This window comes from Leucoraja erinacea, chromosome 11 (assembly GCF_028641065.1).
Source record: "Leucoraja erinacea ecotype New England chromosome 11, Leri_hhj_1, whole genome shotgun sequence".
NCBI classification, from domain to species: Eukaryota; Metazoa; Chordata; class Chondrichthyes; order Rajiformes; family Rajidae; genus Leucoraja; species Leucoraja erinaceus.
Genome location: NC_073387.1, coordinates 14133288 through 14200140, shown reverse-complemented (window position 1 = coordinate 14200140; position 66853 = coordinate 14133288). Strand labels below are relative to the sequence as shown.

Here is a 66853-nt window from a genome sequence, read left to right as displayed (position 1 = left end):
GGGGGCAGATTATTATCACAATGTGGTTAGGTTAGGTAAGGGGGAGGTACAGTGAGACCTGGGTGTCCTTGTACACCGGTCACTGAAAGTTGGCGTGCAGGTACAGCAGGCAGTGAAGAAAGCTAATGAAATGTTGGTCTTCATAACAAGAGGATTTCAGTATAGGAGTAGAGAGGTTCTTCTGCAGTTGTATAGGGCTCTGGTAAGCCCACATCTGGAGTATTGCGTACAGTTTTGGTCTAATTTGAGGAAGGACATCCTTGTGATTGAGGCAGTGCAGCGTAGGTTCACGAGATTGATCCCTGGGATGGCGGGACTGTCATATGAGGAAAGATTGAAAAGACTAGGCTTGCATTCACTGAAGTTTAGAAGGATGAGGGGGATCTTATAGAAACATATTAAATTATAAAAAGGACTGGACAAGCTAGCGGCAGGAAAAATGTTCCCAATGTTGAGCGAGTCCAGAACCAGGGGCCACAGTCTTATGCCCCTGTCCCACTTAGGAAACCTGAACAGAAACCTCTGGAGACCTTGCGCCCCACCCAAGGTCGAAAGTGGTTTCCGCGTAGTCGAGCTGCTTCTATGTTCCGGCGATTGTTTAAAAAAATTCAAAACCGGCCTCGACTAAAAATAGGTTGTCATTTTAAAAAGCGGTCATTTTTTAGTCGAAGCCGGTTGCAATGCTAATTGAAGGTGGTTACCAGAGGTTGCAGGTAGTGGAAGGAAAGACCTCCCTGGTGGAATAAAACTGGGTGAAAAAAAAGGTTAATATTAACATAAGCATGTGACCTCTGTCACTCCTGTGTGTGCTCAATCATGGTTGCAGAGTTCTTTTAGCATAGAAAAGTTTTTTTTTCTTACAAAAGCCTCCCAGGTTTTTTTTAAATCATTCTGAACCATGAGAGCAGGGAAGGAACAAGTTAAGTGGATGTTACTAAAAGTACATCTACTGCTGTCAGCAGCAGCCCTTTTGCTTCATCAGCCTTTCAAGAAAGGCAGAAGGGAAAGCACAAGGGTGAAGAGGAAGCAGATGATGAGGTGTCAGTGGGTGAAGCCCTTCTTGCAAAGAAGATTGATGCTTGGACAGTATGATAACCTGATGAATGTGCTGCAAGAGGAGGATTTGTCTGCATTTTAAAACATTTTTAAGTTGTCTAGCTCATTAAACAGCTCAGGTGTGATTCGTAGAAAGTTTTTAAATGCAGACAAATCCTCCTCTTGCAGCACATCCACTCTACTCAGCGGGTCTCCGGTGCCGTCCCCGGTCACATCCCCAGTCACTTCACAGGTGAAAGGAGGAGACGCGGATTTGTACCACACTGGCGCCGGATGGGTCAGCAGGCCACCCCTTAGGTACGGTGATTTTGTGTAACCATCTATACTTCCCCATATGCGTTATTAGCGTTTCAGCTACTGTATTGTTTAGGCACCATGTATCCACGTCTCTATGCTTTATTTTGTTTCTACAAGGAAGGATGTAGATTGGTTAATTCTTACTAACCAATTGTAGTGCTTGTCAGTAGAAGTTCCACCTACTATGTGGTTTATATTATCAGGCGTTTGCTTACGTAATTTAGTCTGAATAGCTGCTAGTTACTATAACACCTTGCAGACGAGTGCTGTAAGAGTACTTTAATATATATATGTTGTACCTTGAGGTGTGCACGACTCGACTCATTACAGGGACCACCTGGATTTGTTTTCAAAAGAACCGGCACAGACTTAATGCATTAAGTGGCTTCATTCTATGTCTAGCTCAGTTTAGAGATACAGCATGGAAACAGGCCTATCGGCCCACCCAGTCCGTGCCGACCAGCCATCACCGTATACTGGTTCTATTTTATCCCAGTTTCGGATTGTTTACACTATGGACAATTTAGAGAAGCCAATTAACCTACAAATCTGCACATCTTTTGAATGTGGGAGGAAACATACCTATGGTATTCACCATAACTATCTGACAGAGTCTCTTTGATTTTCTCATCCACGCTTCTACCACCCTTTTACTACCTGGGCTTCAATCGAGTCTATTACGTTTTACTTTATGAAACAAATCTTTTTCCCTCAAAATCATATGGAATCACATTGCCCTGAATGATAAATTAAGAATTTTACTAATGAGTCCAATGTAACTGTTTCAAAATGTACAAAACAATTAAATAGTTTTGAATTATAATCATTGGTGAATGTGGATCGATCTTGAGGCCATAACCTCAAGTCAGGTGTGTAAGTTATGAAGAGGTGCCAAGACCATTTTTAAATATATAAATTATTCTCTAGAGTCATTAGAGTCATGGATGGCCTGAGAATGAAATGGCAACCTGTCTGGCTGTTTTTTGCATAAAACGAAACCGCAAAATGTTGCTATACATGAAGTTTGAAGTGTTCTTCTTCATTATATTTTATTTGCAGATGGAAAGTATTGGAAATCTAAATGAATTTTAACCTTTATTGCAAAGGGATTATAATGTAAATAGAGGGACGTCAAACTGCAAGTATGAAGGACAATGGTGAGACCACATCTGGACTATTGCGTAGAGTTTTGGTCTCCTATTTGAGGAGGGATATACTTGCTTTGGATGCAGTTCAGAGAGATGTCACCAGGTAGATTCCTGGGGTAGAGAGATTGAAGAAGGATTGGGGGCATGATTAGCGCCCCATTGGCGCATGGAGTCGCATGCTCGTGGGACATGAAGAAGGATTGGGGCAGATTAGGTCTACATATTGGATGTAAGGAGAATGAGATGAGATTTTACTGAAATATATCAGATTCAAGGGATGATTGACAGTAGATGCTGAAAGGATTTCGACTCGTGGGGGAAACTAGAACTTGAAGATGTTGTTTTTAAGTACTGGGTTGCATATTTAAGATAGAGATTAAGAAGTTTCCTACATCAAATGGTAAATCATTTTGGTAAACCCCAAAAATCATTGAATATATTCAAGTTCAAGATAGTAAGTTTTTTTTGAAAGCTGGAGTTGAGGGGTGACCTTGTGAAAACATATGACTTTATGAGAGACAGAGTAGACAGTCAGAACCTTTCTACCAAAAAGGAGATATAAATCTAGAGGGCATAACTTTAAGATAAAAGGGGCAAAGTTTCATGGAGATGTACGAGACAAGGTTTTTACACCAAGGTGGTTATTGCCTGGATCGCTGCCAGGGGTGGTGATTGAGGCAGATATGATAGTGAGATTTAAGATAGGCACATGGATATGCATGGATTGGAGGGATGTGAATCATTTGCAGGCAGAAAATATTAGTTTATCTGACATCATGTTTGGCACAGAGATTGAGGGTTGCAGGGCCTATTCCTGTGCTGTAGTTGAAGGTTATGTCAGACAGAAGAATGGAGTGAAGATCTTGATCAGACAAGTCATGTATTGAAACATCATTTGCTTTGTTGGCAGACAAGTCGAGCTAAAATTCTGCTACACAGAGACAAGGGCCAAGTTTAACGTTTCTTTGCAACCAGCGCAGCACCAACTGCGATCTTCAGAGCCGATACTTCCTGAAGGTAATGTTAAGGGAACACATTATCTCACCCATGCTTGGCTACAGTAAAAATTAAATATTCTCGTGTGCATTTACAAAAGCAATTAAAATGGAATTTCAATTTCTATCCTTTATATTTGTAATTGCTTTAAATATATATTGTTCTTTTTTGAGGAGTGCCGGTGCTAAAAGAAATGGAGAAGATGTTTTAAATTATTCCCATTGTTTATTGAAGTGTCAAAATAGAAATCATATCAGGTAACAGATGGAAACGTTTCAGATGAATCACTAAAGTAGATGCACTGTTTGATGAATTATGTGCTAATCCCTGTTATTTAAAAAAAATGGGAGGTTGTTATCATGCTTTAGGAATGTTTTGATTATTTATCCTTCATGTTTGTGCTTACCAAATATTGAACCATTCAAGTTCTCTTCATTCATGGCAAACCGCTCACCAACCAGAAAATAAGATTTGTTCAGGGATAAATATAAGGCATCTTTCAAAGATGAATTCCACCCATTTATCCAGCAGTATCTCTCTAACTACGCACTTGTTTTCATAATGCAATGCAATATTTTACAGCTTTACAGCAGATAATTCCAAAAAAATATTTTATTACTTCTGTAATGTCTACCTTCTTTCCTTTGCAGTTGCTCTATGGTTATAAATAAAATTGTTGTCTGTGAAATTCATGACTCAGTCATTCACAGAACAGAAACGGCAAACTACTTTGACTTAGTAGACCAGCGTTGACCAAAGATAACTGGTTACTCATCATTGACAGAACCATTTAAATATTTCTTAATACTAACTTTGTTTTTATCTATTCAATAACATAGAACACAGAACAGTGCAGCACAGGAACAGGTGCTTCGGCCCAAAATGTGCTAAACATCATGCAAAAATAACCTCATTTGTTTGCACGTGATCCATGTACCTCCATTCCCTGCCTATCCAAACACCTATCTACAGGCTTATTAAATGCCTGCAGAAAGAGTGCAGCACTTAATATCCTATTAGATTTCAACATGGAACAAATCTGTTTGATATCGCGAAGATATCTAAAAAATAACGCCGGACAATCTGAAATGCTTAGGAGTCGTTAAATATTTTGAAAGTGTTGATTTTCCAACAAAAATAAACATATACATTAAAGTATTAAGGGCCTGTCCCACGAGCATGCGACTGCATGCGGCAAGCGCGACCAAACCAGAAGCAGGGGCCGCGCGGAGGTCGAGTGAGTGACATGAAGTTCGAACGAAGTCCGCAGGAAGTTCGCTCATGACGTACGGCGTCGAGGTGGTGCGTATGGTGTCGTGGCGGCTGCGGGCCGGCAGGCCGTTGCCATGCGGAATTTTTGAAAATGGACAGTTTTACGGAGCCCCCCGCGATGTCGGGACCAGCTCCGCACAACTCCATATGGCTCCGGCGATTGAAGTGGGATCGGCCCCGCGAGGCCGTACGTCTCAAGCGACCACGTTAGGTCGCGCTTGCCGCATGGAGTCGCATGCTCGTGGGACAGGCCCTTTAGGTCGTGCTTGTCGCATGGAGTCGCATGCTCGTGGGACAGGCCCCTTATGCTTTAGCTTCCATTCATAATGGAGCATATATCTTTGATTGAATTTCATTGTTCCACTTTGGTACGTATGACAATTAAACACGCTTGATCTTTACTTATTCTCCTTTCCAGAAATCATTGACCCCTGAATAGAAATGATTTTTCTAGGTTCTTCTATGGATTTTCAATCAATAGAGGTCAGTCATTATGAGTTTCAACAATAAATGTTGAAAATATAATTGACTGATGAGAATGCTGATCCCAGTTTATGCCTATGCAGCTGTATACCTGGCCTCCCATCTGCCTCATTGGAGACCTTTGAACGATCTTTAATGGTCCTTATCGTACTTATCTTGCACTAAATTGTACTCTTTGCCTGTACGCTGTGAATGGCTTGATTGTCATCATTAGACTTTAGACTTTATAGGTAAAGTGTAGATACAGGCCCTTAAGGCATTAGCACTATCCTACACACAAGGGACAATTTACAATTTTACCAAAACCGATTAACCTACAAACCTATACGTCTTTGGAGTGTGCAAGGAAACTGGAGAACTCAGGGAAAACGCATGCAGTCACACAAACTCTGAACACACAGCACCCGTAGTCAAGATCGAACCTGGGTCTCTGGCGCTGTAAGACAGCAAATGTATCGCTTTCATGTATCGTCTTTTCATTGACTGGATAGCACACAAACCAAAAGCTCTTCACTGTACATCGGTACATATGACAATAATAAACTAAACTACCATGTGACAGAAGTTACTTAATCATGACAGAACTGGTGAACAGTTCATTTTTATTCTCCCTAGTTTTAGAGGTCAATCATTTTCCTTGAGAACACCATATTCTGCATAAACTACTGATTAGTGTGGAACCTTTCTGGTTAGCATAATTAAGATAATCATTTTTGTAATCATCTGAACATTCAGGGGAGTCCCACGAGATGTATTTCAATAATAACAGCAAGGAAAAGATTGAAAAAAGAGTTACACAGTTGAATGGAAAAGGAATGTGATTCTTACTGGTCTAACATGTTTTAACATATTCAATATTCTGTTTTCTGTTTATTTCTGCCTATATGTTAGATATATTGTAATTGTTTTCCTGAAGCAGTAGAAATTAGTCACATTGGGGCACATGTACCCAGCCTCAATCACTGGATGTCTAGACACTTAAAAGCTTCCAATGCTTGCCCACGAGGGACATATATATTTTTTCCCCACCATTCACGTGTAATGCATGATACAAAGTGTGCAAAATAGCATTAAAACAGAAGAGCCTGAGTTATACTTTTGATGACAGACTTTTAACCCTTGAAATTAGTTGCATTGGTTAGCAATTATTTCAGCATTATGTAAAAACAGGAGACAGTTCTCTATTTTCCAGTGTGCTCCACATTTGGCATCAATATGTACTGCAAAACTTTGCCTGTACTGTCTGTTGGTATTTATAGTATCTTCACAGACAAATCGTATAGATACTGCATCATAATTAGTAAGGTATAGGGCTAACAGTCAGAAGTCTGGATCTTTAATTCAGCAAGGATCGCATTGCAGCTGGGGAATATGGATTGAAGAAATTAAATAAATATGAATTAAAGGATAAACTATTCACAGGTAATATGGAATAGACAATAATTGTTGTTTATATAGAGCCAATATTGTTTTGTGAAGATTTGTTCATTGCATTACTGCAATTATAAGGGGTCTAGATGAGTTTCACCGTGTGTATTGTGCACAATATTGGCTACTTCACATAAAAAAAATTATACTAGCTATAGCAGGAGTGCAGTAAAAAATTATTAAACTGGTTCCTTGAATGGCAGTCTATCACATTAGGAGAGATTAAGGAGGCAAGGTTTCGTCTCTGGAGTTTAAAAATTTCAGAGGTGACGTTATTGGGAAAATTACAGAATTCTTAAAAGTACTCCATTTTGGATAGGGGTAGGATGTTTCCCCTTACTGAGCAGTTGAGAACTATGTTATGGATCAAAGAAGAACATAGAATAATGGAGCATAGAAACAGGCCCTTCAGCCCACCAATCCAGCACCAACTATTCTTATTATTCAATGCCTCTTCATGTTGGTCTAAATACCTATTAAATGTTGCCATTGTATCTGTTTCAACTACCTCCCCTGGCACGGTTTTCCAGGTACTCTCCATATAAAGGGACGTGTCTCATGAATCTCCTTTAAACTTACCTCCTCTCACCTGGAATCTGTGCCCATAATATTTGAGATTTCTACCCTGAGAAAATTACTGACTATGGGCTGCCAGAGGAAGGTCTCGAATTAAAGAGGATGGCCTGACCCACTGAATTCTTGCAGCAGAAAAAAGTTTGTTTTTTATTGTACCAGATTTCAGCATCTGCAGTCTTTTGTGCCTCCTTTTAAAAAAATACATCTTCCCCAATGTCTTCTCACTATGGAAATGAGGGTGAAGGGCATTGGGAGGATTTCCTGGTGCTCTCTAACATTTGCAACACCAAGGTTCTGAGGTAGGATTTCACTTGCACCTCTTTTTTTATTTCGAAAATAAACTTTATTCGGAATAAAAGATATTCAGCAAGGGCCATTGTCTTGGGCAAGACAGTGGCACAGCACAGCCACTGAACTATTGCCCGCCATAGCACCAGAGCAATGTTGCTTCACAACACTAGGGACCCGGGTTCAATCATGACAACCGGTGCTCTCTGTGCAGAGTTTGAACATTCTCCTTGTGACTATGTGGGTTTTCTCCAGGTGCTCTGGTTTCTTCCCACATTCCAAAGAAATGCAGATTTGTAGGTGATATCCCTTCCCTTGTTTGCCTAGCGGGTATCCTTCCTAGACTTTGCCCCTCAATGACCAGCAGTAGAAGGAACCTCGACTATGGTGTTCTGCCTTCAGTGCATTCCTCAGCACAAATTCACGCAGTCTCGAATGGGATAGTCAACAACATTCTGTAGTGGACACCATGCTGTACTGGGATACCAACAAGTTGTGGGCAGGCTAAAGAGCATCTTTCACTGGGTTGATGGTCTTCCAGCAGCATCCGATGTCTGTCTCCCTATGTGTCCTGGAAACAGCCCGAGACTCAGAGAGTCTTCTATTGTACATCTGTTCATGATGAACCATGACAAGGACCATTGTATCATTCGTCAGATCCTCTTTGCAAATCCACACTCTGCAAAGAGATGGGCAACACACTCTTCCCCATAGGAGTCACCCAGAGGGCAGAGGGCATCAGTAAAAAGAGGTTGATGATCGAGGAATGAAATCAGATGCTTCAGGTCGGACTGATTTTAGTAGGGGGTAGAAAACTTGAAAAGATAGGTGGGGACCCGACAAAGCTCGGCAAGTGATAGGTGGATAGACACAAAAAATGCAGGATGCAGGATCTCTGGAGAAAAGGAATATGTGATGTTTTGGGTCGAGACCCTTCTTCAGACTGATAGTCAGGGTAGAGTGAGAGAGAGGGTGTTGCAAAACTCTGGTTGGAGAGGAGAAGGAATCACAGAGAGAGGGGAGCATTGAGAGAGGTGAATACAGGTGAAGGGGATCAGCTGAGTGCAAAGATCCTATATAGGATGTTTGGCAGAGAGCGCTCTTCTCCCAGTTGTCGCTGGCCTGGTAGACAAAAGTGCTGAGGAAACTCAGCGGGTGCAGCAGCATCTATGGAGCGAATGAAATGGGCAACGTTCAAACTGGCCTGGCACTTGCAGTGGCGACGTCGCCAAGCTAGTGGGCGCTGTCTCTCGCCGCGGCCGCTCACATCCGCTGCGGCTGCGACGGGCTCCATTTATCGATCGGAGGGCAAAGCCGACGGGAAAATAGCGAGCGGAAGCCTCCTGCCCTCGACCGACAACAGGATCACCGGCTTGTTGCTCCCCCAACCCCCGCGCCATGGCGGACAACAACAACCGATATCAGGCGGTGAGTGGCGGCTCGGTCAAACGGTTCCCGGGGAGGAGCTGGGTCTGTGTCCCCGGGCGGTTGAGGGACGACGCCGGTGCGATTGCCCAGCAACGCCGAGGCTTCGCGTCCTCCACTGGGCCTCGTCCTCCTTTAACATCGAGGGGAGCTGAAGATTTAGGCAGCGAGGACTGACGGCAGCCTTGGCATCGGATTTAACAGCCAGCTGCCAATAGCTATTGTACACGAATAGGAGTCAAAACTGAATCCATTCGTTAAATTATGCCTTACAAACGAAGCTGGGGGTGGACGATCTGTTGTAAAACGATGTTGTGGGAAGTGGCAGCCACACCATTTGTTTTTGGCATAACATCAGTATTCGGCTTTCTTAAATCACCGTCCGAAGGCGGCTTTAAATGTTGGATGGAGGGATTGTGAGGCTCGGTCTGTCTTAACCAAACGTGAGCCCCATTTAAATTGACAGCGCTGAATCGAGATTTGGAGGAGTTCAGCACGGATGGAAAATGTGTCAACGTCAGAGTGTGATGCAAAGAATTAGAAAAGTGACTGGAATTGCAAATATTTTAGCACACGTTCCATTTTGCATTTGACAGTGGCCTACAGTAAGATATCGTAAATTGAGTGGTTGGCACTCTTAGGTAGCATTTCTGCCTTAAAGGCTTATTTTAAGTATTAATTTAAAGATGAATAACTAAAGGGGTATTTTGTTCTCATTTTAGCAAAGTGCACGATCCAAAATAATATTAATACCAGTCGTTTTTGGTAAAATGGTAAATACTCATCTGAGTCTGTGATGTACAGGTTATCTAGCTGATTGGATTAGCTTTTTGAGAGGACCGATGTTATGTCATAGCTGCACCATTTTTCCTTGAAACCAATGGATCCATAAGATATATTAGGGAAATTTGTACCAATAACATATGCCTGCCAGATAACACAGAACAATAAAACTCATCCTAAACATAATGGTATATGGTCCTTTGTGTCTGATGAAACTTGTTACTTAATTTGTTGGTGTCTGTCATAAATATTTTGGTGAATTGCTTTGGGATGTTTTATTTTGTAAATATGTCTTTCAGTTTGGAGATTTCCCTAACAATGAAAATTTTCTCTAAAATCAAACAGATGACATTCTTTATTTTGTAATTAGCTTTATTAATTTATGTGGTGGAATTTTATTTTAATAAACTTTTCTTGTCAACATTTTTTGAATATGGTATAAATTGGAGGGCAGATTTGATTAAATTCTGCTAAATATATGCAACCTATCATCATTTGGAGGTTCAATACGAAGGTATTTCGTTTATTTTGGCTCCTGTCCAACAGTTACAGCTGGTTAAATTGTCACAACTATAGATAGTGATGACATTGGAAAATGAGTTGCACTTTAAAGATGTTAGATTTTAAATTTGTACTTTAAAATTAATCATGCTTAACATTTTTAGGCGCCTGAGAAGAATATCAGGCATGTTTAGCAATGTAACATTTGATGCATGTACAGGATACATTTTTCTGAGATGGGGGAAGGGAAATAATAGTCACATGGTCCACTCGGGCAGCTGACTGTGCAGCTTTATTGCAAACTTGTGACTTGTTGCGTTCCTTTTTTTGGAGAGTTTCTTTTGAAGGCAAGTGGACATGGGCGTGATCCAGGAGAAAAGAGAATAACTTTTTTGTTAAAATCTGCAAATCTATGAATTGAAATGAGGAGTACGGATTGGGATGGAGCAAAACCTTTGTATTTGGAGTTATGCACTTGCATCATAATAGACATCTAAATGGATGTTTTTTTTTGTAGCCCTATTTTTATTCCCATGCACAATATTTCAGGAAAGTATATTGCACTGATTTGTCTCCTGAAACATTCACTCCATTAGTGGTTGGCAACTCTACATATTTTGATAGATAATGTACTGTAAGATTAGTTCCTAAGTAGTAAGAGTATCTCTTGGGAACACAGCATTTTCTGTTTGCTGCTTGTCCATGGTGTGTAGAATATATCTGTACAAGTAGGTAAAATTGCAGGTTTAGTTGCTGGTGTACATTTGAGATTACTCTTCTCCATCTCAAGACTCAAGATGTTTTATTGTCATATGTCCCAAGCAGAACAATGACATTCTTACTTGCAGCAGCACAGCAGAATATGTAAACACAGTATTCTGTAAACAATATAATAAGTGAAACGAAGTTCAGTGTGTGTGTGTGTGTGTTTATACATAAACAACAATAATGCAAAAGGACAAAACCAATGCCTCCAATTCTATGTAGTTCAGAGCTTATTTAGTGGTTGTAGCGTTTAATAACCTGATGGCTGTAGGGAAGAAGCTGTTCCTGAATCTGGATGTTCGAGATAGCAGATATCTCTGCAGATGAATAATTATTGGCCACATAATGATAATTGAGGTGTAGGTTTATTATTATCATGTGTACCTAGGTAAAGTGAAAAACTTTGATTTACGTGCTATCCAAACAGATCAAATATACAATGCATAAATACAATCGTCAAACTTGAGTACAATAGATAGAACAAAGGGGAAGAAAGAGAGTGCATTATTTAGTTCTCAGCATGGCCATGCATTTGTTCCATAAACTCTAATATCCTCAGTGGGGTTGAGGTGACTTGGAAAGTACCCTAGCTTATGGATGGACTGTTCAGAAGAAGTATCATGAGATCAGCAGATTGGTCTTCTCGCCTGTCCGTCACCACGAATGTAATGCCCGGAAGGAAGGTGTAGAAGGAAGGACTGGAATGGGCCAATTCTTTGATTATGTTTGGCTGCTTTTCTGAGGCAGCATGAAGTGTAGATAGAGTCAATGGTGAGAAGTCTGATTTGGAGCCGGCAGGTGCGTTGGTGTGGTGCCGTAAGCAAAAGTGGTGGCAGCTCCAGAGTGGAGTCTATACCTACCCTAAAACCCCACACACTTCCTCTCCCTTTTCTAAATTCCAAAAACAGTACCCTGCCCCCCTAGGACCACCCACCTTACTCCCCCTTTACCCTTCCCCATTCCTCCCCACTTCAGTTTTGTTCCGATCCCCTCCATATTACAAAACTTACCCCTCCACAATCACCACCACACACCTCTCCTCCCACACACTCTGCCCCCTTCCAGTCGAGGACCTCTCCCGGAGGTGGGGCTGACCTCACAAGCCTGTGGAGTCGGGGGAAGCCGCCTTTTGGAGCCGGGAGGTGCGGTGTGGTGCCGTGGCCGGTGGCAGCTGAGTGGAGTCCCTCCCACCCCACACTCCTCTCCCCCTCTTTCCAACACACACCCCTGCCCCCCCAACCACCCACACCCCCCCTTTACCCTTCCCCATTCCTCCCCACTTCACCCCACCCCTCCATACCACCAACACCCCCCCAACCCCCCCCAACACACACCTCTCCTCCCACACCTCTCCTCCCACACCCCCTCCGAGCCGGGAGGTGCGGTGTGGTGCCGTGGCCGGTGGTAGCTGAGTGGAGTCCCACCCCCACACCCCCCCTCCTTCCCCACACACACCCCCCCCCCAACCCCCCACCCCCCCCCCCCCCCCCCTCTCACCCACATCCTCTCCCACACCCCCCCCCCTCCCACACACACCCCCCCCTCCCCACACACCCCCTCTCTCACACCTCACCCTCCCCCACACCTCCTTCCCTAACCCCCCCCCCCTCCCCCCACACCACATTTTCTAGAACTTGGATTCTCCCCCCAGAAACATCTTCACCATGGTGGATTTGATATGATAAGAACTGTGCTACATGGGGCAAGCCTTTTTTTTTAAACCTCTGATTGAATAAGCATAACCTGTGGACAGTTGTCTTTCTTGGAGCAATTGCCATGTAGTAAGTATCTGATTGCCTGTGGGCATTCCTCTTAATAAATAAGGAAGATTTCTTTGAAGAAGCTTAAAGTGCCTAGCAACAGTTTTATTTCCACGTTATTCTCCATGTGAAATTGTATATTGACCATTTTTGGTTTGTCAGATTTATTTTCTTGTATGCCAAATAATCTCTGAAAATTGCACTGGTATTACAAGCAGAATACAGTCCTGATGAGTAATCTGTCTGTAGGCGTCAATTCTAATGAGTATTTGACTGGATGTATGCTGAGTAACACAGTGGCACAGCACTTAGCATTGTTCTCACAGCTTCAGAGGCGTTGGATCGAGCCTGATCTCAGGTGCTGCCTCTGCACAGCGTGCATGTTGTGATCATGTGGGATGCTCAAGGGTGCTCTGATTTCCTTCACAACCCCTGAGCTATGCTTTGTAATTGAATAGTTTGTTTTTAAAGTTTTCTATTTTAGAGGTATGTTGTTAAAGAGTGAGTTTTAACTTGTATCTACTATTTTGTCTGTGTAGTTGCAGAATGAGGAAGAACCTTTGGAAGTGTCAGAATCTGGGGCTGAGGCTGCTCCTCCACCATATAGCAGCATTGCAGTAGAGAGTGCAGGTATGTAGAAATGTGTAGGAACTGGATGGAACATACTTGGATCAAAATGGGTATGTAATAGCTCACCAGTTTTTAAAGAATGATGTTCTAAAGTTTGGAAAATATTTCACTATCATAAAATGGGATGACTCTTTACTTTAAACTTTACTATTTTCTCTTGTTCACTTAATCCAAGAGGTATGCACTTATTTTGTAGTGTACCTCCAGGAAACAATGTAATGTTTTAAGTTATTGCTGTGTACTGTGCCATACTGTGTCAGTTTCTGGCTCCATATATTTTTCATAACGACAGATTGCTCCCGTCTTATCTCTATAATGCCACACCAAAACTCTAAAACATAGTTCAGCATCTACAACATTCATTGGTTCAGATTTTCTGTTGCTAATTTTCCTGACCAGCAGCCAACGAACATGATTAGAACAATTCTTGATGAGAACATGATAAGTATAAAGGTAAAGGCTTGAGAAATTCAGAAAATGTTGTGAACATTCAGCAGGGTAGACAGCATCTCTGAAAAGAGATGGCTACCTGAAATGCTCGCAGCAGTGTAGAATTATTGGGATATTGTTTTAATATGGTGAAGGCCATTCTTTGTATCTCTATAAAACGGTTTCGAACCAGCATGATTTTGGGTGTGACTGTCATGTCTTCCATCAGCCAAAGTAATGATATTTTTAATTAGTTTACTCTGGAATGTTGGAATTTTAAAGGGAAATAGAAAATGATGATTTAAAAAAAAAAAACCAATTGTAATATAGATATCTTTCATCAATAGCAGCAACAACAGTTTTCATTTATAACCCATCCTTAACCCAGTCGTGTGTTCCAAGACTCCTATCCTGAATCTTCACTGGGAACAAAATTTGGTCAAAAGGATGAGTTTCAAGGAACAATTAGACCAAGTGCAGACTGTTCCCCCAACGTGTAGTTGCGGGGGAGGAGGGAGGGCTGGAGGGGGTCGCATGTGGCGTCACACAAACTAACTACCACACGCTAACTACCCCCTTTTATATAATAATATTATTAATTTGCTCCTTTTATCACCCTATCCACTGACGCATAGCCCCCTAACTCGCAGGCGCGTATAGAGAGGGAGGGAGGGGGCGGGAAGAGATTGAAGGCAGAGAGAGAATGGGAAGGGGCAGAGACAGAAGGGCAAGAGACGGAGGGAGAGGGGGGGGGGGGAGGGGAGGGAGGAGAGGGAGGGTGGGTGAGGGGGGGGGTGGGGTGGAGTGGAGGGGTGAGAGATGGAAGGAGAGAGAGAGTGGGGAGGAGGGGAGGGGGAGAGAGGGGGGGAGAGGGGGGGGGAGAGGGGGGGGGGGGAGGGGAGGAGGGGGGAGAGAGAGGGGGGGGGGGAGGGAGGGGATGGGGGAGAGAGAGAGGGGGGGAGAGAGACAACGAGAGCGAAATGCAACCGTGCGTCACGCGTTCAGAATGTTCTGGAAATGAAGCGTCCGCGTCTCATGCACGATGCAGCTCTATGGAATTCAGGGGAGGACACGCACACACACACACCCCGATCTGCGCTGTCAATGAAAACTACAAATTCACTTTTAAAAAAACTATCTTTGAAATTAAAAGTTAGTGTTAAGAATTAGTGATGTTAAGTGAGGAATAATTCAATTCCATTCAATGAAAAACAATGGAATCAACAACTGCCCGGCTGGGTGGGGCCAGGAAACACTTGGGCCAGGTGCCAAGGCATTGTGAAGTCAGCAGCTGTGCAACCCTAATAACTTTTTTTTAATGCCAGTTTGGTGATAAATTTTAATAAATATCTCTGGAAATAATTTATAGAGGATTTGGATTTTTGTAATCATACGGAAATTTTCTACCAGAAGATGTAAAGATTTCACTGTTATTGTAACGTCAGCAGCTGGGCAGCGGTCAGATTAAAAAAAGGTCAGATAGGTCAACAATTTTAATTAAAAAGTCAGGAAAATAATGTACCAACGGTACAGAGGAGTGGATTTCTAAACTCACAAGGAAAGTCTCGACTGAAATATGTAAAATTTTCACGTTTCGGCGTCTGGTTTTCGAGAAGATATGTTTCACATGCAAAATGACACACACACATACGTATGCACACACACACACACACAATAGATACTAGATTTAAGAAAATAATAAGGTGGAGAAAGAGAGATTTAGGGAAGTCATTATCAGAAAAGGAAAATGGGAATGATGTGGGATTATTAAAAATAGGTGAATCATATTCTGTGTGGTTTTGGCGTATTGAAGGCCTGTCGTCATGCTGTAACCCTCAACAACTAATTATAATTCTCTACAGATGCTGCCTAACCTGCTGAGTGTTTGAAGCGTTTCATTTTTATTTCAGATTTCCAGCAGCTGTTGGTTTTATTTTGATTGTCAAAGGACGATAAATTGGTTTATCTAAATTAAATAACATTGTTATTTTCCATAACCAATTGATTCCAGGTATTTGGTCATCTTTGCAATCACTTGTTCCCAGGTTGGCAAGTTACAATATTTTGTTTTAATTCTACGTGGACATTATTTAATAGATGCTTCTTCCTTGAAAAATCTTAAGATGCGATTGATATTGGGGGAAAAAGCAATTATTAATTATTAAATAGAGATGAATCCCTCCTACCATAGATGAGGCCCTCACCTCTTCTATACGGTGTGACTCTACTTTCACTCTCCATCCCCCCCACTCGTAACAAGGGCAGAGTCCCCCTTGTCCTCACCTTCCACCCTACCAGCCGTCACGTGACCCCACCACTTGCCACATCTTCCCATCTTCTCCCCTGTCTGCTTTCTGCAGAGACTGCTCCCTCTGTAACTCCCTGGTCAATTTGTCCGTTCCCACCCGAACCAACCCCTCTCCGGGCACCTTCCCTTGCAACCGTAGGAAATGCTACACTTGTAGTTGTACCTCCCCCCTTGACTCCATTCAAGGACCCAAGCAGTCTTTCCAGGTGCAGCAGAGGTTCACCTGCACCTACTCCACCTCATGTATTGCATCCGCTGCTCTACATCGATGAGACCAAGCGTAGGCTTGGCGATCCCTTCGCCGAACACCTCTGCTCGGTTCGCAGTAACCAACCTGATCTGCCGTTGGCTCAGCACTTCAACTTTCCCTCCCATTCTGAATCCGACCTTTCTGTCCTCGGCCTCCTCCATGGCCAGAGTGAGGACTACCGTAAATTGGAGGAGCAGCACCTCATATTTCAGTATGAACATTGACTTCTCTAATTTCAGGTACTTTCTCCTCCCCTTTTCAGCTCTTCCTCAGCCCACCTCTTCCTTCTTCCCACCCCCCCCTACCCTCACATCATCCTGAAGAAGGGTTTTGACTCGAAACGTTGCCTATTTCCTTCGCTCCATAGATGCTACCTCACCCGCTGAGTTTATCCAGCATTTTAGTCTATCTATAATATTCCAACTCTCTGCTGTCTCTTGAAGATTGAACAATATTTATTAACATTAAATTTTGATTCAAAATTAATTGCCCTGCAATACACACACACGCAATTTGAAGTGGGATTGCAGTTGATGAAATATTTAGAAATACCTCCTGATTTATATCTTCCTCACATTTGCTGCAGTAAGAAACAAACAAAATAAGTTGCACAGCATTATTCCCGTAAGTATTCTGTGGTTAATAATGCTGAGAAGATGTAGTGAATTTGAAAAAGAGCATTATTAGGTTCAGAACCACTATCCTGTATAATGGCAAAATGTTAGTAGTTTACAGCAATTTACTTTTCTGAACTGAGAAATTTCAGTTTTTTAATTTTTATTGCTTTCTTGAAGTCACTTGCTATTGCTGGGATTTGGATCAATCTGTAACTGCAGCACTCTATAATTTAGTCGTGGCAATTCACCACAAGCTGACACAGCAGATGTCAGCAGTCTATATTCATGAGCAGGGCGTTGCAAGCTAATCCTGGGTTCATTAACCATCCATATAGGATGCATATACTTTGCAGCATGAGCCAATGAATACAACGAGTAGTTGAATTATTGTGGATTTCTGTCTCCACTTCTTCCCAAGCCTGAGATGCCAAAACCACTTTGTGTTATTCTGGTTTAGGCGCAGCATTGAATTTGGGTCAAATCAAATATCTGAGCAATGCATTTATTTACCATGCTAGAAAAATACAGATTTTTTTGTTTTGCATAGCAAATTAATGGGAGGAACAGTGACTGATTTCAATCTGTGTTGCTCATATGCATCCATTACAACTTGGAATGCATCTCTGTGCAATTATTGCATTGTGGTCTCTCTGAATTAAGCAATGTTAGTCCAATTTATCCATTGCCTCAAGTATTTTTGTAATTACCCTAACTTTAAAAAAATTGGAATCTGGTTTTGAACCCTAATAGGAAATGGGCATCATTACATGTCACCTCATGTAAGCATGCTATCCATTATGTAGCACTGAAATCAATAACACTATACAGTTTAATTTATTTGTTTACAGGTGGTTTTCTCCCAGACCTTATTCGTTCAGAATATTACTGGGCACCTTGATGACAATTCTTTGGTAGTGAGTGCGCTGCTTATGACACACAAGTAATCCAACAGCTTCTTCTTTCACATTATAGGATTGAATTTAAATTAATTTAAATTTAGTGCAAAAATAATCTAAAAGAAAAAAACATAGTATGGGTATGTAAAATATGCTATGAACTGCAACAATTGTTTGAACAAAATGGGTTCCCAATGTTTTTAATGGAAATGAATGCGTTTGCATAATGAAGGGAGAGCAATAACGCTGCACATTTTACTCTTGGATCTTGGATTGTGCTGATTACAAAATACGGCCTGATGAATTATTCATAATTGTTCATTGCATTAAAAAAATGGATAGGGGAGGTGTCTTTTACACAATTAAAATATATTGTGCATAAAAAGATAAAGCATAAGTATTTTCAAAAAAAATTACTGTAATGTTAATTTGTATGGGACAGGCAAGTATCCTGAGACTTTTATTGAGTAACATGCTTAGAATGGGAATGCTCATTGGAATCTACTAAAGCACAAAGAGAGTAGCAAAGTCCGTACTTTGTATTCATTGCCTTTTCATCTACGCGTCTTGTCACATTAATATCTTAAAGGCCTGTAGTGTGTATGCGAATGAGATGATTCCATCTGAAGGTAAACTTAACAGCGATCAAAAGCTTTTGGTTATTATGTTTTACACTGTGACGAACTTTAGATATTTGGGATTGCAATTTCATGCCAGTTAGTCAGCAGTATAATGAAGAGTATTTTAAATGTTCAATGGTTATGGAGCACCATAAAGAGCAAACAAGATGTTCAGGGTAAGCTCTGGACTATTGTGCATTCTAGGTATAATTCAGCGTTTTGGTGCTCACAAGCAGGGTTACAGTATTATATCCCTGTTAATTCAAAAATATGAATGCAATCTAGTAATAAGGTAGGTTTTATTGTAAAATTAGTTTTATTGTACTTGGAAGGAGCAGGTGATTCCTGGTGTCCAAGATCAGTCCAGAACCAGGGGTCACAGTTTAAGAATAAGGGCTAGGCCAGTTAGGAGTGAAATGAGGAAAAGCTTCTTCTCCCAGAGAGTTTTAAATTTGTGGAATTGTTTGCTACAGAAGGCAGTGGGGGCCAATTCACTGGATGTTTTCAAGAGGGTTAGATGTAGCTCTTGGGGTTAACGGAATCAAGCGTTATGGGAAAAAGCAGGAACGGGGTACTGAATTTGGTTGATCAGCCATGATCATATTGAATGGCGGTGCTGGCTCGAAGGGTCAAATGGCCTTCTCCTGCACCTGTTTTCTATGTTTCTATCTTGTCTGTATATTGAAGTTTTATTGAATTAATTTGATTTGCCAATAGCTCAATTATTGTATCACTGAATTGCTAGGCTGATAAAAGGTAAACAAGATGGACATCTTTAGGTGCCTAGAAATTACTAACTTGAAAATATAATGTGCTTTGTCTCATTTTCCATATGTGAAAGATCTCGTTACATCTAGCTAGAATAGTGCCAAAGTGACTCTCAGTGTGAGATATGCAAACACTGCAATACAGAACTGTGATGACTTATGTTCTTGATTGATTCCAACACAGTACAATATTTAAGGACTTGATCTTTTCTCAGATGGTGAATTTAATTATTAATGCTTGCCTTACACGAAGGCTACAAATAAGGTATCATTTTTCAGGGTCTTGCCTTTGATCTTTATCAATGGAGGATAATTTTGTACAGTAGGTCAGGTTGATAAAGGGCTTTGTTTTGCAGTGGTTGAATGAAGGGCTGTGCTGTTCTTCAATGAATAAGCTGATAATGACTTTGAGAGCCACCTCCAAACGCGTAGTAACTATCACTGAGTAATAGTAACAACCACTGATGTACTGAGTAACTATTACTGAGGTTGAGGTGACCTTGATTCTGGGGTGGGGATAATTAGTTCCACATCAGTGGGAAGCTATTTGAGAATGAGATGCAGAGAAACGGTGTTTAAAAAAAAATAAAAAAATAAACAATAAATAGATTGCTGCAAATTTATTTAAGTGTGCACAAGAGAGCAGTGATCCACCTTTTCCTTTGTATTTCTGAGACTTGGACTACGGAAATAGGGAACCTCAAAGTCCCGAAGAGACATCACCAATGCTGCTTCTGCAAAAGCCTACACTTCCGGTGACAGGATAAGCAAACCGACACTGCTTTCACAAGTACTGAAGCTTTAATTGCACTGTACCACTGGGAGGCCAGATTGTTTGCATACCCAATCTGTACTCGTGAAACAAGCATGAATTTCTTTTCAGTAACTATCAAAAACTGATAGCTGGGCAGATGAAGAAAAAGATTCAAGGATATACTCAAAGCTTCTTGAAGAAATGGTTCGGGGGAATTTTTGGCCCAAGACCACTCAAAATGCAGAAACAGCACAGGGCGGTACTGGGAACCCCTAGTCGATACATCTAAGGCAGGGGTCTTCAAACTATGGCCCACGGGCCACATTCGGCCCACCATGAGATTTTTTCCGGCCCGCGGCAAGCCCTTAACACGTTCCGTGCGACGGGCTATTTAACGGTTTCTGTGGTAGCGCAGTTTTAGAGATACAGCACGGAAACAGGCCCTTCGGTCCATCGAAGCGATGCCCGTATGCACTAGCTCTGTCCTACACACACTCGGAACAAATTCAATTAACCTGCAAACATGGAGTGTGGGAGGACACCAGAGCACCCGGAAAAAACCCCACTCAGGTACAAACTCCGTACAGAGAGCAACTGTAGTTAGGATGGAACCCGGGTCTCTGGCGCTACGAGGCAGTGACTCTACCGCTGCACCACCGTGCCACTGCTCCTGTGTTGCAAAGGCAAGTTGTGCGGGGTGGTAGCGTGGGGTGGGGAGTGGAGCGAGGGGGAGGGGATGATGGGGCGGCTAGTTGGCAGCAGGGTCGGTGTGTAGCAGTCTTCCCCCGTGAGGGTGACCCGTGAACACCTCCCGCTCTGGGACGCCACTCTGACCTTGACCCTTTCACCGGGTCTCCGCCAACGTGTGCCGGCGCGGCCAGGGGGCCTCTCTCTCTCTCTTGTATGATGTGGTGGTAAATTAATCTTGCCTTGACTCTCAATCCTTAGGCTAGAGAAGGCGGTAAATATCTGACTGACAATCCATTTTGAATGCTCTGACAACATCCAAATTGTTGTATCATGGTAAAAAAAACGGCAAAACATTTATTTACCAGGTTGTGTTGCGTTATTGTCAACATGTGTCACAATGCACAATTCCTCCAAACGACCTCCACACAGAATGCTTTTGGAAAACAAAATGAGTTGATGTATCACAACATTTATAACACCCAGTGTTGTTCAAAAAATAGTTAAAAGGTTCAGGGGTTGGGTGGTGCTTTTGGTACATTTTGTGCATATTTCAAGAGTATTGTTAATTGTCATATATATCAGGAATGGAACAATTAAATTATTGCTGCAGCTTTATAGACACATAAATAAAACAACACAACAAATACATTTACAGTTATCGATAATGCAATAAATTATCAGTGTTACTGTAGCATCAATCTGCTGAGCCCAGGACAGGGCTTCAGGAAATGAATAATGACTCTCTCCACTGCCATCCCACCAATGAAGACAGGTTGATGGATCCTTAGTTTTCCCTTCCAAGAGTCAAAAATCAGCTCATTGGTCTTGCTGATGGTAAGAGCAAGATTAGGTCACGGGAAAAAAAAACACATTTACTAAAGAAAGAGGACATCTCAGATGTCCTAGAATGGAAAGCTTCAACTTGGGGGCAGAGAAGGAGAATTTAAGTGGTGGATAGTGCCTTTGCAAGAGACAGTGTAGGAAGAGGTGAAATCCAGGTAAAAGAGAGCGAGGTGTCAGAGTCCACGTGAATTTGAGGGTAGGGTGGAAGTTAGTGGAAAAAATAATGGAATCAACAAGTTCTGCACGAGTTCATAAGGAAGTCTCAATGCAGTTGTCGAATAAAGAGCAAGATTAATTATCAGTCTCCGCTAATTAAGATTATCAATCTCCTTCCTGTACTCTGACCCGTACAGTGCCCTCCATAATGTTTGGGCCAAAGACTCATCATTTATTTATTTGCCTCTGTACTCCACAATTTGAGATTTGTAATAGAAAAAACCATGTGGTTAAAGTGCACATTGTCAGATTTTAATAAAGGCCATTTTTATACATTTTGGTTTCACCATGCAGAAATTACAGCATTGTTTATATGTAGTCTCCCCATTTCAGGGCATCATAATGTTTGGGACACAGCAATGTCATGTAAATTAAAGTAGTCATGTTTAGTATTTTGTTGCATATCCTTTGCATGCTATGACTGCTTGAAGTCAGCGATTCATGGACATCACCAGTTGCTGGGTGTCTTCTCTGGTGATTCTCTGCCAGGCCTATATTGCAGTCACCTTTAGCTTATGCTTGTTTTGGGGCTTAATCCCCTTCAGTTTTCTCTTCAGCAGATAAAAGGCATGCTCAATTGGGTTCAGATCGGGTGATTGACTTGGCCACTCAAGAATTGACAATTTTTTAGCTTTGAGAAACTCCTTTGATGCTTTAGCAGTATGTTTGGGAGCATTTGTTTGAACTTGAGCAGATAGGATGTGTCTATACACTTCAGAATTCATTATGCTACTACCATCAGCAGTTGCATCATCAATGAAGCTAAGTGAGTCAGTACCTTCAGCAGCCATACATGCCCAGGCCATAACAACCCCACCACTGTGTTTCACAGATGAGGTGGTATGCTTTGGATCTTGGGCAGTTCCGTCTCTTCTCCATACTTTGCTCTTACCATCACTCTGATATACGGTAAGTTAATCTTCGTCTCATCTGTCCACAAGACCCTTTTCCAGAACTGTGGTTGCTCTTTTAAGTACTTCTTGGCAAACTGTAACCGGGCCATCCTATTTTTGCGGCTAACCAGTGGTTTCATCGTGCAGTGTAGACTCTGTATTTCTGTTCATTAAGTCTTCCGCGGACAGTGGTCATTGACAAATCCACACCTGACGGCTGAAGAGGGTGTATGATCTTTCGGACAGGTGTTTGGGGATTTTGCTTTATTATAGAGAGTATTCTTTTGTCATCAGCTGCGGAGGTCTTCCTTTGCCTGCCAGTCCCTTTGCGATTAGTAAGGTCACCAGTGATCTCTTTCTTCTTAATGATGTCTCTAACAGTTTGATTCTTGTTTCTCAGTCGCATAATAGCTTCTTTGACTTTCATTTGCACAACTTTGGTCGTCATGTTGATAAACAGCCATAAAAGTTTCCAAAGGTGATAGAAAAACTGGAGGAAAGACTGGAGGAAAGACTAGGTGCTGCGAGCTCTGTTATACCTGCATTAAGGGGGCATTTACACCTGATAGGCAATTACAAACACCTGTAAAACCATGTGTCCCAAACATTATGGTGCCTTGAAATAGGGGGACTATGTATAAACACAGCTGTAATTTCTACATGGTGAAGCCAATAATGGATAGAAAATTGGTTGACAGACAGGAAACAAAGAGTAGGGATTAACGGGTCCCTTTGAGAAAGGCAGGCAGTGACGAGTGGGGTACATAAGGCTCGGTGCTGGGACCTCAGCTATTTACAATATACATTAACGATCTATATGAAGTGGTTACAAGTGACATTAGCAAATTTGTAGATGACACAAAGCTGGGTGGCAGTGTGAATTGTGAAGAGTATGCTATGAGGATGCAAGGTGACTTGGACAGGTTGGGTGAGTGGGCAGATGCATGGCAGATGCAGTTTAATGTGGATAAATGTGAGGTTATGCACTTTGGTGGCAAAAACAGGAATGCAGATTATTATCTAAATGGTGTCAAGTTGGGAAAAGGGGAAGTACAATGTGATCTGGGGGTCTTTGTTCATCAGTCACTGAAAGTAAGCATGCAGGTACAGCAGGCAGTGAAGAAAGCGAATGGCATGTTGGCCTTCATAACAAGAGGAATTGAGTATAGGAGCAAAGAAGTCCTTCTGCAGTTGTACAGAAATACTCTAATACACCTAGAGTATTGTGTGCAGTTTTGGTCTCCAAATTTGAGGAAGGACATTCTTGCTATTGAGGGAGTGCAGCGTAGGTTCACCAGGTTAATTCCTGGGATGGCGGGACTGTCATATGTTGATAGAATGGAGCTGCTGGGCTTGTATACTCTGGAATTTAGGATGAGTGGGAATCTTATTGAAACATATAAGGTTGTTAACGCTAGAGGCAGGAAATATGTTCCCGATGTTGGGGGAATCCAGAACCAGGGGCCACAGTTTAAGAATAAGGGGTATGTCATTTAGAACGGAGATGAGGAAAAACATTTTCACACAGAGAGTTATGAGTCTGTGGAATTATCTGCCTCAGAAGGCGGTGGAGGCAGGTTCTCTAGATGCTTTCAAGATAGAGTTAGGTAGAGCTCTTAAACAGCCTCCTCTTGAACATCAAAAAAACTAAGGAGCTGATCGTGGACTTTAGGAGGGCACATCATCCGAGGATGTACACACCATTGAGGATAAATGGGGATACTGTGGATAGGGTGAGCTGTTTTAAATATCTGGGAGTGGACATCCCACGCCGCAGCACTCGTGAGTAAGGCAAGGCAGCGCCTTTACCACCTCAGGCAATTGAGGAAATTCAGAGTGTCTCCGAGGATCCTCCAGTGCTTCTACTCTGCGGCTGTGGAAAGCATCTTGTCCGGAAATATTACCATCTGGTTTGGGAATTGCTCTGCCCAGGACAAGAAGGCTCTGTAGAGAGTAGTGCATTCGGCCAAACGCACTATGGGAACTTCACTCACCCCCCTGCAGGAACTATACATCCGGAGGTGCAACTCCAGAGCCAATAAAATCATGGGAGACCCCTTCCACCCCTGCAACGGACTGTTCCAGCTGCTACGGTCAGGCAAACGCCTCCGTTGCCATGCTGTGAGAACAGAGAGGTTGAGAAGGAGTTTCTTCCCAGAGGCCATTCGGACTGTAAACTCCTATCTCACCAGGGACTAACTTTACTGAACCTTTTTCCTTCCGCCCACAATATTTAACATGTAAAAGAATATGTGATTCTGTTTGTAGTTTGTTTGGTTGGTTGTTTGTTTGTCTTTTTGCACAAAGTCCGCGAGCATTGCCACTTTTCATTTCACTGCACATCTCGTATGTGTATGTGACGAATAAACGTGACTTGACGACTAAAGATAGCGGTGTCAGGGGATATGGGGAGAAGGCAGGAACGGGGTACTGATTGTGGATGATCAGCCATGATCGCATTGAATGGCGGTGCAGGCTTGAACTGCCAAATGACCTACTCCTGCACCTATTGTCTATTGTCTAAAATGTATAAAAATATCCTCTAATGAAATCTGACAATGTGCACTTTAGCCACATGGTTTTTTTTTATTTTACACATCTTAAATTGTGGAGTACAGAGGCAAATAAGTAAATGATGGGTCTTTGTCCCAAACATTATGGAGGGCACTGTGTTTATCCATTTTATTCATTCCTCAGTAGAGTGCAAAACTTCTAGTTGATCCAAGGATTCAGCTGAGAGAACACTGAGATGCACTTAGTGTGAACAAGTTTCCTTATGGTCGTGAACCTCTGTGACCTATTTGTTCAGAGCTTTTGCCGAATCCTTGAACGTCACACAGCTTACCAATGCCAAGCTGTCGCAAAGCCTCTGAATCTCGTGACCAGCTGCAATCGTCATCTCTGGAGCTTCACTCTTCAGTCCCTGCATTCATGCAGGAAGAAAGAGTGCAGCCAGGTTATTCAATTTTTTTTTCTCCCGAAAGGACGAGGGATGGAGTGATGGGTGCCTCTGATGGAGTAGCAGTATTTTGCCCTCTGGTACTGTAGACTACATGTTAGTGCTAGTTTGGAAGTGACTATTTGCTATATATCTATGCACATTGAGTGCTGAAATTCTGTGCCTGAGCAGGTGCGTCTTGCTAGATCATGGGTGCTGTACCTGTTCCCTCTCTTTCAGCCCTCCCACAGGAGATTGAAGGGGAAGCGAGCTAAGATGGCAAAGGTTGAATGATGGAGGAGGTTGGGATGAAAGAATGATAGAGTACGAAGGGGACCCTGTATAGAGTATGTGTAGAATATGGCTCTGGCACGCATGTGCATGCACATATCTGTGCAGTACAGCCTATCTTCAATGACTTGCCATTGGATCAAGACCATGTATTAGATAGTGTGCAATGGCCATCACACATTAAGATGCCCATATGTGAAATATTTTTCCTTTCTACGAATGAGTAGAAGCAAGACCTCTTTAGCCATACATGGCCGCTGAAGATGATAACGATTATGGGACTTGGTTGATGCCCAATGGCAAACATTTGCCAATGTACGCTGAATTTGACTTTTTAAGAGGCTCCAATGCCTGTTACCAAGGTAAACCCTTGATCCAGCTTGTAGCTTGATGACCCCAAAGCTCAGTTTTCTGTTTGGCCCTGGTTCTGGTCTGCTTTGTATAATCAAATCATGGAGCTAACTTTGGATCTCTCATAGATTTTCATTGCAGTTAATATCTGTTTTAAGAGACTTTGACAAAGTACATGATAATTTTCTATGGAAACCTTAGATTTCCATTTCATTTAAATAAATTTCAAAAGTATGCTTTTTTATGGTGAATATCACCATCTCCCAATGCCATTGAAAGCCAATGTTTCTAAAGTTTGGTGGCTGTTGCTTGGAGGACATAAAATTGAAAAATTATGGCAAGCATGATCTGCGTTCTTGTTTGGTATAATTGTAAGTATACCTTAGCCTCTTTCACGCCAAATGAATCTGTGTCCATTGCCTTCAAATATCCTGTCGCCATACAGTAGGACAAATGCCACGTGAACCAATAATCTTTTATTTTTAGATCTTTAAAAATGTCAAGTCCTCCTGATTGATATTTTTAAAGCAGTGAAGACTACAGGGTCTCATGAATTAGAAAATAACCTATAAGTTTTTGCAGTAATTTGTTTTCTTATTTCACAGTCCTTGAGGCCCTCTTAAGGAGGAAACACCATGGTGCAGGATTGCAGTCATAAAATGTACTCTGTAAAGCCAAGTGCCCAAAGTAAAAAATATTTTGGCACCTGTCAGTTTAAATGCTTTTAATGGCACCATGGAAGGCAAGCTGAGTTTATCGCTGGTCTTGCTGTTATTTCACAGTGGTCAAAAGTATGGATAGCTTACGTTTCATCACATTGTTAACAATAACTTAGAATAAAATGTTTGTTCCAGCCCAGCAGTGGCACGTACCCTTTAAAACGTGTATCATGCGGCAATATTATAAAGTTACACATTAGGCTAGATTTATGAGGGGATATAGCGATATGTAATTAAATTTGAGAAATGTCTGGCAATATCACAATGGTGGGGCATTGAAGAATCTTGGATCGCAATTGCTGGCTACATTGGGCCTTTCGCAGGGATCTGGAGCTCTCCATGCAGATCGGCTTGCAAAGTTCCTATAATATTAAAAAGACAAAATATTGTTCTTAGACTGCATTGCTTTATTTATGTTTTTAATATTTTTTATTTTCTCTAGCCTTCTTTGATTACAAAGAGGATTCTGCATTTCCAAAGCCCCCGTCCTACAGTGTAGCAACTACCCTCCCTTCGTATGATGAGGCTGAACGAACGAAAGTTGAAGCAACCTTGCCTCTGGTGTCTGGAAGGGTGAGTACCTAATGTGCACAAGTATCTCACTAATTAATTACCATTTATGAAATATAAGTAGGTTGGCTTAATGCATTATCTATCCACTAATGTTTTTCTCCAAAAAATAAAAACTGCTAACCTGTAACGTTATCCTGACTTTAACAAGGTACATTAAAGTGATGCGCCCTTTCTGTGAATGTGCCTTTTACAATTATCTTATGACAACTCAACCCAAATTTAATTGACAGCACAACTTCAATTTGAATGATATCAAGTAATTCTGGGAAAATAATAAAATGTTCATCTGCATTTTATATTTTTGTTTACACTTATCAGGAAATCAGACGTTTTATTCCATTGCAATAACAAGTGTTCAGATATTTATTAATTACATGCAAAGCTGAAGGAGCCATTAGCTATACTTTCTCCAACTCTTGCACAGTCATTGTCATACAACACAGAAACAGGCCCTTCAGCCCAACTTGGCCTTGCTGACCAAGATGCTCCATTTGGCACACATCTCCCTATACTTTTCCTATCCATGTACCAAATGTTTCAAACGCCTTCTTTACCATCCTATCTATCGGTGATACCACTTTCAGGGAACTATTCCTGTACTTCTAGATCCCACTGATCTATAACACACCCTAGGGCCCTGTCATTCACTTTGAAGAAGCTGCCCTGATTTGACCCTCCAAAATGCAACACCTCCCACGATCTGCAATGAACTCCATTGGCTATTCTTCAGCTCACTTGCTAAGGTGATCAAGATCTTGCTGTAATTTTTGATTACCATTTTCATCATCAATGATACCACCTACCTTTGTGCCATCTGCAAACTTACTAATTATGCCTTGCCCATTCTTATTCAAATCATTGATATAAACCCCCTACAGCAGTGGGCCCGTCACCAATCCCTGAGACACACTATTAGTCACAGGCCTCCAGTCTGAAAAACAACCATGAAGGTGATGGTGCTAATTCTGTTTCTAGGCAGCTAGCTCCCCCTGGATGCCATGTGATCTAACCTCAGGCACATGTTAGATCTTACTTTCATCTTCATTTGTGAACAACCTAAATCTGTCCCTGCCTTTTACAAACTGAATTCCCCTTGGATGTTCTTGTTTTGTTTGCAGCTTCTGGAATTTGACTGTTGCAGGAGGCACAGCATTACTGCTGCAATAAGGATTGTTCAGTAGTGAAAACACAGAACACCTTTGTGGAAATATGAACTAATTGTTATCTTTATTGTATCTTTACTGTATTGTTATCTTTACATAAAATAATTGACAGATTTCATTATTTATCATTTGAGTTTTTAATTGCAATACATGATACAGTTAAGAGTAATCTTTCCTAAAAGTACACAGAACACAATCTCCCATACTGTATCGACTGATTAAAGTTTAGTTTGTTTTTTTACCATGGAACACTTCACAATCTTCACAAAATACCTTATAACTTGAATTAGTTTTTTGAGAGGACTCGGGTCAAATGATGACCATAAATTTTAGTAACCATTTTACCTTGACTCTAGACTTTCATAGAAACATAGAAAACAGGTGCAGGAGTAGGCCATTCGGCCCTTTGAGCCTGCACCGCCATTCAATATGATCATGGCTGATCATCCAACTCAGTATCCGGTACCTGCCTTCTCTCCATACCCCCTGATCCCTTTAGCCACCAGGGCCACATCTAACTCCCTCTTAAATATAGCCAATGAACTGGCCTCAACTACCTTCTGTGGCAGAGAATTCCACTCTGTGTGAAAAATGTTTTTCTCATCTCGGTCCTAAATGACTTCCCCCTTATCCTTAAACTGTGACCCCTTGTTCCCGATACTTGGGGAAGTTATTGGGAACAATCTTCCTACATCTAGCCTGTCTTAACCCCTTAAGAATTTTGTAAGTTTCTATAAGATCCCCCCCTCAATCTTCTAAATTCTAGCGAGTACAAGTCGAGTCTATCCTGTCTTTCTTCATATGAAAGTCCTGACATCCCAGGAATCAGTCTGGTGAACCTTCTCTGTATTCCCTCTATGGCAAGAATGTCTTTCCTCAGATTTGGAGACCAAAACTGTACGCAATACTCCAGGTGTGGTCTCACCAAGACCCTGTACAACTGCAGTAGAACCTCCCTGCTCCTATACTCAAATCCTTTTGCTATGAATGCTAACATACCATTCGCTTTCTTCACTGCCTGCTGCACCTGCATGCCTACTTTCAATGACTGGTGTACCATGACACCCAGGTCTCGTTGCATCTCCCCTTTTCCTAATTGGCCACCATTCAGATAATAGTCTACTTTCCTGTTTTTGCCAACAAAGTGGATAACCTCACATTTATCCACATTATACTGCATCTGCCATGCATTTGCCCACTCACCCAGCCTATCCAAGACCTTGCAGCCTCCTAGCATCCTCCTCACAGATAATCATTATTATATATTGTAAATGTTAGACTAACTGGTCTGTAATTCCCCGTTTTTCTCTCTCCCTCCCTTTTTAAAAAGTGGGGTTACATTAGCTACCCTCCAATCCTCAGGAACTACTCCAGAATCTAAAGAGTTTTGAAAAATTATCACTAATGCATCCACTATTTCTGGGGCTACTTCCTTAAGTACTCTGGGATGCAGCCTATCTGGCCCTGGGGATTTAATCCATCCATTCAATTTACCTAACACTACTTCCCGGCTAACCTGGATTTCACTCGGTTCCTCCATCTCATTTGACCCCCAGTTCCCTGCTATTTCCAGCAGATTATTTAAGTCTTCCTTAGTGAAGACAGAACCAAGGTAGTTATTCAATTGGTCTGCCATGTCCTTGTTCCCCATGACCAATTCACCTGTTTCTGACTGCAAGGGACCTACATTTGTTTTAACTAATCTTTTTCTCTACACATATCTATAAAAACTTTTGCAATCAGTTTTTATGTTCCCTGCCAGTTTTCTTTCATAATCTATTTTCCCTTTCCCAATTAAGCCCTTTGTCCTCCTCTGCTGGACTGAATTTCTCCCAGTCCTCTGGTAGGCTGCTTTTTCTGGCTAATTTGTACGCTTCATCTTTTGTTTTGATACTATCCCTGATTTCCCTTGTTATCCACGGATGATCTACCTCACCTGATTTATTCTTTTGCCAAACTGGGATAAACAATTGTTGTAGTTCATCCTTGCAGTCTTTAAATGCATTCCATTGCATATCCACCGTCAACCCTTTCACTCACACATTGAATTCCATGAATTAGTTATGGCTATTTTGAAAAGAGGTAGTGAATCATTTCACCAAAAGTCGGCCTCATTACATTTTTATTGATCCATTGATGATTGATTTCGTATTGACTTTACTTCCATGACTTGAATCATCGTCTTGTTCTTTTAAGTTGAATTTCAATTTCCCTAGCATTGTAACTCTCTTTGAATACAATATGAACTCCCCAGGGCTACTATGTGTCTCGGCAGTAAATATGGCGGTGTTTCTTGAGCTTATATTGGGCTTTGTATCGTGTAGAAAGCCAAAAATTGAGATAACAGAATGGGACAGGGAGAAAGTAAAGTAGCCTTTATTGTCATTCAGACCTTGCGGTCTGAACGAAATTGTGTTGCCTTGCAGTCCTACATACAGTAAAAAATGACAAAAACACACAATAAACACAAATTAACATCCACCACAATGAGTTGACCAGGCACCTCCTCACTGTGATGGAAGGCAAAAGTCTTAAGTCTTTGTCTCTTCCCTTCTTATTCTCCCTCTGCACCGAGGCGATCCAGGCTTCGGATGTTGTGACCCCGCTGGGTGATGGTAAGTAATGTCAGTCCCGCGGCTGAATCAAAGCTCCGCGAACGGGCTGGTTTAACTCCGCAGCCCGGGGTGGTCGAAGCCGCCGAAGTATTAACTTGACAGGAAACAAAGCTCTGCTACCTTTGTGTAACAAACAGAGTAGTGCAGAGTATTCACCCAGTCTTCATTTAGGTTCACCAATGCAGTGTACACCATGTCATGAGCACCACATGCAGTCCACTAAATTGGAAGAAGCACCAATAAAAGGGCAGGGGTTGTTTTCCCTGTCGTTGCATTGAAAAATGTCACTAGAAATGTAAGTGGAGATGGAAGAGAGAACCTGGAAATTACCGAGGGAATAATCCATTTGGAATGCTGAAGTGAAAAGGGAAGACATGTTTGCTGGAAAATTGCAGAAGATCATGTTTTGGATGTGGAAGCCACTGGGTGGACAGTGAGGATAAGGAGAACCTTATTCTTGCTCAATTGCGAGGAGAGTGAAATGAGAGCAGAATCATGGAAAATGAAGTTGATGCAAATAAGAGCTGTCTCCATTATAACAGAATGGAAGTAAAGCAAAGTAAAGGTGGGAGAATGAAATGGAGTTCTTACAAGTAGCAAAAGATTTCAGTACTGACCTCTGTGGAACCCTTTTTTGTAACAGTTTGCCAATTACAATACCTGCCAAATAATATACCTACTGGCTAAGTCAATTTAAAATCCAATTTGCATTTCTCTCTTGTATCCCTTATGCCTTTTACTTTCTTACCACATTGCTATGTGGAACCTTATCAAAAGCCTTGCTTTTGCTTAATCATGTTTAACTCCTTAGGCTAAATCATTTCTTGCTATAGTAAAGTTGGCTTTACCCTAGTTGAGAACCTTATACACCTACTTTGATTTTGTCCTTTTTTTCCAGAACTCTGTTAAATATAATTGAATTATGCTCACTACCAATGAAATCCAATTCCACTAAAATGCTCCCAACCTGTCCAGCTCTATTCCCTAAATTAAATTCATAAATATACTCACTGCTGTTGTGCTTGCCACATACTGACTTAAAAAAACTCCCCTGCATACAGTTTAGAAATTATTTTACCTCTGAAATCTCTGACGGAATTAATCGTTAACATTAGGGTAATTGAAATCTCCCTCAATTAATTCCCTCATGCTTTTTAGTTTAGTTTTAGTTTAGAGATACAGCGCTGAAACAGGCCCTTCGGCCCACTGAATCTGCACTAACCAGCGAACCCCACGCATTAACACTATCCTACACACAAAAATGACAATTTACATTTATACCAAGCCTATTAACCTACAAACCTGTACGTCTTTGAAGTGTGGGAGGAAACCAAAGATCTCGGAGAAAACTCACGCAGGTCATGGAGAGAATGTACGAACTTCATACAGATAGCTACGTAGTCGCGATCAACCCCGGATCACCTGCGCTGTCAGGCAGCAACTCTACCGCTGTGCCCTTGTTATAAGTGACGTCTTTCCCCCTGACAGTTTAATGATCCAATTTCAATTATGTGATTGTACCATTTTGCATATTCTTTATTTCAATCCATATATTCTCATGTCCTAATCTTCATATTTTATTCTTTCTTGTAGCTCTGATTGCTTTGTTAGCTAATATCGCCACACTTTCATTCTTGTTTTAATCTCTCATTCCATTTCCCCTGAAAACCCGGTCTCGCCGATGTACAGAAGTCTCTCCATTCCCTCCCCCTTCCCAGTTCTCCCACCAGTCTTACTGTCTCCGACTCCATTTTATCTTTGTCCCGCCCACTCCCCTGACATCAGTGAAGAAGGGTCTCGACCCGAAACATCACCCATTCCTTCTCTCCAGAGATGCTGCCTGTCCCGCTGAGTTACTCCAGCATTTTGTTCTTTCATTTTTGTTTTATGTTTGATTCTCTGGCATTCAAAATCTATCCTTAATTTTCTGCATTTTGCTATGGCTTTATGGTACAATATTATTGTGGTGCAGAAAATGGTTCTGAGTCATTGCGAGATCTGTATTAACTCATTTCATGGCCTGGGGAATCAAAAGTGGGTTCCCACGAGCTAATGTTACCCAGAACCAATTTTAAAAAGATCCATTAGCAAATTTAGCATTGGATCTGAAAATACTTGGAAAGATTAGCCAAAGGAAATTAATCTCTAGAGGTTTCTTAGGTAGAAACGGCAGCATTCAACAACTTGACATCCACTGCTCTCTATATTTTAAAAGTTGGAATCATTTTTTAGGTTTTGTTTATCCTCCAAGTTTTAAATTTTACGCTATTCATTTGCGAGATTTTGTTTGTCTATTTGAGTAGTTAAAGGTTATGTGACCAGTATTAAAGAAAAAATGTCTGTGGCATACCAGAAAAAGGTATTCTTAGATTCGAATGAAGATGGATGGTAAAACTGGTGAAAATAATTGTTTGAGTATTGAACATACTGAGTATTTCTAGAATGTTCTGTTTATATGGAATATAATTGATCGCTTCCTGTGAGTGTTACCTTTACAGAATAACTGCATCACTTGCGTGGAGGTCCAAGATGAATGATTTTAAACTGTTTTCAGAAATGTTGGCAGTCTCCATGATGAATTTACTGAATACATGCATATTCCATACTTCCTTTGGACAGAGAAGGAGGCCATTTCTCCAGTTACGTTTACCAGCTCACAGGGCAATCCAATTCCCCCACTAATTTTCACCACAACCTATTCTTCCCTATTCCCATCTTGCATATACCAGAATCAATTTGCAGTGACCAATTAACCTACTAATCTGTACATCTTTTACACATGGGAGGAAATCGGGGCCTCAGGTCGCTGGAGCTGTGAAGATTTTCAAGTAGCTTTAAGTACCTTTAGAAAGGAGATGAGGAGGGATTTCTTTAGTCAGAAGGTGGTGAAGTGGAATTCATTGCCACACATTGATTAGTAAGGGTGTCAAGCGTTAAGGGCAGAGGGCAGGAGAATGGGTTTGAGAGGGAAAGATATATCAGCCATGATTTAATGGTGAAGTAAGACTTAATGAGCTGAATGGCCGATAAGTAGCTTGATTGGATGGGGAATAACTTACATCGTTAAAGACAGCAGATGCTACCTCACACATCTAATAAACAAGGTTCAATCCTGATCTGCAATGCTGCCTGTGGAGTTTGCATATTCTTCCAGTGGCTGCAAAGGTTCTTGTTATGTGCTTGTTTTTTTCCCATGTGTTGCTGGAAATGGGCATCTGCCCGAAAGAGTATAGAAAGCAAGTGGTTAGAAAGTTATACCAGGTAAAATTAAGAAATTTCGACATTATTATGTGGACCGGCAACAGAAAATGCCGGTCCACTTAACAGTTCAGACAGCATCTCTGGAAAGAGCAACAGATTAACATTTGGGGTCTGAGAAGCTTTGACAGACTTCCAGCATCTGCAATTTGTTGACGTTCATTTATTCTATTATTATTTGCATGTTTCCATCCTCCGAAAAGAGGACGACAAACCTAAAATGTATTTCTCTTTGCCCAAACAGGATGATGATTTTTCAGGACGGGATGACTATGATGATGCTGATCAACTGAGGATAGGGAATGATGGCATATTCATGCTGACATTCTTCAGTAAGGATTATTTATACTAAAATAAACACGTCTGAGAATGACATAACTAACTTGCCAACAGTGAAGTTGTCCACATAAATTTGAGGAAGGATATTCTTGCTATTGAGGGAGTGCAGCGTAGGTTAATTCCCGGGATGGCGGGACTATCATATGCTGAGAGAATGGAGCAGCTGGGCTTGTACGTCTGGAGTTTAGAAGGATGAGAGGGAATCTCATTGAAACATATAAGATTGTAAAGGGCTTGGACACACTAGAGGCAGGAAACATGTTCCCGATGTTGGGGGAGTCCAGAACCAGGGGCCACACAAACTAATTTTTAGTCAAGTCAGTGTATTCTTCCCCTTTTTTAATCTGAGCAGTTAGTTCTGTCCTCTTCTCCTGTCAACATGTCCTTCCTCATTTCAGAGGTGTAATTAGGATGAATACTATTAAAACTCTGATCTTGCATGTGTGTGTGTGTGTGTATAATCACATCTTCTTGAAAAAACGATGCACTAACGGTAAAGTTTTTACATATTCCGATAGAGATTTATCCCGTAGCGTCCAAAATCGCCTTATCTGAAAAATTCATGCATTATTTCTCGAGTTATTAATGAAAATGTTCGAAGATCTGACAAAGCAATTGATTTTAAATGGTTTGTCCAGTAAAAATCATTTCTCACAGCTTCTAACACACTTCGATACAAAGTTGCAAGACAGGAACTCTGGCAGGAACACTGAACTTTTCAGCTCAATGCCATCTCACAGCAAGTGCACATTTGCAACAATGTTACCATCCTAGCTCCTGGCATGACAGGAGGGGGAGGATCAATTGGTATTGCAATTGGGAAGTTGCTATTTGGATGTTTTTTTCAACTCCAGTGCTGGGGGAGGCTCACGAGCTATGATCTTTGCTGAGGAGTGCTCAAATCTTACCTTTGGCAACGGGTTGAGTTGGAGGACCACGTCTCCCGTGGGGGCTACGGGTAGGGGACGGGTGCGTTGAGAGAGCAGACCCAATGGGTCTGCAATTGGTCTATTATATCAATAATAGTCTGGATTACCTGCATTGCCTTGGATGCAAAGACATCTGAATGATACTTCACAGCAGATCAAGTAGGCCCACAGTCTCAAATTCTTAACAGCAGTCAGTGCCGATCATTGTGTATTATTTCCCTTAAATTATGGACAGAATTAGAATCTATTTTCTAAAAGATAAAATGGCTTCAATGAAATTCCTGCTCCAATATAAAATGGATGCATAAAGATTAAAAGAAATGCCACTGTCACTTACTCTGTTTCCTGCTTGTGTCGAATTGAAGCAGACTCGCGGTCAGAACTACTTAATGTTGATGAAATGGACTTCAAGGCTTTTAAATGTCTATGTTCCAGAACATGGTTAATTAACCTTGGGAGGAAAGGTTATCAGGTGCAGTCTGTGAAGGACAGAAGTTACAAATAGTAAAATCAAATGTTATAATGTTTTTCCTTCTTCATTGTATCCTAGTGGCATTTCTCTTCAACTGGATTGGGTTTTTCTTATCATTTTGTTTGACGACTTCAGCTGCTGGCAGGTATGGGGCCATCTCTGGTTTTGGCCTCTCTCTGATTAAGTGGATCCTCATTGTTCGGGTAGGTGAAATGTTTCTCATTGTGATTTCCAATGTTATAAAATGTATAATAAAATCACAGTGAGGTTTCCTTTAAATTACACAATCCAAATAGCTCTCTTAAATATCACAAATTTTAGAACCTGTGTTTTTGTAACCAGTATTCCATGGTGTTCTGTACATATTTGCACAGTGTTTCGGCATACACAGTAGGATTGACATTTCCAATTTTAATAGAAACATTTCAGTAATTGCACAAGGAAATGCCTATCTCTTTGAAAGAGATGCACTCATGATAAAGGTGAGACCATTGCAATCAAAGTTTGCATGTTGTAAAATTTAAGTTTCAGTTCTTGAACATTTTAAAGACTGAAGCTTTGTGTGCGGCCTCAAAAGCCCTTAGAATATAGAACAATACAATGCAGGAAAAAGGCCTGTTATGCCACTTTAAATTAACCCCATCTCCCAGCATGTGGTCCATATCCCTCTATCCCTTGCCTGTACAAATGCTTGGCTAAATATTGCTTAAATGTTGCTATTGTATCTGCCTCTACCACTTGGATAGAAAATTGGCTTCATGGAAGGAAGCAGAGGATGATGGTGGAAGTTGCTTCTTGGGCAGGAGGCCTGTGACTAGTGGTGTACCGTGAGGTTTGGTGCTGGCCCAATTACAGTTTGTCATCTATATCAGTGATTTGGATGAGAATGTACATGGCAAGATTAACAAGTTTGCACATGACACAAATGGGTGATATTGCAGATGGTTACCAAAAATTGTATCAGGATCTTGATTGGTTGGCCAGGTGGGCTGAGGAATGGTTGATGGAATTTAATACAGAGAAATGTCAGGTGTTGCATTTTAGAAAGTCTAACATCATAGAGCAGATGAATCTAGGAGTGCAGGTACATAGTTCCTTGAGCCTGGCTTCACAGGTAGAAGGGGTGGTCAAAATGGTTTCTGGCACACTGGCCTTCAGCATTGAGTATAGAAGTTAGGAGGTCATGCTGCAGTTGTATAACTCGTTGGTGAGGCCACATTTAGAATGCTGGAGAAGTAGTTGAGACGGGGACTATCACAAAGTTTCAGAAGCAATTAGATAGGTACATGGATAGGACAGGTTTAGAAGGATATGGGACAAATGCAGGCAAGTGGGACGAGTATATATGGGACATGTTGATCGGTGTGGGCAAGTTGGAACCCATTTCCATACTGACTCTATGACACTTCCCCTGGCAGCACTTCCGCAGGCACCCATCAGTCTCTCTCTCTAGTATCTGCCATTTTCACTCTGGAGAAAAAGACTCTGACTCTATCTATGCATCATAACTTTATATACTTTTATCAGGTCTCCAGTCTCAAACATTTAAGAGAAAACAATCCAAGTTTGTTCAACCTCTTATTGCTAATCCAAACAACATCCTTATGAACCCCATTAAAGTCTCCACATTCTTCCTGTAATGTGACATCCAGAACTGCAAATAATAGTCCAAATATGGTCTAACCAATATTTTATACGGCTACAATATGACTAACCCAACTGATAAAGGCAAGCACAGGCAGATTACTTAAGGATTTTAATCCTGAGAACTGTCCATTCATTTGGTTTTTCATGAACCAAAACCTATGAGTTTAGTGAGGGTCGATGAACATTTAGTCATTATCTCCTCCTTTGTGGTTGAATTGGTACAAATTCAGAATATTCTTTATCCAATGGCTTTAAAAGTATCAATGCTTACATTGCTTCATAAGGTATTTTACATGTCAATAGAGATTTGCCATGTCAATCTCCAAGTCTGAGTCTGAAGAGGGGTCTCAACTTGAAATGTCATAATAGACAATAGGTGCAGGAGTAGGCCATTCGGCCCTTCGAGCCAGCACCGCCATTCAATGTGATCATGGCTGATCATCCCCAATCAGTACCCCATTCCTGCCTTCGCACCATATCCCCTGACTGCTATTTTAAGAGCCCTATCTAACTCTCTCTTGAAAGCATCCATAGAACCCGCCTCCCACGCCCTCTGAGGCAGAAAATTCCACAGACCCACCACTCCGTTAGAAAAAGTGTTTCCTCGTCTCCATTCTAAATGGCTTACTCCTTATTCCCAAACTGTGGCTCCCGGTTCTGGACTCCCCCAATATCGGGAACATGTTTTCTGCCTCTAGTGTGTCCAAACCCCTAACAATCTTATATGTTTCAATGAGATCCCCTCTTATCCTTCTAAACAAGCCCAGCTGCTCCATTCTCTCAGCATATGACAGTTCCGCCATCCCGGGAATTAACCTTGTAAACCTACGCTGCACTCCCTTGCAAAACCTACAAATTAGGGGCTGCACTCCCTCTGAATAGCAAGAAGCATCTGTCCACATATATTTTGTGTTTTTATTTTTTGTTAAATGACCAGCAGTTAATTGTTGCACATTGTTTTTTTAAATCTGGACATTTATTTATTATTTATTATTCTTTATTCCAATTAAAACAGCATGACTAGAAATTTTAGTGTCCCATTCCTTAGCTTGCAAATCTGAGTAAAATTCAACTCATTTCAAAGCGCATTTAGCTGGTTTACGATTATTTAAATGGTAAATGTAGGGTGATTTTCAGAAGCACGTGGACGCAAAATTTCTGGGGTACAAACGTCACTTCCGGTACATGTTATTTTGCACTTTGTTAAAAACTTAAAACCCACCTGTGTGTAAATAACGCCAGTCGGGGTGAGGCAAGTACGCGTTTCCACTGCATCAAAAATAACATGCACCGGAAGTGACGTTTTTACGTGCCCAGTCAAATTTTGCGTCCACGTGGGTGACGATCTATGATCCAGTGACCTTTAGTGAAATCACCCTATACTATACAGTATCTCTTAGTCATATATACAACCCTATAATCACCCTTCCCTATAATACAATCAGTATAACAAATATCCCACTCACAATCACCAATCCCACTCACAATCACCAATCCTCATCCCAATATCCTTTTATAAAAGTGTTTTTGTACATCTTTTTAAACTGAATTATGTTTGTGCTAAGTTTTATCTCCTGTTCCAGACCATTCCACAAATTCACCCCACAGATTGCTATGCACATACATTTAAGAGTTGTTCTGACATTGAGTTTTTTTTTTAAATTATGCTTCCCTCTCAAAGTATACCCACCCTGTCTTTCCATAAACAATTTTTGTATATTTCCTGAAGTAAATTATTTATTGCTTTGAACATGATTTGTGCATTCTTAAATAGAACCAGATTGGTTAACTTCAGTGTATACTTTCAATTACTGATGCAATTTAAAGTTGCTTCACTGGCCGTTTCCTTTATGAATAGTTGCACATATTTTCCCTTGTATCTTACAAGTAAGAAGCTGAAGCTCTACAATTTGTTCCTTATCTGATGAAGCATCTTCAAGGGTTGCATGATCTCAAAATAGCACTCAATGCATTTTATTTCTGTCCAAGTAATTCTGTAAGTGTATTAGTAATGCTTAAATGGAGCCCTTAAAGTTATGTTGATGTATTGAAATAAAATCACTAGTATTCTGGCATAATGCAAACTCTTTAACAGTAATAATAAAATTAACGTTCAGATCTTTTAAAGCAATCGTGTTCTCTAGTAGCACTAGGTAGAACAGTTGATTTACCGATGGTCCTTATTACATTCTACCACACTTGTCTTTCTGATCCACCAAGTGCCAAACAGATTTCTGTGCTTGGGTTATTCAGAATTTCCCCTGCTTGTTCTCTCTTCCAAGCTCTTGAGAGGCTTTGGTATCCCTTTAGTCTTTGAAATAGATGACAATCCTGGTTAATGCTAAGGAAATTCGCAAAGCACATTGGAATGCAGTTATTATTGCCTTATAGAAAATAAATATGATTCGAGAAGATATTGGATTTCTATAGAGGAATGAGCTTATGTGCATTGAATTACCTCTCATTGGTCCTATTGAAGAAAATGAGGTTGCTATTTGAACCCCCCCCCCCCAATTATTACTGACTTGTTGATATGAAATTAGCAGAACTATAATTAAAGATATGTTTCCATATTCTGTTACATCTGTGGATAATAAGTAAAAATAAACTTTACTTTCAGTTCTCCACTTACTTTCCTGGATATTTTGATGGCCAATACTGGCTCTGGTGGGTTTTCCTGGTGCTGGGTAAGTGTCTGATTTCCCATTTTATTTTTAAAAATATATAACTTTTGAAAGTTTTTAAATCGAGGAGTTGCAAGTTTTGAATGATATTGCAATTCGATTAGCATTTTAAAGCGTTTTCATCTGCATTAAGAATTGCCGCAGTGCATTTCAAATCCCTTTGTCTTAAAAGCAATAATTCTCACTATAGCAGCTTTCATTTGATTAACCACTCCAATCTTTTGTACAGATCAAAGAAAGGGGGAATGGGTCAAAGTTAAGGGTTTGATTGGAAGGGGGCACTAGATGATGAAACTGGGTTGAGTAAGGAATGTAGATGGGTTGAGTAAGGAATTCCGTCATGCCATCATGCGCCAGCTGAAGGCAATGGTATGAGTGGTGCAGTGTATGAAGCAGATGCATCCAGAATTACTGTAACTGGCATGCAGGAAAGTTGTGAATGTTAAGCATATTTCACTGGGTTATAGAATATTGAGGAGACAAAAAAGACTAGGAGCATGGGAAAGCAGCACATGGGATGAATACTCAGAATGAGGAGGCAATGTTACTGCTATTAATTTATTATTGTTTTGTGCGTTACCGAAGTAAAAAGTCCACACATTAATACAATCAAACCAGGCAGAATACAGTGTTACAGCTACAGAAAAAGTGCAGATAAAAGCAAGCGTGGAAGGGCCACAATGAGGTAGATTGAGAAATTAGGATAAACCCAGAGCACAATTTCCCAATCACTCTTAGAAATCATGTGGTTAATTGTGATGGGATGTGTGTGAAATACTGTATATCTGTAGAATAATTACTGAACACTTGTGGAAGGAACTAAACTAATTCCAGAATTATCTGCATGGCTATGTGCAATGATATAAGCAGGTTTTGAGGATGTGGATCAATAACAGAGAATGAACACTTTAAGGTTACAAAGAAACCTAAGTTTATTAAAGTAAAATGCAGTAACATGATTAGTGGAATATTAAATAAATCAGAAGTCAAGCCCTTCTGCTCATGTGATCTTAAACTAAATATATTAAAGTGTAGTGAAATACAGTAAAAGGTTTAGTAAAGGATTAAGTAAGTCACAAGTCTCGCTCCATTCCGCTCAGCGGGTCTTCACTGACACGAGTAGGGGCTGGTGGCAACAAGTCTCATACGTTTCTTCTGCACATTGAGGACTGCTTAAAAGCACCCTGGCCTAGAGAATTTGAGGTCTCTGACATTGTTCTAGATCATAGTCCAAGTAGCAGTCCAATGAGATGAAGTAAATTAGCATATGTCTCCTTTCAATGTGTCTGGTTTCTGTGCTCGAGCAATTATCCTATTGATAATTGTATAGCAGGATTTGTAACAACAGCTAGGAAAGCTTTTGATTGCTTCAGGTTGTTTCAGTTTTCAATATATTGGAGCCAGAGATCTGTTCCCATAAGTGGCATTGATAAACAATGATGTGCACATTAGACACTGATCATAACAGTTTGATGTCGGTGTTGAGCTGAGCATTACTTACGTTAAGATTTTATGTCTACAGTATTATTCTCTAATTTTAAATAACGATTTGCATTTATTAACACCATCAGAAAAGATCTGGAGATTGATTGCACGACAGAAATCTTTGTTGAATCTGTGTATCTTAATATTGTACAGTCGTTGAAATGAATCCATTTGTTGTTCTTAAAAGAGACTGAATTTCTTTGTTTCTGTAATGAACGGAGAACAAATGGTACAAATGTATGATGCCTCATTTGATACTACTGTCTATTTAAAAAAAAAAAAAATCACTGCGATAATTCTGTCGAATTACAGTCGTTCCAGATTGGGCTTGACATTTTTAAATCACTTTTTTTAGGGAAGGGGAGGGGGGGGGGGGGGAAAGCAAATATGCTACCCCAGTAGACTTTCACCTAAGATGCTGAAGAGGCAGCATTTCTGGAGAGAAGGAGTGAGTGACGTTTCGGGTCAAGACCTTTCTTCGGACTGAAGAAATCTTGTGCCGTCTGAAGAATTTTGTGCAGTCTTGTGCAGTCGACCCGAAACGTCACCCATTCCTTCCCTCCCGAGATGCTGCCTGACACACTGAGTTACTCCAGCATTTTGTGTCCATATCTTCGGTTTAAACCAGCATCTTCGCAAGCACAGTTTACTATTTATAATTGTTTAGTATGTCATTGAAGATTTGGGGAGAATTTTGTTCCTTTGAACTTTGCCTCAATTGTTTGTCAGAAGTTTGGTTTTAAAAGAAAATTTCTGATTGGTCCGATGGATGAGCAACTTTATTTGGAACATTTCTAGTCCATCTTATGTCTCTAATCTCTGGTGAATTAATTAAAGGAAGTTGTATTAGCTGTTAGTTTCAGATTACATCCTTCAATGGCAAAGGGTTGTGGTTAATGTTTGAGTTGAATTCAGAGACCAATATCTTCCTTATGTTTATTATTCATCGACTATTGTTGGAAGACCACCTATACGGATAATGGGCCAGGTTGGGATTTTAGTCAACTGTAATATTCTCTTTCCTTTGCATCTGCATTTCAAATAATGTTAGCCACACTGAGGGACCATGGAATATACAAAAGCTTAGCTTAAGGAAGAATGGAAATTGGGTCGAGAGGGGAATAAAAATAAATGCAATTATTCTTAGTGATTTATACTTTTAATATATTCCAGTCTTTTTTTATACATTGAGAACATAGCCAATGATTTACTTTTCTGAAGCATAGTCTCTCTGATACTGACATCAATATCAAATTTTTAAAAAGTATGTTCCAAACAAAATTTCAAGATCTACTAAAATACATTATGTTGTGCATGATTCTGAGTGTGAATTGTAAGAAGAGAAGGAAATTGGAAAATAATGAAAGCAACTGAGTTGAACTTTCCGGCATTGAGCAATCTAATGCATATGTTGCTGCTGCTAATCTTTGCAAGAGATGAGTGGAAAGGTGCAGTTGAATGCATGTGACCAAAGGGTTAAGATATGTCAATCATTGAGTATATTGAAGACTGGCATAAATCCTTGTGCCGAAGGGAAACAAAGGACCAAGTCAAGAGTGTTTAATTGTCATATATACTGGCAATTGAACAATGAAATTAGAATCATACAGCTTGGAAATAAGCCTTTCAGCCCAACTTGCCCATGGCGATCAAGTTGTCCCATTTACACTAGTCCCACCAGCTCACATTTGGTCCATATCCCATTAAATGTTTCTAATCCATGTATCTGTCGAAATGCCTTTTAAATGTTTTAATGTCTTACTTTAAATATGCCATCTCTGTGTAGCACAGTGTCAGCCTATATTTATGTCTTTAAAATCTTTTGGTCTGGGGTTCGATGTTGCAATCTTCTCTCTTGGGGCTACACAGCGACCACTTTATGGATGGTAGAAGGTATTTAAATGTTTTACCTGCTGATGATTGTTTTTACTTGAACATCACTCTTTTTTTCAGGATTTTACTGGTCTCATTGACTTTATTTTTATTTCTGGTTATCAAAAAATATTTTTCCTGAGTTTTTATGTTGGCTCACTCGCTAAATGAAATAAATGCAGCTTGAATCATTCTTATTATTATTTTCTTGAACTTTTCAAAATGTATTTCTCTTGAGTGTTGCGACCACAATTGCAGATGGTTTTCTAAGTGAGTTTATAAACTATAACTAAGCCTCAGTATTTCCTCTGGTGAATTATGCTCCACTGTTCTGCCTTTGTCTTAGTATCTCCCACTCACTGAATGTTGTAAAAACTCCCTTTTATGCCATTTCTGTTACTTCCTTACGCTTGATGTCTCATTCTTGTTTCGGTGCCCAATGCGGTTGTATTTCTCCATGATGAAACTAGCTTTCCATAAGCCTGCCCTTTTGTACAGCAGATCCAATTTACAGTTGTCTTCTCAACCCCTACTGAAACCACCATATTCAGATTCTATCATTAATTTTATCCTCCTACCCAGTTTGCTCTTCTGGTAAAAGTTTATCATTTAATCCACTGTACTGAAAATTGAATCTCTGTATTCGCAATAAATTAGCTAACATTCATTTTCCTTTGTAGCACCTGGCTCTATCTTGTTGCAATTGAAATCTTTATTCACAATTTTTACTGCATAGCCTCTTCCCTGCATCTCCTTCTATCATGTCCAATTTACAACCTGCATTCTGCCACCTATTCTGGCTAATTGATATTGGCTGCTTGTCAATCAGTATTACATTTAAAATCCTTCATTCCTTCTGGCATGCGTGTGGTCCAACCCTTACAACAACCTTTGGGCTTAATCTCCTGTCGCATAATTTGCTATTCTGACTGATCTTTTTTTTATCTCTGCTCCACTAATGCGAGAGCATTGATCTATTGGATTCCTGTTCTTCAGAATGCTCTCCTTAAAGTCTTCCGTTATAAACATTTTCAAATCTTTCTTAAGGGACAAACACTGGCACCATTCTTTAATGGCTTGGTGTCCATTGTTTGTTCCATTATATATTTTGTTTCTTCCCTTAGTCCCATGAGATATTTTCTAAATTACAAGGACATTTAAGTGCATGCTTCATTCTGCATTGTCTACAAATTTTATGAGCTTTAATGTATTAACAAGAGCCAAAAGGCTGGGCCGTGGTACTTGGTCCTTGGCATCACCATTTACTTATCCTTTTTATTAATTGTCCCATATTGATTTTAAATTTACTTCAAATTTTTGTTTGGTTGGAAGCTTTTTGATTGAAAGATACAGCATGGAAATTGGTCCTTTGGCCCACTGAGTCCATTCTGACCATCGATCACCCGTTCACTCTAGTACACTGTTATCCCACTTTTGCATCCACTCGCTAAACACTACGGCAATTTACAGAGGCCAATTACTGCAAACCTGAACGTCTTTGAGATGTGGGGAGAAACTCGAGCACCCGGAGGAAACTCACGTGATCACAGGGAAAACGTGCAAACTCCATACAGACAACACCTGAGGTCAGGATCGAACCTGGATCTCTGGCGCTGTGAGGCAGCAGCTCCACTACCTGCGCCACTGTGCAGCACACATGTGTTAATGGTCTTTCATTTGGAACTTTGCCACAAACGTTGGCTACTTCCTAAATCCTAACTGACCATTATTTAATGAAAAAAATGCTATTAATGGCAGTCAGCTTGTCAGATCTTCTGGTTCAGTATTTGCGTTTAGATACGTTGTAGAACGAACTTTGTATTACTTTGCATTTGCATTTTCCATATCTAATTTATACAGTCGTAGAAATGTCCGGAGAATTTGTTGGTGCATTTTGGTAGGAACAGAGTCCAATATTTTAATTGGAATTTTCTGAAGTACAGTTTTGAGTATAACATAAGTATCTTGTTAAAAGTATACAAATTGAGACTTGTTGGCTGAATGGTACAATATTGAGGGATTCAGCACAAATATATTCAATCATATATTGAATAATGACACAATTAGTCTTGTTATTTTTCAAGAAAAAGAACGTGCTAATTTTTGTTGTCTATTTCACAGGATTTCTGCTGTTCCTCCGTGGATTCATTAATTATGCAAAAGTTAGGAAAATGCCAGATACTTTTGCTACCCTGCCAAGGACTCGGGTCCTTTTCATCTATTAAAGGTAATGTTCTCTAGCTTATTGATATTCAATAAAGATCTTACATTATTATGCACTATTCAGGCTGCAAAATGGATACCTTTCCACTATGCTGAGACTTACATTACCTTTTTTACCCTGAAGAGAGAATGAAGAATATCTATATGAAAAGGTGCTAAACATATAATTGTTAAATAAATTACCATTGAATATGCGTTAAATTAACTTGGTTGACGCAAAATGCTGGAGTAACTCAGCGGGACAGGGAGCATCTCTGGACAGAAGGTGACGTTTCGGGTCGAGATCCTTCTTAAGACTGATGTCAGGGGAGTGGGCCAGCCAAAGATGGAATGTAATCAGAGACAGTAATACTGGTGGGAGAACTAGGACTGGATTCCAGTGGTTTTTAAACCAAAAAATCAGTATTAGAAACCTTGAATGGGACGTAATCAAATTGAGCAACAAACAATCTGCGGGAGGAACTCAGTGGGGAGGGGGTGAGGGTGGGGGGTAGAGATTATTAATGATTCCAGTTGAGACTCTTTACCTGAACAAAGAGGGGAGAGGAAAGGTAGCTAGTAGCATAATGAAGGTGGGGGGAGTGGTGAGACATGTGGACCAAGCGGGGGTGAAGGGTTATGGCGGGCAGATGGAGCCAAGTAGGGGGCAGGAGGAGATGGAGTTAGGGATCAGAGACTGATGAATAATAGGTGGAGGTAGCTGGGAGGGTGATGAGCAGGAACAGGAAGACTACCTGTGCTGGAATCTGAAAAGTAATGAAGGTGATGATGGAAAATGCGAGGAAAGAAGTGAAGTGCAGATGTAACCAGAACCTAGATGGAGGAAGGGAGAAATTGGTGAATGGAATGTGTGGATAACGTGTATTGGAACCAGGAGGTGGATGAAGGAGGGTTGTAGGTAGGGTGTGAGAAAGGGGACAAAAATGGGTGAATCGGATCGGAAGAAGGGGAGGGTGGGAAAACAAGGTAAGTATAACCTGAAGTGAAAATTCAACATTGTTTTGGGTTGTAGTCTAACCTGGCAGAATATATATTGTTCCTCTGGTTTGCATTGGGCCTCACTATGGAGTTATTGATTTGTGAACATAGGGTGTGTCTGATTCCTGAACCCCACACCCTTTGTATTTATGTTGGAACAGTGGCGTGCTGGTTATGTTACTGGAGTAGGGACCCAGCAATCTACACTAATTAGAGACAAATCCTACCCTGGCAGCTGTGGAATTTAATTGAAATAATCAGGATAACATGCTAGAATCGGTAATTCTGACCATTCAAATTACCTGATGGTCATAAGACCAGATGGTTCACAAATGTCCTTTGAACAGGGAATCTACCACTATTTTTTGTTCCTGATCCACCCTGTTTGTGATTTCAGAACAATTGACTAACTGAACTGCCAGGTGAAATAGTGAGTAAACCGTTGGGTTCAGGGCAGTGAGGAGATGATAAGTAAATCCTGGCATTGCCAGCAATGCTTACAGAAGACTAAGAAATAGATTTCTCTGTAGGATGATATGTGAGCACTTGTGCATTTTTTAGGATTACTGCAGTGTGGAATTATTGAGATACATCAATATGGTCAAAGCCATTCTTCGTGTTTGTGTAAAATTGAATCTAAGCAGCATGATATTGAGTGTGAATGTAATACTTTCTATAAGCCAAAATATTTTTTTCTAAATTACTCTGGAATGCTGGCATTTTGAAAAGAAATAGAAAATGATTTTTAAAAAACTGCAATTATAACACAGATCTTCCATCAACAGCAGCAACAACAGTTTGTGTATATATAACCCATCCTAAACACAGTCATGTGTTTTAACACTCGCCCTGAATCCTCAATGGCAACAAAATTTGACGCGAAAGTCCTAAATTGAAATTTGGTCACGAAGATGAGTGTTAAGGAACAATTCAAAAAAATAATGAGTGCGACAGAGACAGAGAGATTTAGGGTGGATATTATTGGAGAAGAAAAATTGATTTAATGAAGGATTATTGTAAATGGGTAGTTCATGGTTGGTGTGGATTTGGTTGTTTGAAGGGCCTGTTTTCAAGCTGTGACGTGCTCTCAGTTCCTTTGGGGTAAGGGTAGCAGCACATTGACTAATTTTCCAGTAAGCTATTCTGTCCAACCTCCCTTTTTAGAATGACATGTGCTTGATTTTGAGTTTAGGCAGCAGACAGCATGATTTTTTCTCAGTTTAATGTCCCTGTTGTGTGGTTTGTGATTGAAGTCAAATAATACATAGAATGATGCCAGCTTTAAGCTGAAAGATCTGAGCACAAAATGACTGGAAGAGGAAGTTATATACTATTCATCTATTCATACCATTAGATTATTCAGTTCATCGCTCTATATAACATTGGATCCTTCCATGTCTGACAGTGCTGCTGTAATCTTGCAATTTTTTTTCCTGTTTTGCCTGGAAAATAGAATGGTCTCATTATAGTTTGGAATTTTTTTTTCTGCCCCTCTCCAGATGGTTTCCTGGAGAGTGATTTCCTGCTTCCGTAGGTTGAACAACTCGTTCACTTGCAACTGACACCTGCAGGAAGTGGACACGACCGTGAAACAAAAGGAGGGACGTGGGGGTGGGTTGGGTGGGAGAAAGTTCACTGCATTAAAATGGAAAGTGAGGGCAGTGTTTCATATCTATGTTTTTAGATGTACAATTTTAATAGTGAATGCTGAAAACTTGTAATCATTAAACTGTTTTAGTGGCTTCTGTTGAAGTGCTACTGCAAAACTGGTCTGTGATGTACTAACAATGCCTTATTCATTTGTAGTTATTACCTAGCATGCACTTTGCCCTTTTAGCCAATAGAGGGCAAAATTGCTTTACTATTCCCTCCACGTTTTATCGTCAATGGGTTTAAAGAAAAGGCAACATAGTATAGAAATGATGCTGGTCATGATATGTTTAAAATAATGTACTTCTTGAGGCTTACTATCTCTGTAAAATGGTGAGATGATATGTTATTGTTTGCAGAACAGCTCTTCTGCATTTTAAAAACTGAGTAATGCACATTCTGTGCTTTCTGGACTGTACCTTTGGGTTTTATTATATTCTAAAATATATGACTGTAAATAAATCAGAAGATTTAATAAATGTGACTTCTATAGGCACTTTCAGAATCGGTGCCTGTTCAGTGAAACAGACAAACCCTTTTACATTGATTTCTCTTCTTTCACATGTCACCATTCATTTACTTCTCTCCTTATTCTTATTTGTTCATTGGTTTCCATTTGCCAGATATTCCCAACTGCATTCTTGGCAAATCCTTACAAGTTCCGCTGTTGTGTTGCAGCTGGATGTGCAAGACTCTTGTTAAGTAGAGGGTACCTCGGTTTATTGCTTTGTATGAATGTGCGTGCGTGCGCACACACAAACACACACACACACACACGAGCGCACACACACACTAGTGTTGATTTTTAGCTATGTTTACTGACAGTGAAACTTGTCAGCATTTAAGTCTATCATCTTGAAATTATTGTGCCACAAAGAAAACCATTCAGCTCATCAGTGTTATTAAGGTTTGAGCAAGAAGAATGGATACTTTGGACAAGAAGAAAGCCACAACTCAGCACCTCCAATTGAGTGACACCAAGTCCATTGTACTGAAGCATCACTGTCCCCCTTTACTGCTCTAATGTTCACGTTAAACGGAGTGAACATCCACTGAGAATGAAGACTGCCGCAAGTGGGTGGCTGAACTAAATTTCACAGTGCTCTTGAAGCTGAATTATTTTCATTTATTCTGTTCGCTATGTATGTTATACTTGAATAAGCGCAGGTTTAAAAATGCCAATCAGATGAGTTTGATGTTGTAATGTATGGTGTGCAGTGCTGATCTAATATCCCCTCTTGAATCTTTCACCGAATGGTCTGTGGCATGTGGATATTGTTCTGTATTTGTGTCTTTGCTGTCTCTGGGGAAGACTTGTTTACAGAACAAAAATAAAAATTCAAACAGGTGGTTCTTCCTTCTTCTAAACAAAATATTGCATAACTTATGCTGCTTCTTGAAGCACCTCAAGGGTTAAACGTACTTTCCTTCTGCCATCTTCCCAGAAGTAAACTTTGACTATTAATATAATGCCTGCTGAACCCTACAAGAATTGTAGAGGATGTGGTTTTTGAGTTGTTTTAGCAATGAATTTAAACTAACACCAAGATAATTACTTGAGTGGAAGAAAGCATTTAATTCATGGGATACAACAATACTTGGCAAAACAAATATCCTGGAAATTGCACACTTATTTCAGGATGTGGAAATATTTTAATACAGATCAGCAGGAGATCTGCTTAACCCTGGTATTCTGGAGCTTAAGCATTAACGACCGATCCAGGAGGAAGTTGGTTCTTATTTGAGCTGGATTGTGCTATTACAAGGTCTACTTTAATATAATAGCTGGAGACTTAAAATCAAGTATTTCAACAGAGGTTGGGGCCCTGTTAGGACCGTGAGCCAACAATGGTTTGGCATCCAACTGCAATGTTGCAGGACATCCTTTGACATATGCCTGCTGCCCAACTGAGCATGGGAGATGGTGAAATTGCTAACTTGACCTCATAAGCCTTGGATGTAGAACATGAATAGCAAGTGATACCAATGTGAGTTCAACTCCTTTGATAAAGTAAACCCTGCTGATGTATACTTACACATAATGTCTGTCTAGTCAGGGCAAAATTAGGTTTGACTGCTGTGTTCATTTATAGTGTGCTGATAAGCTCTTGCCTACTAAAGGTGCCAGAACCATGGTGGCAGCTCATTGTCTGGAAAAATGCCATCTTCAGAAAGCAGCAAAGGGGGTTGGAGAGGAACCATGAGCATATCTCGGCGCTTTCTCTCGTGCTTGGAATGTTGCCACTGCTGAAACATGCATGAGGTAAATTCCTTGGAGGGAAATGACAGCGAATTATGTAAGGTGATAATTGAAGCCTGGTTTAAGAATCTTTTTTCAACCCCTGGTATTGGATTACCAGCAATGGACTAATTGCAAATCTTAAAAAAAATGAAAGGGAATAAAGTACTGGAGATTCATTTATTCTAGTTCTATGCTAGCATAGCGCAGAGCCAGCTGTATTTTGGGATGGTCCGAGTGCTACTTTCATTGCCCTACGAACTCCGTTGTGTTAATGGAGTTTTTTGTTCTCTGGTTGTGCTCCTATGCACCGATGGTTTCATGTTTTATTCTCTTGCCCAGGAGTTAAAACAATCTATGCTTATCTGGATAGCTATGGAGAGGCCTATGTTATCAACACCATGTAAACAGTGAGAGAAAGCTTTTACTTAAGTGAGATGGAGTGATGAGAGGCACAAAGTGCACCTGTTGTGATAATGATAGTTTTTGTGGAAAGTAAAAAGTTTTATTGGATGCATGTGGATCTCAAGCTTTGAACGGCAGAGTACGCTAAGCTGCTTACTATGTTAGCACGGGGAAAAAATAGATTTTGAATTAAACTAGGGCTGATTATTTCTCCTGGATACCAAACTAAGAAGAGCCTGGTGAAGTCCTGTTGAGTTGGAAAGTGGGGGTGTCGTTAGAAATATATGCAATGTGTTCCTGCATACCTTGTCATGTGTGCAGAGTACAAAAACATGTTTATATTGATGAAGTCTTTTCAATTTTGAATTTGAGAGCAAATGAAAAGGATTGACAAAGATTTAAGAGCAAGGTGAGCTCAATATTCACCTTGAATTTGATCTAAAACATTGCTTTTAAATTAACTCTTCCTAATCAGAACATTAAAAAAAACACACTTGGTCCCTTATGTCATTGAATAAGATAATGGCTAATTTGATCTTTACCTCAGTTTCTGTGTTCAGCCCATTCCCCATCACTTCATTCTCCCCAACAAACTAGACATCTATCTTGCCCTTGAATCAGCCTGAAAAAGAGTTCTGACTCAAAACATCACCAGTGCATTCCCTCCCCAGATGCTGCCTGATCCGCAAAGTTCCTCCAGCATTTTGTTTTGCTCAGGATTCCAGCATTTGTAGGTCCTTGTCTCTATTTTGGTGCCCTTTAATATATTCAGTGACTTGGCCTCCTCCTTTCTCTGGGAGAGGGGATGTGAGACCTTTCGGAGATGAAATTTCACATCTCAATATCATAATGATGATCATTTGCCTCTTGATTCTAGATGTCCCCCTCAGAACATCTGACACCTGCCGTGCCAAGCCCTTTGCGTCTTTTATACCACTAAGATCATCTCTCTAAATTCCACGGAAAGGTTGAGCCTTTTCTCATAAAACATCACTTTTGTCCCAGGCCAACATTTTTATTCCATTATCAATAGAACTTTAAGATTTTTGTATCTTGTTTTTTCAGTACCTCCGTGCACTTAATCATGCTCACTAAACCTCCAGCCTTCAAACCTCTGCATATTTCATTGTGCAATCATTGTTTCTTTGGTTCTAAGCACTCAACTTCCACTCTAAATCTGCTGAACCTATTCACATCTCTGACTTCCGACAACATCATTTTGATCAAGCTTTTACATGACTGAAATTCCGTTCTGCTTCTGTAACACAGCTTGATACAGTTTACCATGATAGAAGTACTGTATAAATGAAAATTGCTCAATCTTTGCTGTGGTATGAATTAGGATGATTGTATGCTGTTAACTGCGTGTGTGATTTTGGAGTTGTGCCTGAGACTCCTCCAAAATGGAGAAATTCTGATGAATGCTATAGAGCTCGTGGGTCCCTAAGGTTGAAACAGTAAATACTGCTTAAAAACTGACCATGAACTGACTAATATATTGACAAATTTGAGGGGTTAAATAGGTCTTGGTGGAATATGTGTTAAAATTTAGTTCAGTTTTTGTCTGACTACATGACCAGTATAAACCATGTTCAGTTTCTTGTTGGTATTCTGTTAATGGAGATGCAATAAGGGATTCACAATTATGTGATAGTGTTGGGGAAATTGTGATTAATGTTAAGTCACCAATATTTGAGTTTGAGTTGGAGCTTTGCTTATAGATATTCAAAATGTATTTATTTCACCATTCTCCTTACCCTCTCAAAGGAATAGGTTTTCAAAAAAAGTACATGTATAACGTGGTATTGTGGGGGTCGAGTGGGGACAACCAACATCCTTAAAGTTGGAGATACAGTAGGAGAAAGTAGACAGAATTACCAAGTGTTCAAATTTATGCGATGTGAATCCTGTTTCTCTCTTGTGTAAATCAGCACTTAATGACTCACATCAGACTGTAATCTGCCCTATATCATAGAAAGAGTAGTATTGTGAACCCAAGATGTCGAATTTGTATTGAATTCTAATCCCCCAGGTAAACACAGTTAATCCAGATATGTCGTGCCTCAATGCATCTCAGGAATATGATGCCATTCAGACTGGGCGTTTAATATAATTGTTACATTAATGAATGCGATGATGAAAGGAATAACATTATATTTAGTTTCTCCATGACTCGTTTAAGTTTAACCATTGTGTTGCCAGTAAATAAGCAGGAGGGGCCTGCATTTAATCCTTCCTTAGTTCATCATTAATTATTTGATGATAGTCGGACTAATGGTTCTTCCTTTTGGTCCACGTTGGTCTCCAATGCCAAGGTGGAAACAATGTTCTGTGGGGAGTGCTACTGCTATGAGCATCAAACGCTCTGTGATGCCTTTCTCAGTGGAATGGCCTGCTGAAGTTCAGACCAGTATCACACAAAATTAATTACTTGCCCAAGGTGATGGAATGTAGCTCTCTGTGCAGTGGGGAAATGGAGTGCAAAAGGTACAAATCCTACTGATTGACAAGCAATAGAAAAACATAATTAAGTAATACAAAGGCCAATCAACTCAATGTCAGTTTAGCTATGAATTTAATCCATGTTGAGTGCCAAAGAGGTGGAACTCCTAGGCCCAATTTAATCCAGACCTCCTGGAACTGTGTGGAGTTTGCATGCTCTCTCTGTGACAGCATGGGCTTCCTCTGAATGCTCCAGTTTTGTCTCGTGCCAAAGGTGTGTTTTTTTTTTTATAGGTTCATTGCCACTAATGTGGAGAGAGGATGTGAAAGTGGTTTTAACATAGAACTAGTGTCAATGGGTGAGCAATGGTTAGTGTGGACATGGTGTGCCAAAGGGCCTGTTTCCAAGCAGTATCTTTAAATTAATCAGTCCTCTTTCTCCCTCCCCCAACCAAGTCGCAATAGCTTCTCGTTTTCCCCCTACAAACAGCTAACAATGGCCTGTTTCCTTTATTATCGTTACTTTTCTCAAAATCTTTTATTCATTGTTGTTTATCTCTCCACAACACCATCTATATCTCTCGTTTCCCTTATCCCCCAACCAGTCTGAAGAAGGGTCTTGCACCGAAACGTCACCCACTCCTTCTCTCCAGAGATGCTGCCTGTCCTGCTGAGTCACTCCAGCTTTTTGTGTCTACTGTGCATTTCTGAATTTATTTGTTCATTGACATCGCAGGAGATGGAACAGAAAAAAAATCTCTTCAGTACATACGATGCCCATTGATATAAAATGCATGTATAAAATAATCTTCACAACCCCAAGGTGCTTTGCAGCTAATGAAGTATTGTCAAAGTGTAACCATTGTTATAAAATGGCAGCCAATCTGCTGAAAACTTCCATAAAACAGCAAAATAATAATGGAACCATACAGAATGGAAAAAAGCCCCTTAGCCCAACTTGTATATGCAGATCAAAATTCCCAGTTTGGCCCATATCCCTCTAAACCTTTCTTATTCATGTACCTGAGCAAATGCCTTTTAAATGTTATTGTATCTGCCTGAACTGTTCCTTATACCCACCACCCTCTGTGTCTTTGGGTTCCTATTAAATCTCACAAACTTATTCCCTTTAGTTCTTAATTTCCCCTACCCTGGGGAACAAGACTCTGCATTCACCCTATTCCCTTTGTGATTTATACACTTCTATAACATCAACCCTCAGCCTCCTGTGGTCCAAGGAATAAAGTTCTAACTTTCCCAACTTCCCTCTACAACTTAGGCCCTTGAGTCGTGGCAATGTCCTCGTAAACCTTCTCTGCTCTCTTTCCAGCTTAATGGCATATTTCCTAGAGTAGGGTGACCAAAACTGAATGCAGTACGCCAAGTCCAGCCTCACCAACATCTTGTACAACTTTAACATATTCACTGTTTTATTTCAGTTGAGGGATAAATAACAAAGACAATGCAGATTGTTTGCTTGCTCTTTAAAATAGTGTGATTTCGTTTTTTTTTAAATGCCTACCTGGCATGCTTGGTATTAATTGCACTGTTCCATTCACCATATGTCCATGACTGCAGAAGATTTAAAAAAATGATCTAATGAATCAGCTGCGTAAAAAGAGAAGTAAAAATGCCCATGTGCTCTGCTCACAAAAACCAATGCAATTCCAATTTTCCAATCGGTCTATTCTAAATCATCAAAATAGCAAGAAACAGTGAGTCAGATATGCCATTATTTCTGCCCTTTCCCCCACCTCTGCTACCAAAACAAACTTGTTTACTTTTCCCAGTTCTGTTGATGGGACTATCACCTGAAACATTAATTCCATTTCCCTTTCCGCAGATGCTGTCTAACCTGCTGAGTATTCCAATATTTTTTTTCCTGCTTTCCAGCATTTGCTGTTTTACAAAAAGAAATCATTAACTGAATGGCGCAATATGTTCAAGGGGCTGCATGGTCTACCTCTATATGGTATGCCTGTCAACACCCACTGCTTGGAGCACATGCAAATAATTATGATATTACACGTGTTTCCATAACGCACATTGAATTATGTGATTGATGAATTCAGGAACACTTTATGCATTATGCGGGGAAGAATGTGTTATAATGGCATTTCAATCAGGAACAAGAGAATTAATTAAAAAAAAGTTACTTTGGAAATTGACAAGCAGAAAAAAAGTTGTCTTTCCGAAAAACAGTCTCGGGGGCGCTTGTTATCGTGTAACCTCCTTACAGTAAATACACTATCGTCGGTCTCACTGCAGGTGGTCATTGAAATTAATAAACAATGTGCTTCTATTTACACTTGTTCAACGATGCTCTATTAAATAATGTAAGATACAGCCTTTAATATTTTTAGCTATTAAAAGACCTTTATTTTTGAAAACCTTACAGGAAAAGAAAACAAATTCCTCAGCCCCTAACCCCCTTTTCTCCGTTAACACAATTATTTTTCTAATCCGTTTTCTATAACGCAAGGTTTCTTAGGAATGTATTTTTAGTGTTATAGCAGAACTACCTGTATAAACAAAGACCTGATAGGTGTGAACCTGCATTGGAGCATAATTTGCCAGCTTTAGGAAGATGGAAACGAGAAGGAAATCTTAATGCTATCGAAAGCCCGAAATGAAAACAGTAAAATGTTGGGAATACAGAACAGGTCCTTCAGCATCTGAAAAGAGGACAGTTTAATGTTTTGGGTGGAGAAACATTCCTCCCAACCGGGTCATTAAAACCCACCACACTTCTGGGGGAAGTGAACACAGCAACAGTGCCCATTCACTACACATGGAGCACAGACCGGCTGCTGTGCAGGAGAACCTTAAACAGACAGACATTTTTGTCGAGGAGGTGAGCAGGCTCTAGCCCCAGGTGAATAAGGATGGCGTGGCTGGGTGGTTTTAAAGAAGCCCAGTGTTCCCAGGGCACAGTTCACCTGCTCGTTAAGCAATTTGGCTGCTTTCTTTCCTTTTCAGAAATTTGCTTGGCTGAGTGAAAGGTGATAGTTGGCACCTCTTCAGGGAAATGGTGGAAACCCACAGGAATTTCAGAGACAACAGGGAGGATAATGGAAGGGGAAGGAGAAATTTGTGAATGAATGAATGAAATCTTTATTGTAGGTTTGCATACTGGAAGTGCTGACATGCGAAGGTCCTGGGTTAACCCTTTACATGGCTTTAACAGCACACAAAGAGTGACATGCACTTTCTCCTATTTTGCTGACAAGGAAACCCCAATCGTCTATGAGGAAGATGCAATTACTCTCATAAATCAAACACCAGATTATTGAGATGAGATTTAAGAATGTGCATAATGAGCTTGGGCAGTTTTCTGGATATTGAAAATATTAATAGGGACATTGAAATAAAAGAAAGGCATCAGCATGTGGAAATATTGTTTTTCTATCAATTCTTTAAAAGTAGTTTATCACAATTTAGCCTAAAATACAGTAGCCACGTGTTATAGAGACCCTGAAATCAACACAGATTAATGCATGTAAATTCTTTGGTCAGTTGCTGTTTAGTTTTATCTCCTGGTGTAATGGCAATAAGCAAATTAACGGAGGATCTCACCATCAAAGGGATCTACAGGAATATCATTAAAGACACACACCACCCTGGCCAAACCTCTTCTCGTTGCTACCATCAGGAAGAGTCATAGGGCTATACAAATGTGCCCTTTAGCTTACTTTGTCTGTACCGATCAAGTTGGCATACTGGGCTATTCTTATTTGGCCCAAAGCCATCTAAACTCTTCCTATCCATATATCTGTTCAAATGTCTTTTAAAAGTCATAAATGTTACTTCCTCCATAGCTTGCTCTGGCAGCCCATTTCATATACATACTATCCTGATTTGAAAGATTTGCCCCCGTGGTCTCTCTCAAATCTCTCCCCACTAACCTTAAGCCTACGCTCTAGCCTTAGTATCCTCTACATTGAGAAAGTGACTGAGCGTTCACTTCATAGATCCTGTACACATCAGGATCCTTCTCAATCCTGTACACATCAATAAGGTCACCCCTCAGCCTCCCACACTGCAATATAAAAAGTCTTGGCCTATCCAACCTGTCTCTAAAGCTCAATCCCACAAGCCAGCTGCAGTTCTGAGCAATAAGAACTGCACACAGTACCCCCAGTGTGGTCTCGGCAATAGTTCTATTCCTGCGTCATGATGTTCCAACTTTAGCCAATACCATTCCCAGTAAAGGCAAGCATGCCTTCTACACCCCACTGTCCACCTGACTTGTCACTTTCACATGCACCTGTTCTCCCAAATCTTTTCTCTTCAGCACACTCCAAGGCTGCACCATTTACTGTGCAAGTCCTGCCCTGGTGTAACATGCCAAAATGCCACACCCCAATCGCTAAATTTCATTTATCTCTCCTTGGCCCACCTTCCCAACTGATCTAGATCCTTTTGTAAACTTGGATCTCGTGCTTCACCACCCACTATACCACCAATTTTGGTGTCATCTGCAAATTTACTAACAATGTTAACTAAATTGTCACCCAAATCATTAGTGTACAGTGCCCTCCATAATGTTTGGGACAAAGACCCATCATTTATTTATTTGCTCTGTGCTCCACAATTTGAAATTTGTAATAGAAAAAAATCACATGTGGCTAAAGTGCACATTGTCAGATTTTAATAAAGGCCATTTTTATACATTTTGGTTTTGCCATGTAGAAATTACAGCAGTGTTTATACGTAGTCCTCCCATTTCAGGGCACTATAATGTTTGGGACACAGCAATGTCATGAAAATGAAAGTGGTCAAGTTTAGTATTTTGTTGCATATCCTTTGCATGCAATGTCTGCTTGAAGTCAGCGAGTCATGAACATCACCAGTTGCTGGGTGTCTTCTCTGGTGATGCTCTGCCAGGCCTGTATTGCAGCCATCTTTAGCATGCTTGTTTTGGTGGCTAGTCCCCTAGAGTTTTCGCTTCATGCTCATTTGGGTTCAGATCGGGTGATTGACGTGGCCACTAAAGAATATACCATTTTTTAGCTTTGAAAAACTCCTTTGTTGCTTTAGCAGTATCTTTGGGATCATTGTCTTGCTGTAGAATGAAACGCTGGCCAATGAGTTTTGAGGTATTTGAACTTGAGCAGATAGGATGTGTCTATATAGTTCAGAATTCATTATGCTACTACCATCAACAGTTATATCATCAATGAAGATAAGTGAGCCAGTACCTTCATCAGCCTTAGATGCCTAGGTCTCCACCTCCACCACCGTGTTTCACTGATGAGGTGGTATGCTTAGGATCTTGGGCAGTTCCTTCTCTCTTCCATACTTTCCTCTTGCCATCACTCTGATATAAGTTAATCTTAGTCTCATCTGCATGCAAGATCTTTTTCCAGAACTGTGGTTGCTCTTTTAAGTACTTCTTGGCAAACTGTAACCTGGCCATCCTATTTTTTGTGGCTAACCAGTGGTTTGCATCTTGCAGTGTAGTCTCTGTATTTCTGTTTGCGCACAGTTTTCAAAGCGCAGCCTGCTGGGCACTGTTTTACGTTAACCCCCCTCCCAATTTGCAGTCGACTCTCACTCAGCCGGCTGTCACGCGGGTGGGTGGGCTTCCCCTCGCAGAAGCCACGATTGGCCAGCCCTCCGCTGCTTTTCACCGTCCTCAGATCGCTCCCGCCCGCCACCACCCTCGAGTCTCCGCCGCCCGCTCGCTGTGGGCCCTGCAGCCCACCCATCGTGGGCCCCGCAGCCCACTCGCAAGCAGCCCGCTCGCCGCCCACCGGCTCCCCTCCTCTTTTCCCCCCCCCCTTTCCCCCTCGTCCTTTCCCCCCTCCTTTCCCCCCTCCTCCTTCCCCCTCCTCTCTTTCCCCCCCTCCTCCCCCCTCCCCCCCTCCTCTCTCCCCCCCACCCCTTTCCTCCCCCCTCCTCCTCCCCCCCCTCCTCCTCCCCCCCTCCTCCTCCCCCCCTCCCTCCCCTCCCCCCCTCCTCCTCCCCCCCTCCCCCCTCCTCCTCCCCCCCCTCCTCCTCCTCCCCCCCCCTCCTCCCCCCCCCCTCCTCCTTCCCCCCCTCCTCCTCCTCCTTCCCCTTCCCCCCCCTCCTCCTTCCCCCCTCCTCCTCCCCCCTCCTCTCCCCCCCCCTTTCGTCCCCCCCTTCCCCCCCTCCTTCCCTCTTTCCCCCTCCCCTTCTCCTTCCTCCTCTCCCTCTCCCCCTCCTCCTTCCCCCCTCCTCCTCCCCCCCTCCTCCCCCCCCCCCCTCCTTCCCCCCCCCTCCTCCCTCCCCCCCCCTCCCCCTCCCCTCCTCCTCCCCCCCTCCTCCCCCCCCCCCTCCTCCTTCCCCCCTCCCCCCCCCCTCCTCCTCCTTCCCCCCCCTCCTCCTTCCCCCCCCCCTCCTCCTCTTCCCCCTCCTCCTCCCCCCCCCCCCTCCTCCCCCCCCCCTCCCCCCCCCTCCTCATCCCCTCTCCCTCCTCTTTCCCCCTCCCTCCTCCCTTCCCCCCCCCCCTCTCCTCCTCCTTGCCCCTCTCTTCCTCCTTCCCCCTCTCTCCCCCCCTCCCCCCCTCCCCCCCCCCCTCCTCCTTCCCCCTCTCTTCCTCCTTCCCCCTCCTCCTTCCCCCCCCCTCCTCCTCCCCCCCTCCTCCTCCTCCCCCTCCTCCTCCTCCTCCTTTCCCCCCTCCTCCTCCCCCCACCCCCCTCCTCCTTTCCCCCCCCCCTCTCTCTTCCTCCCTCCCCTCCCCTCTCCTCCCCTCCCCCCCTCCCCTTCCCCCCCTCCTCCTCCCCCCCCCCCTCTCCTCTTCCTCCTCTCCCCCCCCCTCCCCCCAGATTTCCCCCCCCTCCTCCTTTCCCCCCCATCCTAATCTCTCCTCCCTCTCCTCTTCCCCCCCTCCCGCCCCCCCTTCTTCCCCCCTCCTCCTCCTCCCCCCTGGCTCCTCCTCCCCCCCTCTCGGCGAATATCCTTCCGCCCCCTCTCCTCCTCTCCCCCCCCTTTGGTGATGGGAGATTTGGGGTGGGAGTTGTTGGTGGTAGGATGTTAGGGAAAGAGTTGCCCATTTAGTTCCTGGCTGGTCCTTTGTGCGGCGAATATATTGGTGGAGCAATGAAAGGATCACAGTGATAATGATTGCACTTTTCTTACTGGAGATGGACATTACTTGGTGTTTGTGGGTCACAAACATTACTGAATGTCCCTGTTGTGGTCTGGTATAGGCTGCTTCAACCTTCTTGGAACAGTTCCTCAGGACATACCTTAGATCCTAGGAGCTAGTTGCATTTCTTCATGGGAACTTTCAGCCTTGAATCGTATCTCTATCCACCTGACAATCTCCTTACATGGTGTAGTTATAAAGTCACACAGCATGGAAATAGGCTTTTTGGCCCAACTCGCCCATGCCGACCAAAATGCTCCATTTAAGCTAGATGCATTTGCTCGTATCTGACACATATTTCTCTGAACCTTTCTATCTATGTCTCCATCCACATTGTTATTAAATGTTGTTATACTAAACCATTTCATTTGGCAAATCATTCCATATACCCAATACATTTTGTGTGGAAAAAGTTGTCCCTCAGGTTCCTATTAAATCTTTTCCATCTTATCTTAAATCTATGCCTTGTGTATTTGATTCCTCGTACTTTGGGGAAAAATACTGTATGTATTCACCCTCTATTCCCCTCTCGATTTTATGCACCTCTCTAAGATCCTCAGTCTCCTGCACTCCAAGGAATAAAGTCCATGCCTGCCCAGCTAAAAACGATATTGCTGTAACTCTTGATAATCATCTTATTTTGGTGTCATCTGCAAACTTACTTATGATGCCTTGTATATTCTCATCCAAACGGTTGATACAGATGACAAACAGCAATGGGGCTGATCAAAATTAATTAAGCCTCAAAATGGGGATATTGGCCTGGTAAAGAGCTGTAATGATGTCATGCTTCCAGAGTCTTGAGATGGTGGTCCAGGTCTCGGATGTATATAGCAGGGCAGGTGGCACTGCTGCCATTATTGACGATCATACGAATCCTATAGTGTAATCAGTAGCCTGTTCCACTGCTACCTCATGAGAGAAAAGCAGCTCAGATGATTTAGGCAAGAAACCAAGCAAATCCTCCATTTGTTACCCACTCACTTCCTGAGCCTGGTCTGATCAACCTGTGACCCACTTCACCTTTTGTTGGGGTTTAACACCCCACATTATATCAAAATCTGCCTCGTGTCTGCCAGCTATTATTACCTTTACTAGAGGCCGGGTGTCAAAGTAAAATGATTACAATGCACTGTGATTCACTATGATATGTTGCTTTTGGCACATATTAGCTATTTGCCATCCAGAGACGGGCAAAGACAATGAGCACCAGCCAGTTTGCAAGCAGCCTTGTGATGTGATAATAAATATTACTTTTTCTTTTAATCAATAAAGGGATATAATAGCCAGGACACTATGGATGTCACAAGTGTTCTGCACCATAAAAATACCATGGGAGCTGCAGTGTCAGAGATGTCTTTAGTATAGAGTTTCATGCAAGAGGACCATACAACAATGCAGACCTCCCCCATTCTCATATTGGAGCACCAGCCTAGGTTTGATTGACTCATTGACAACCGGAATGCAATTAGTAAGGCCAGTAGCTTCTCTTTTAGAACCATTAACTATCAGGCTCCATGCTGCCCAGGGACCATTTTCCATATGTTGGATGAAACCATAATACAAAATGGTTCAATAACAAGAATCATTAAAGTTTATATGATATTGCCATTTGTGAGATATGATTCTTCATTTTTGAGTTGGAGGTTGTGGGTTCAAATTCAGTTCAAATAAGTTCTACTCAAGTAGCCCAATCACATGTTTTAGACTGGATGCTTCAATGCAATCCTAAAAGATGCTGTCATTTGTATTAGACATTAAAATGAGTCTTTGTCTTTTTATCTCATGACACTACTCAGGGATAGTTAGGTACATTCTCCCAGTGTCTTGACTATTTACCATTCAATCGACTAAAACTAGAAACCTTGCCAAGAAGAGTCGTGCTTCTTTGTGTTTTGCTCAAGAATCCAGCATCTGCAATTCCATGTGTCTCTCTTTCATTTCAATGCTGTTTATGTGCACCAGTTAGCTCTCGCTATTCAAAACTACTCCATTGGTTGTTGAACACTTTGGTGTGTCCTGACATTATGAAAGCACCAAGTCTTCCTTTTGTACAAACACACTGTCTATTGGATGAGGGACGACTGATATTGGTTAATGATTACTGCTATGTTCCCGCTAACATCCTAATTGTATCTCAGAGAAGTTAGCTACAAAATCTAGAAACAAAAAAACTGCAGATGCTGGTTTATGCCAAAGAAAGGCACAAATGGCTGGAGTAACTCAGCCAGTCAGGCAGTATCTCTGGAGAAAAAGGATAGGTGATGTTTTGGGTCAGGTCAGTCTGAAGAATGGTCCCAACCCAAAACGTCACCTATCCTTTTCCTCACGAGAAGCTGCCTGACCCGCTGAGTTACTCCAGCACTTTGTGTCTATCTTAGCTACAAGGTCTGCTGGATTCACATCAGATTGTTGCTTTACGGTCATTAGTTTTAATTTAGATCATGGCAGAACAACATTTAACCCTATAAATCAGTTATTTGACAGCAAGCTTTTCTCAGTCCATTAATTAACAGTTACCAAACTTTAAATACGAATCAGTGGCATGGAACTGTGGAATACCATCTAATACTACATAGTCCAGGTAGAATTAGTAATTAGTTACCCTCAGCTCAGTAGTTCTCCAGTTGTCATAACTTTTATCCCTTGTCTTAGCTTCAGACAGAATGGCAGCAAATTCTGCAGCTCTAAATACAAAGATTAATAGAGGGAAAGCACTGTGGAGATAAAGAGTTATGGTCCATGACGGAGGCCAGGGATTTGTAGACCACAGTGAATCTTCAGGCCTCATTTATTCACCTTCTTGCCTGACTTCCATCTGATTGTCTGGCCAGCAGGAACGAATGGGAGCGTAGAACCAAGCAGTCTCAATTAGCTCAGGACACTTGGGAACAGACCTTTGCAGTCTGAGTGGGGGGCTTTCTAGGGATCAAATGAGGATCAGCGAGGTAAAGATTTTACATTTAAATCCCTCCCTTGCTATGTGTCTACTAGGCAGAAAAGAGTAAAAAATCAGGACCAGGAAGCAACACACACACACACACACACACACACACACACACACACACACCTACCTACCTACCTACCTACCTCCCCCTCCCCCCCCCCCCCATCTCCAAGTGGACTTACCACAGTTTCTTGAACAGATTGCCCTTTGTAACAGCATAAGATGAGGATGTACCAGGATATCAAAGCTGGCTTTGCATGGAAGTGCTGTGAGAACATTTGGAAGAGCCGGCGTAATCGTCTGTTTCCCAGAGGATTCACTGGTATTGAATATTATTCAATATTCTAACACAGCTCTATTTAATTTCAGCTCAAAAGCTCATCGTAATGCTTCAAAAGCACGTAAACTTAGCTTCATATTTCATGTTATTTCAAGCCCCAGATTAAGGTGAAATGTTTCAATTCATTCTTTGCTATCTGTTGTTTTAAGGTTAACCCATGGAGATTTTTATAATAGTCAAACAGCAGAGCACAGTGGGGTGGAAGATTGCAACCTTCACGTGGTCTGCCCTGTTTCGACTAATGCAATCAACTCGACGTGCACAAACGAAAGATCAAATAGAACAAGTTGTCCAACAACTTTAGTCTGTGCACGCCGCATGAAAGAAGAAGCAGAGCACAGTAATATCCCTGTTATACTTCCACTGAATAAAAATGAGAACTGTGACATTTGGATGCTGCCCCAAAATTATGCGACTAACTGCTTTAAACTAAACTCACATTTAGTTCTGCATTTTGAACATTCTTTGAACATTTCATATCATTCTATTCCTCACTTATTTACATGTCTGTCTAAATGTCTCCTCAACATAGTAATTGTATCCGATTCCATCACCTCTTCTGGCAGAACATCGAGATTCTACTCTGTGGAAAAATACTTACCTCTCGGATTCCTATTAAAACTCCTTTCTCTCACCTTAAACCTATATCCACTTGTTTTTGATACCAATACCAGAGGAAAAAGATTTTGACTATCATTATGTTAGCATTCATAGCAAAAGGATTTGAGTATAGGAGCAGGGAGATTCTACTGCAGTTGTACAGCGTCTTGGTGAGACCACACCTGGAGTATTGCGTACAGTTTTGGTCTCCAAATCTGAGGAAGAACATTATTGCCATAGAGGGAGTGCAGAGAAGGTTCACCAGACTGATTCCTGGGATGTCAGGACTTTCATATGAAGAAAGACTGGATAGACTCGGCTTGTACTCGCTAGAATTTAGGAGATTGAGGGGGGATCTTATAGAAACTTACAAAATTTTTAAGGGGTTGGACAGGTTAGATGCAGGAAGATTGTTCCCGATGTTGGGGAAGTCCAGGACAAGGGGTCACAGCTTAAGGATAGAGGGGAAATCCTTTAGGACCGAGATGAGAAAAACTTTTTTCACACAGAGAGTGGTGAATCTCTGGAACTCTCTGCCGCAGAAGGTAGTTGAGGCCAATTCATTGGCTATATTTAAGAGGAAGTTAAATGTGGCCCTTGTGGCTAAAGGGATTAGGGGGTATGGAGAGAAGGCAGGTACGGAATACTGAGTTGGATGATCAGCCATGATCATATTGAATAGCCGAAGGGTCGAATGGCCTACTCCTGCACCTATTTTCTATGTTTCTATGTAACCCCATACATACCTTTCAAAATCTTATATACTTCTAGCAGGACACCTCTCTGCCTCATTCGCTCGATAGAAAACAAGCCCAGTTTATCCAATCTCTTCCCGCAACCAAAGTCCTGCAATCCAGGCAATGTCCCAAGGAATCTCCTCTGCACTCTCTCTGATGCAATGACATCCTGGGCTGTTACTTTCTTTCTGGTCAAAATCCTTCATAAAACGAAATGCTGCCTTTCACCAAGTGCCTTTATTGACTGAAGCATACAATGGAATGGCTGGGGAGGTTATGTTAGAATCATATTAAACTTGAGTTGGGCCACAACTTGAGTATTTGGGTACAGTTTTGGCCATTCAGCTGTATTCAAATGTCAGTGGACATATACCATGACTTTCAGTCTGAAGAAGGGTCTCGACCCGAAACGTCACCCATTCTTTCTCTCTAGAGATCCTGCCTGTCCCGCTGAGTTACTCCAGCTTTATGTGTTTATATCTAAAAAAACAAAGTGCTGGAGTAAATCAGTGGGTCAGGCAGCATTTCATACTGATTACGGGTCCTGAGTTGACCCATTGCCCAAATCCTCCAGACATGTTGCCTGACCCGCTGAATTATGCCAGAATTGTGTATCTTTGTTAAGTGTGGAGAACTCGCAGCCTGAAAGAGCCTTAGAAAGTGAAACACAGCCACATTTAAGTCATACCTGGACGAGCACTTGATGAGCTATAAATTGGGCAATGGGCCAAGAAATGGGACCCGTCCATTTTAGGCCAGCGTGGACATGCTAACTGAACGCCTTCCTTCTGTGCAAAAGTCTTTCTGATTCTGCGATCCTGTAACCCAAGACCTGTAAATGCAATACTATTCAGACAGCAAAAATTCAGTGAATAGAATCAAATTTCAACAAGTTGTACTTAAAAAAGGTAGATCGCTGTTCCATTCTTTCTCAGTCATTATTCTTACCTCAATTATTGATCATTATTGATTTCAATACTCTCAACTGGGGCTAAATTGGATTAATCCCATACTCTTTGAATATTGTACAGATCAGTATAATTTCCATGCACTTCTTGGGTGTGATGTTCTTACCTCAATGTGATGTTCCAATACTGTAATGTGCTAGTGCTATTCTATACCAATACTGTGACTTACCATTGTGAACTCCA

General features: G+C 41.3%; 1 protein-coding gene across 1 annotated transcript; it reads left to right on the top strand.

Moving 5' to 3' along the window:
* Positions 1 to 8798: 8798 nt before the first annotated feature.
* Positions 8799 to 50227, top strand: LOC129701479 (NEDD4 family-interacting protein 1). Its single transcript, XM_055642685.1, has 8 exons — positions 8799 to 8972; positions 13318 to 13408; positions 27433 to 27563; positions 34844 to 34931; positions 36418 to 36542; positions 40607 to 40673; positions 46149 to 46254; positions 48728 to 50227. The coding sequence occupies exons 1-7, from the start codon at positions 8943 to 8945 to the stop codon at positions 46250 to 46252; spliced, it is 636 nt and encodes a 211-aa protein (XP_055498660.1). The 5' UTR covers positions 8799 to 8942; the 3' UTR covers positions 46253 to 46254; positions 48728 to 50227.
* Positions 50228 to 66853: the final 16626 nt, after the last annotated feature.

Bases quoted from the DNA above. Each gene is read 5' to 3' on its own strand.
- LOC129701479 (XM_055642685.1), top strand. From the start codon at position 8,943: ATGGCGGACAACAACAACCGATATCAGGCG. The intron at 34,932-36,417 runs GTAAGGATTATT...ATTGTATCCTAG, and splicing joins ATTCATGCTGACATTCTTCA to TGGCATTTCTCTTCAACTGG. The intron at 36,543-40,606 runs GTAGGTGAAATG...CTTTACTTTCAG, and splicing joins AGTGGATCCTCATTGTTCGG to TTCTCCACTTACTTTCCTGG.